The sequence below is a fragment of the Amaranthus tricolor genome, chromosome 10 (assembly GCF_026212465.1).
Source record: "Amaranthus tricolor cultivar Red isolate AtriRed21 chromosome 10, ASM2621246v1, whole genome shotgun sequence".
Lineage (NCBI taxonomy): Eukaryota > Viridiplantae > Streptophyta > Magnoliopsida > Caryophyllales > Amaranthaceae > Amaranthus > Amaranthus tricolor.
The window spans coordinates 10,108,007-10,172,291 of record NC_080056.1 but is presented as its reverse complement, the minus strand read 5'-3'; the positions used below and the strand labels follow the sequence as shown (position 1 = coordinate 10,172,291).

Genomic DNA, 64,285 nt, shown 5'->3' with positions numbered 1-64,285 from the left:
TATATATATATATATATATATATATATATATATATATATATATATATGTATATATATATATATATATATATATATATATATATATATATATATATGTGATATATATATATATATATATATATATATATATATATATATATATATATATATATATATATATATATATATATATATATATATATATATATATATATATATATATATATATATATATATTGTACGCATAGAACGAGGTTTCAGAGGGTTTGAAGTACTCTCTATGGGATGATACTGTGGTAAGCAACTTCACTATTTTTATTTATTTAGTTTCATTTAAAAATTAATTTAATTGACACTAATAAATATAATTTTTTTTGTAGAATCTTTATCACATCAAGAATGATGAGGAGAAGAATAATGTTTTCTTTCAACTGTTGCTGAAAGATTCTGAGATTTCAAATCCAGGCTAGTATGTGGCTGGATCACCAAGAAGCGTGCCCGTAAGACCAAGAAGGTCAAAACGGGAAACGAAGGTAGAGAGTAAGCACCTTCAAAGTTGAGAAATATAGGGTCACATATCGAAGAATGAATGGGAGGCTTTTGTTGCCAAAAGAACAACTCCCATTGAAGTTGTAAGTATTCCATATTATATTATAGCTTTTGATTTAAATTCACTTCTTTTGATTCAATCAATAAACTAATATATGACATTTTATTTCTATTATTTAATTAGAAAGAGTGTGGTAAAGCTTCTGAATCAGCAAGCAAAAAGAAGTTTTACCATCGCTTGGGCCCAAAAACGTACAATGAGGCCCGACCTCATCTATGGCTACCTCCACATCCGTGAATACTCCTGCTGGAGATCAGGTGCGAGATTGGTATTGCGGACTTCATTCCCGAGAATCAAGTGGTAAATTTACCATTACTAATTCGGGAACGAAGAAGGTTGCTGATGTTGTGGTGAGTTTTGAAATATTATGTATATTCTTGATTTGTTTCGTATTTTTTGGTTTTGATTTACTTAAACTAATTGTTATATATGTCACTTTTTATTTGAATAGATAGGCTGGAAGGAAAAAGAAGTTACGAGGGAGTTCACCCCAAGAGGCAATGGTTATACATTGCATATGGTCTTAGGGAAAGACCATAGAGGGCGGGTAGTCGGAAAAGGAGGCATCTGCGTGGGGGTAAAGAAGGCATTTGGCAAAGAGTGTGTTGCTACTCAATTCAGAACGATGCCACCTGATTAAGTAGCGACCCTTAGAGCAAAATTACGAAGGACGTTCTCGCCAAAGTGGCATTCGTGTTGTAGAAGATGGGAGCACCCACTGTAGACTTGGCAAATCTGATTGTCGAGGATCAGCAAAGTCAACATGGGGATCCTAAGGCTTTGGCCGAGCTAACACCCGAGCCAACACCTGAGCCCATTACCCCCGTAGCACCAGCCCATTACTACCCCCGAAGCACAAAATCCTACATCAAAGACCATAAACTCCGTTGCTCAAAATCCGGAGCCAACACCCGAGCCAGTGGTAAAGGTACATTGTTTTTAAATATATAAGCACTTATTAATTTAAATTGAAACGTGTTTTAATATTTTATTCTGATGCTAATTATACTAAACGACACAAATTTCAGGAGGTGACTCCTTATTCTCTTTTGCTGCTTCTGTTAGGTGTTGCTAGTGGTGGCGACTTAACTGAGGTTGCATATGGTGTGGCACAGTCAACCAAAGAGGGTCAAACTGTGCATTCCATGCCTGTTACAGGTGTCCACATCAGTGTGACTGTAGAAACTATTGTAAAGGGGTTTGAAGATTTCTCACTCCCGGTTCCAGCATTTAAAATAGGCCATCTGCTGCTATCACTAATGCTTGGGGTCAAAACCGCAGCATTATGGCTAAAAAACCGCAGCAAATGATGTTTTTTCCACTAGTGATTTATGGAAATGCATAGTAACAAAAAGTAATTAAAGTTCAATACGATTTTTCAAGGAAACCAATAAAATGTTTCGTTTCAATCCTTCTTAAACTAAATATAACTTAAAAGAGTTTTGAAATTCATTCAAAACAACTAGAATATAGTTCAAATGCCTATAAAATCATTATTACAAAATATTTCATAAAAAACTATTTTCTTAGATACGATATAGTTTTGCCGGTAATAAAATTGATAATTGGTTATACATATTCCAACAAGGCCCAAATTTATCAAGTTATTATAATACCTTAATTAAAATGAATTTAAGGTTGTCCCATCAGATTATAATTTGTTATGCCAATTTATAACGATTTTACGATTACTTTCAACAATATAGGTATTTACCGTTATTTAAATGATGTCTTAAATTCATAAAATTTATAAACCACCTAAATTAAACTTATTTTATACTATGCGGCGGTAGGTTACTAATACAGTTATAACTTTTTTTATATATAGTTCTACTTTTACTCAAATTTAATTATCAATATTACACCTTTTAATAATTAAACAAGTTATTATTAATTTGATAAACTAGTAAATAATTAATAATTAGCTTAATAAAATTATCCCAAAGTTTCAGAAGTCATATAACATGTTTATTAGGCCATTCAAACTTATTTTGAGTCCAAATAAAATATTATAAAAATTCTATCATATTTCAGAAGCTATTTTAAGGGGTATAAAATTTTAAATAACCATTAAAAATCATGTGGGGTATATTTAATAATTAATATCGTTATTTTACCGATAAAACGAATAAAATTTATTTAAGTCCATATATGGTCACGAAAATCCATATAAAATTTTGAACACATATCTACTATTTATATAAGTGTCTGATAAAATTTTTATGTCCAAAAGACATCATTTATTATTTATTTTATATTTACCATTTTCTAACTTACCGATTATTAATAACCGAGTAAAAATTATTAAGGTCCTTTAATGTCAACAAAATCTTCCCAAAATTTTACCAATTTTAGTTGCTGTCCATATGAGTATTTGATAAAAATTTCAAATCCATATGTTTTTATTTGATAATTATTTTATATTTTACTATTTTACAATTTTCTGATAGACAATTTAATGATTACTCAAAAATCATAAAAAATTCCAAATTAAATATTTTCTAGCCAAATCCTTTTGGAGACATTATAATATGGTTTTATTAATTGGTTTTGATGATCAAGATTTTATTTAATACCATGTTTTATAATAAGAGTATTTAACACCTTAATATCCATTAAAATATCAATTTAACGAATAAATTTAAACAAAAAATATCCAAGAGATTTTCTTAACATATAGCTACTGGAAATTACTTTTAAAATGAATTTTAAATATTTTCAAAGTTCATAAAATGATTTCCATCACAATAAACAAAGTAGTGTTAAACATGCCTTTAAACATACAACAATTCATAAAATTAACATGTATGATGCCCACAATAATAATACATGTAATAAATTATTCCATATTCAAAATTATCATTTTGTTATCATTTTTCAAGATTTAAGAACTCTTTGGGAATTTCATTTTTAAAACAAGTTTATACGCAAACTTTTCCAACTTGTTCTTAAATCCTTTGAAAATCACCTCAAGTGACATACCTCGACACCAAGCCTATATAAATATTCCGTAAGCTCCCATGTAAGCTCCTATGTGTTCTTATAAGTGGTTCCAACTTCGGGTCCTTTCCCTTCAACTCTCAACTCCAACTCTTCAACTAAACATATTGCATTCATCCAAAGATCAATAATAATTTTGGATTTCTAACATGCACTTAACTTTCCTTAATTGGAGTTGTTAAACTAATACTTGTGATGAATTTAACATATTTTGAGTATACTTATTATGTTGAGCAACGTACTTAATCAAGTCCCATAATTTTACTTAAACTCTTAAAGTAAGCAAATTTATATGTTTGTCGAAATACATCTTATTTTCTATTATGGCCGATTTTTATAGATTCAGAAGTGATGATTTTCTTAGTTTTAGAGATAAAATACTCATTTTATAATGATATTAGTTTATAGAAAGATCATGTAAAAGAAAATGTTTTACATGAACAAGTTTTAACAAAAACTAGTGGAATAAAGAAATGAACATTACTTACTCTATACTTGGTGGATTTCTACAAGTTTGGTGTCTGTGGAAAGCTCTTAAGATGAAGATTATTTTTATGGGAGATTTGAGTTTATAAACATAAATTTTCAGAAGTTTTAGATGGATTTTTGAAGAAGATTTAATGAGAAAAGAAGGTGTTTTAGTAGTTGAAACCTTGAAGGATTCTAGTGTTTATTCTTGGATGAATTTGAGAGAAATTTATTGGGGATTATGGCTGAATAAAATGATCAAGAAATAATGTGTATTTGTTTGTACTATTTGCCTCTTGCATGCTTGTAATGATGCACAAGCTTTGGGTAGAACAAAAGGCGTTTTGAATAGAACAATTTGCTTGAGTATGTAACTGTACAAAGACTAAAAAGAGGGGTAGGGGTACAACAATGGGGCTGCTATTTGGGGCTGTTTTGGAGGTGATTTTTTGTCTCATTTTGGTCTATTATAGTGAAGGAAAGGTTTATCTAAAATAGTTTAAAGTTTGGGTAAAAATTATTGTACATGTAACAAGTTATGTAACTTGTACTTCATGTTTAAAAATCACTTGTATATGTGTATGAAGTATTTAATTTACTCCCAACATGGTTAAATAATATGCTCGGGTAATAATTAAAATTTTCTTGAACTGTTATCGGTAGTTGCTCAACTTTAACTTTTACCTCTAAAGTTTACGTTACTTGTTACGATTCATAACCACGTTACGAATTAACAAGTTTCTAATCATCGTAGAAATTTTTTTCAAATTACTACCATCACTAATTAAATTTTAATTAGTAATGAACAAATATAAAAAATAAAAAAAAATTTAGGTGCTAAAACGACTAATGAAGTCTCTTTAATAATACGACTGTTTCACCAGCACTGCATGATGAGCATATTTTCTGAGTAGATTGAGCATTGCATGGAAGTCTTTATGGACGAATTCTTCGTATATGGCAATTCTTTCGATGATTGCTTAGCCAATCCAGAGAAAGTACTTGCTAGGTGCAAGGAAGTCAACTTGGTTCTGAATTGGGAAAAGTGCCATTTATGGTACAACATGGAATAGTCTTGGGTCATTTGGTGTCTTGTAGAGGTATTGAGGTCGATAAGGCCAAAGTCGAGGTTATCGAGAAGCTACCCCCTCCAGTTAATGTGAAGTGAATTCGTAGTTTTCTTGGGCATGCAGGTTTTTATAGGAGGTTCATACCGGACTTTTCTAAGATTGCCCAATCTTTGACTGAGCTTTTGGCTAATGATGTACCCTTTGTGTTTTCTGATGAATGTCTGGATGCTTTTGAGAAATTGAAACAAGCACTTAGAACTGCACCGGTGATCCAACCTCCTGACTTGAACCTGCCTTTTGAGTTGATGTGTGATGCTAGTGACTATACTGTAGAGGCAGTGTTAGGGCAGCGTAAGGATGGTAAGTTGCATGCCATTTACTACGTAAGTAAGATCTTGAATGAGGCATAGGTAAATTATGCCACCACCGAGAAAAAGCTCCTGGCAGTGGTTTATGCTTTAGAGAAGTTTAGATCTTACCTCATAGGATCTAAGATTATTGTTTATACTGACTTCTCTGCTCTTAAGTTTCTTTTTCATAAGAAGGATGCTAAGGCTGGACTAATTTGGTGGATTTTGTTGCTCCAAGAGTTTGATTTGCAGATCGTTGATAAGAAAGGAGCAGAGAACTCAGTGGCTGATCATCTATCCAAACTTGTTTTAGATGAGGTGTCAGGTACACCTGACATTGATGATTTCTTCCCTGATGATCAGCTAATGGTTCTCACAGATGCTGATGATTCTCCATGGTTCGCCAAGATAGCGAACTACCTAGCTAGTGGTGTGCAACCCTCTGGGTTGAATGCATAACAAAGGAAGAAGTTCTACCATGATGTCCGCTACAAGTTTTGGGATGGCTCACTGTTGTTCAGGGCATGTGCAGACGACATTCTCCGCTGTTGCATACCTGAAGTGGAGGTACATTCTATCATTAAGCATTGTCATGATCTACCGTGCGGTGGACATGTCACCTCTTCTAAGACCTTTGCTACGATTTTGCAATGTGGATTCTATTGGCCCACTCTTTTTAAAGATGTGCAGGCATATGTTAAGATGTGTAACTGTTGTCAAAGAGTCCGCAATTCGCCAAGTCTAATGCCATGCCATTGAATTCCATTGTTGAGGTTGAGATTTTTGATGTTTCGGGTGTTGATTTTCAGGTTCCCTTTCCTTCCTCGTTTGGAAACAGATACATTCTTGTTTTTGTTGATTACGTTTCCAAATGGGTGGAGGCCATTGCTACTAAGTCCAATGATGCTAGGGTGGTAACCAAGTTTTTCAAAAAGGCAATCTTTCCTCGTTTTATTTGTCCTTGAGCACTCATAAGTGATAATGGGACCCACTTCGTTGAGCACAAATTTGAAAATCTTCTTATGAAGTATGGAGTCCTACATAAGTATGCCTTGCCCTACCATCCCCAGAGTAGTGGGAAAGTTGAGATCTCTAACTGTGAGCTTAAGCTCATCCTCGAGAAAACGGTGCAAAAGTCCCGGAAAAATTGGTCTGACAAGCTCGATGATGCCCTATGAGCTTATAGAACGGCTTTTAAGACTCCAATCGGGACTACACCCTTCTGTTTGGTCTATGGGAAGCATTGTCATCTTCCCGTGGAGCTTGAACACAAAGCTTATTGGGTGGTTAGGGCCCTTAACTATGATCTGAAAAGTGCAGGTGAGAAAAGGCTTCTAGACCTTAATGAAATTGATGAGATACGCCTAGATGCATATGAAAGTGTCGTACTCTACTAAGAGAAAACAAAGAAATGGCACGATCAACGCATCACTAGGCGAGAGTTCAAAGTCGGTGAGAAAGTACTAGTTTTTAATTCTCGCCTCAAATTCTTTCTGAGTAAACTTAAGTCTAGGTGGTCCGGACCGTATACCATTACTCAAGTGTTCCCTTATGGGTCTCTTGAAGTAACCGGAGCGAATGGAACATTTATGGTCAATAGCCACCGGGTTAAGCACTACATTGCTGGTGAGCCTCTTGGTGAGGAGGAGATTATGGTATTTGAGACCTAGATGTTTAGGTCGAACCACGTCGAGCTACAGACTTTAAACAAGCGCTTTGCGGGAGGCAACCCGTAGTAGTTCATTCTTTGTTTTTTATAGTTATTTTATTATTCTTTTTCCTTTTAATTTTTGTTTAGAGTGTAGGTAAAAAAAAGTGGTATTTGAGACAGAAGAGAAAAGTCGACTAGGCTTTAACATAAAAGAGGTAAACGCTAACTCGGTGTAGGTCTCTGGAAAAATTGAAAAAAGTCAGAAACAACAGCCAACTCGGCGGTGGGAAAATATTTACAAACCCCGACTCGGCGTTTTTGTTGTCTGCAGATCTGGAGTGTTTTAAAGCGATTTTTCGTGCTCTAAGCCATATTTCACCTTATTCTTTCCGATTTCCTTCATTCCCTCTCTACCTTCAAGCCTTTCTTTCTCTTCAATCTCTTCTTTCTCTCATCAATTCAAGAAACCATAAACTCAATTCTCCATTTGATTCTCAATTCCCATCTCCTTCCTTTCTTTTAATTCTCAATTTGGGTTTCAAGGAGTCAATTTGTGAAGGAATCCATTACAACTTGGAGTTTGGTGAGATCTAGCAACATTTCCATACACAATTCAATTAGAAGGTATAAATTTTTCATCCTTTGTTTTTCCTCTTGGTTTTGTGCATTATTATGTTTAAAACTTTGTTGCTTGTGATCTTTTATTGGGTTTGTAAGTGTTCATTCTTAGTGTTGTGTTGTTTTATTGTGTCCATCTTGAGGATCTGTGGTGGCTAGTTGTATTTTGACCAAAAATGAAAATTTTGTTTCGATCCAACAGGAGTAGGACCGGTGAATCGTCCTCCTCTCAGAGGGAGGCTAGATTCCCATCCCTATCACCCCCAGACCAACCCTAGAGAGCCCAAGGCTCCACCTCCTCTAGCACCATGGGGTGTAGGCTCACCCCCTCGCAAGTTAAGGTCTATAGCAAGCTAAGGGGATGAGCACTACTCACCAAGTTTGTGGAACAAAATAACCTAGTCAGTCTAGGACTTTATAATGGCATTCGAACTTTGTTGGAGAGGAAAGGACTCCATGGATTCATGGAAGTCGCAGCAGGCGTGTACCCACGTCTAACGCAAAAGTTCCTAACGACCCTGACTCGTCACGAGTCTTCTGCGGGTCGCTATATCCGTTTTAACGCCCTAAACATGGTCTGCACCATGTCTTATCTAGACATCGCTAAGGCGTTTAACTAGGTTCTTAGGAACGATGAGTATGTGATCCCTACTGAGAGAGATATTATGAGTTTTTGGATGGCAATAACGGGAAACAGGCCCTATCCCAGCTCGGGCAATAAGATTAGCTATGTTTACCATCCAGCGCTGCGATAAATTTTTCGTTTTCTCTCCATGAAATTTTTTTGTTACGGAGAGCCTAGTAGGGTTTCCAAGCCCGAACTTGCTGCTATGCGGCCGTTCTTAGAGTACGACCAAGGCATCCCTGATTGGGTGGATATTTTTGTGGGACGCTGCATTGATGTGCAAGAATCCGATAAAGGCAAGATCGACATAGGGGGGATGGTCACACTTCTAGTCATGTATCTGGGTATTGATATACCCGATAATGTCCCCAAGCTAGTCACCAACACCACCATATTCTATGATAAGCCCACATTGCGTAGGGTACGATTCATCCTTTATCGTCAACCCTACACATGTTCTTTGATAATTCCAAACGGGTGAATAGTTAGTCTTCCTCCTATCCCCGAGACTGTTTTTGATGTGAGGGACGACGACACAACATAAATGTTGTGTAATCGCACCCTTACGTATTCCCACCAGCACCCCGTAGAGCAAGCCCCTGTGACTGCTGGAGTTCACATAGACCTAGATGGGGGGGATGAGGAAGAAGAGGAGGAAGACTACGTTCCCTCTGAGGAACAAGTGCTCAGGGACCCTAGTCTCGATGTTGATTCCGACCCCAGTTAGTATCAGCAATTCGATAAGAGGTTCTCCAATATGGAGAACAGGTTTGGAGAGATGGAGGGTCATGTAGACCGTTTAGACGGCAATCTTTAGACCTTCCAAGATACATACGATGGAGACATGTACAATCTTGATACACGTCTCTAATCCTTGTGGATTGCCAAGCAGGCCCAAATGGACTACTATTCCGGGAAACCATATGTCGACCCTTGAGCCAGTATCTCAGAGATGGAGGCTCAAAGGGAGAGGGAGCTCGCAGCTAGGCGAACGAGAAGGAGTTTATTCTCCTTTTCCCGCCGCCGTGGTCACTGAGGGCCACATTTTTTAGACTTCCCCTATGTGTGTGCTTCTGTTTCTTATGTTTTTGTTCCCTTGCTATGTAGTTAAGCATTGGGGACAATGCTTTAGATCAGCATTGGAGGGAGTCTACATCTATTAGCTGTAGTTTTTATTGCTTTTCTAGTCTAGTTTTATTACTTTCTTAATTTATGACTCTATTTTTACTTTTTATTTTTCTTTATTTATTTTTGTTACCCTTATTCAAAAAATTAAAATGAAAAAAAAGAAATTTTTTTTGAGAGTGCTAGCCAATAACCTGTGAACGAGGTCTAGGCAAAAGAAGAGTGAGTGTTCATCAGTTGCTATCAATCTTAACCCACCTAGCCATCCTCACTTAAATTCTCGCATATTACCTTCTATCAACCATTGCCTGTAATCTGAGCTACAAATTTTTAACCAACATAAAGCCCCCATACTCTTTTGTCTAAAATAGTTCTTGGATTGCGAGATCTAAGAGCTCTATTATTTGAGCCACAGTGTTTGGAGTTTGGGTGTTTGTTTGGTTTGATTATGTTGTGATTGTGATGATGTTGTGTTGGGATGGGTATGAAGTCAACAAGGGGTTTGGAATTTTTATGGGCTCAAAGTAAGACTATTTCTATGAGAGTATGGGAGATTAAGATAGGAAGTGTCTTTCTTTTGGGGAGCCATAAGGATAGCCGGTGTTTCATGTCATTAGTTAGCTTTCCATTCTCTTTTTGTTCTTTGATCAGCTTTATCCAGGGTTATTGAAGGCCCTATTTTCTACAAGGGTTGCTGAATACCCTCTTGCCACCCATATTCTCTATCTTGTAATTTTTTGTATAACCTTAGCTTGCATTCATATTATGTCTTTGATTTTCACAGCTGAGTTTGTACACTTTGTTCATTGAAAAGGGGAAACTTGCTGGAAAAGAGAAAATCCCAGCTAGGTTGAAAACCCGAAAAGGCAACCTAGGCAAAAGAGCGGCATAAATGGTTGAGCAAGTGAGACTTGGAAAAATTAATGAGTGGATAGTACGAAAACCCAAAATGAGTTCCTAGGCAAAATGAGAGATAAAGAGAGATTTTATATTTATTGCATTTCATTTGTTCTTTGAGCTGGCGACATAAGGAGTAGGAGTCATAAGGTAGGTATTTGGGTAGGTCACATTGGAGGGATAAGTGTAGTATTTGTTTATTTTCCATTGTCTCTAAGGAGTTATAAGGAGGTTGAAGTGTAGGCTTTTGAGGTGCTTAATTTTCTACGTTTCATGGTTTTTATGTTTGTAGTGTGGCAAGTGGTTTGGTTTCTTGGAACACTTGTCACACTAGGGGATTAGAGGAGCCTAGGAAAGGGAGGAATAAGAAGTAGACTAGGTTTGGAGACCGTGTCTTAACCTTCATTTTTCATTGTCAACCTTGATTTACTCGAGGATTAAGCATGCGGGAGTTTGATAAGTGCAATTATTTGCACTTCTTATTATTATTTATATGCTCCTTTTGGGTGTTTAGTTGCGTTTTAGGATCCTTTTAGGGGTGTTTGCTCCATTTTGGTACTCTATAGCTAATTTGTGGGTAAACAAGTGAATCATGGCATTTTTGTGTTGTTTTTGTGGGGTTTTGTGGCTAATCATGTTAACAGGACTCAAGGAAACAATCAAGCCTATGAATTCATCGAGCTTCGCAATGTAAAGATCCGATCACTAAGTTTTGTAAAGCATATGTCTCCAGAAGGCATAACCCGAGTCGGCTGAGGTGGGACCTTTGGCCTCCACGACTCGGCGGTGAAAAGAAAGAGCAAGAGTTTATCTAGAGATAAAAGTCGACTCAGCTTCACAGGTGAAGAGGTAACCGCCGAGTCGGCGTTCAACGCTGGTAATCATCATTTTTCCAGAAGCAAATGTCGACTTGGCGTTGAGGCAAGAGAAGGTACCGCCGACTCGGCGGCGGGTACTGTCCAAAACCCATATTTTCCAGAAGCAGCAGCCGAGTCGGCGGTGGGTGCATTTTCGTGAAAGCCGACTCGACATTTTTACATTTCAAGCCCGGTTATTATTTTTTCAGCCATTTTTCATTAGGTTTTGGGTTAGTGGGCCTCATTAGTATAGATAACCTCGTAATGACTGATTAGGGTTTCTTTTTCTCTCCTTCTTCCTTCCATTAGACTTGATTACTCTTTAGTTTTACATTTAATCAGCTTTTAATTTAGTTTTTCATCATTAATCTTCCTTCAAGAATTGTAAGTTTCTCTAGTACTTAAGTTTTTTAGTCTTTAATTCCTTGTATTAGTTTCAGTCTTCCTTTAGTGAACTTTAATTTTTGTCATTAATCTTTCTTAAATAAAAATTAGTTTGTTCTTCATTTATTGTTCTTTGAATTAATTGTTGTGTCCTTTGGTTTTCAATTATTGCTCTTGAATTTATCATTTATTTCATACTTAGTCATGTTTAGTATCATCCTAGGGTTTGTTTTTATTGCTTTTACCATGATAAGTGAGTAGATCCATTTTCTAGGTTAGGGTTTTGAACCTATAAGTCAAGTATGATTTGATTCTTGAATGTGTCTATGAAACTAGGACTAAAGTAGTTGAATTGTGCTAATAACCCTAAATTAAAAATGCTTTGTTGGACTAGTCAATAGAACTAGCGTGTGAGATTGGGATCGACTTTGCTTTAGGGTAAATTTTAGTTAAATTCTTATCAATTCGTTCAATAAAACTAGCGTGTGAGAATTGAATTAGTAGGGTCTAAATCTAATAATTAATCAACATTGCGAGTTTAAGATTAAAAAGATCATGTTTAACCAAGTAAATAATCCGACTTTTCATAGACACTAATGAGAATTTGATCATACATGAGTTTAGGAGATTCCCGGATTTGATCATAGACATTAAAAAGATTAGTTCTCACCGGATTTGGGAGGCAACTGATTGTAAATTACTGGTTCTCTATGATGAGAATCATTTGTTCTCTGAGAGACATTTAATTGATTTTATTTTAAAACCATCAATAACTTTGCCTTCCATTAAAATGTTTAGTGTTAAACAACTTGATGAGATATAATCTATGATGTTTATACCTAAAGATTTTGTTAACCTAAATTTTCCTAGAAGTGAGTATTCACTAGTAAACCAAAAGTATACTCTTGTTTATGATATGTGCGTTGTTTGCCCATCTAATATGCAAAAGTTTTTCTACTTATATGTTGGTGTTTAAGTTAATGTTGGATAAGTTGGATATGTTGGTGTTGCTTCTGTTTTTTGTTGAGTTCTTGGTTTATTTAATATTCTATTGGTTCAACTATTTGTAAATTTGATGCTTCTGTTGTTGGATCTGCTATTGGTAAATTTGATGCTTGTGTTATCGGTTCAGCTATTGGCAGTACCGTTCCCGATAATAAAAAAGGGCCCTTGTATAAATAAAGTTTTATTTTTTCTCCAACTATGTATCATATAATTTCTCTTAAATTAACATAACATTAATGTCAAATAAATGTACGAGTTTAAGATCATATCATGGTACAAAATATAATTAAAGAAACGATTTTTAATAATAAGGATTAACTCAATTTGGGCCCTTTTTATAAGTTGGACCCTAGGTGGTTGCATCTCAAACTATTCTTAGGAATGACCCTAGCTGTTGGTAAATTAGCCTCTTCTGTTGTTTGGTGAAAATATTCTTCATCATTGATGCCTGCGTAAAATAAAATGACTTCAAACATACTTTTTGCAACCTTTGTATCCAAGTAACGCAGTGACTCGTAATTAACCTTCCTTACACCCAATTAATCTGGAGGTCTTTCTTCCCTTGCAAAATAAAATGACTTCAAACATACTAATGTAATTTTAGTTGAAAAATCTCTTGGCTACCTTGATAGCCATACTTGTCCAACTTCAATTATCTTTTTTTCTTCATAAAATTCATTTCAATGCATTACCATTGGGAGAAGTGGTCTTTGGTGGTAATGGAAATTTGTAAAAAAAAAACTTTTTTTGTAATCAAAGTTTCATTACCATGGGAATGATATAGAAATTTTGATGAAATTTTACATTGTAAATCATTCCCATTACCACCATTTAGTGCCACTAACCAAACGGGCCGTAAGTGTATTGACTTGTTATGATGTATACTTGATGCTTTTCATTTATGCATTTATAAATCAAGGATGCTTTTTCTTTCAATAGATTAGTTGATTGTGTGGATTTGGAAAGATTGAAAGTTAATGTATGAAGTTGAAATGCTAACAAGTACTCAAGAATTGCTTTTATCTGTTTACCACCGCATAATCTTTATTAGTGTTCATATCTAAGAAGGTACACCTAAATCATTTGAAGGTCCTATTTTTTTCCTTGTGGATCAAACCTCTGCTTACTATTATACTTAGTTGTGTTATATTTAGCAGTTGTAAATTACTTTGGCAAGCATAAACGACTGTAAAAATAGCTCTGTTAAATTTGGCACCGTTGCCGGGGAAAGTTTAGGCGCACCAATTTAGATTATGGTATATCTTTTGATTGTAATATATTCTTTGTTTTTGGTAAATACCCGTGCTACTATCAAAGATATTTTGCAGTACAATCCTAAAATAGATAAGACACTTTTTAAGTTAAGAAATGAATTCGTGAGTGTTTTGAGGAACTCCCTTTTGAAGTGGCTGAATCAATGGCTAGAGAAAGATCATTAAGAGAGTTGAAAGCCCCTAATATAGGACATCAAAGATGATTTCTTCCCTTGATTTCTTCCTAGTCCTTTTGTCGTTTATATTAATAGGAAATGAATTATGTTGTTGTTATTGCTTAACTTGTCTAACTAATACAAATTGTTAGTCTATAAGCTTCTTGAATCTTACTTTAAATTTGTCTTACCGAAAGATGGTCTCTCACAAGAATACCATAGAGTTTTATAAAAAAGTGACATTTTTTATCCTATTAAAAAGAGAGCAATATAAGAATCAACCATAAAACATTAGTATTTGAAAACCAAATTCTTATCCATTTTAAAATTTTACTATAAATAATGAAAAAATCCACGAGAAAAACGGTGGGGATTAATAGACACGTATTCCTGTCACAAACGCAAAACGTAGTTACCTGTTTCTTTCCGTCCCTTCGGCCTTCACTATTGTAAACAGTTAATACGCCACAACCACCCACCAATACCTTCTTTACTCCTCTTCTTCCTTTACAATCCCTCTTTTGTTTTTTACTCATTAATTTCTTAGTTGATCTAATTATTTTCCTATTAAATTACAATATAATTTGGAAGCATTCTATCCCAACTTTTTTCTGATTGGAATTATTTACATGATTTGATTGTGGTTTCCTGATTAAGGCGTTGGTTGGTTGGACTCAATTTTCAATTTTCTTTTGTGATTTGTTTGATGGACAACGGCGTAGTATTGGAAAATGGGGTTTGTCATAAGGATACTGTCAATGGAGGGCAAGATGTTTGGAGTTGTGAGAATGGAGTTTCATCATCTTCTGCTGATCATCTTGTTGTCATGGTTCACGGAATTTTGGGCAGGTTTGGTTCTTATAATTTGTGAATTTTGATCTACTTTTTACTGCGATTATAAGGTTGATGAATGATGTAACTTGGTCAACTTGTTTCTTTTTTTTTTTTTTTTTTTTTTTTTTTTTTTTTTTCTTCCTTTCATATGTAATTTGGGGAATTTTTTTGGGTTGCTTGTTTGAAAATTCACTAAATCTAGGCGTGTTTGGTGAATTTTGAGATGAATATTGTTGCATTTTATTAGTTTTGGCAAAATATCTGGTTTTGTAATTGTTCAAACTTCATTTTTGAGCGTTTTGATGTAGTTTCCCTTCTATAGTATAATCATCTGAGTCGGTTACTGATGCATTTTATTAGTTCATACTTTATCGATGGAATGTTTGATCTGTTTTTCCTTATATTGTCTAGTACTTTGAGCTGGTTGTAGTTGTATTATCTTCGTCTTGGCAAAAGATTTGGTTCTTTAATTGATGATTCTTCATTGATTGAATGCTTTGATGCATTTTCCTCATATTGTTGTGTAATTGTTGTTTGGAATCATGTTAATGACTAAAGTTGAAGATTGTATGATGTTCTTATTGGTTGGTAGTCTATAAGCCTCCAATTGTACGATAAGGAAGTCACTTTCACGGCCTTTTTCTTGCTTATGAAATCTTATATTGCGAAAAATAAATGATTTGATTGTTTGGGATATGATTTTGATTATTATTATTCTTTTTTTTAAAGTAATGTTTTATGTCCTTTATGCAGTGCTGCTGATTGGCAGTTTGGAGCAGAGCAGTTTGTTAAATTGCTCCCGGATAAAGTTTATGTTCATTGTAAGGAAGATCCTCTTATCTAGATACTTCTGTTTAAATATGCTGTTACAATGTTGTAGATGTATAGTTGTTAATTTCTATGATACTTAATGTTGAGTTTTTCCGTTTTGAGTAATTAGTTATATACATATATTCTTTTGTTTCATTTATGTTTTAAATATATTCGTGCTTCTTTGCATTTTACTGAATTCAAAGTTGGTGCATAGATTTCGTTCTGTGCTCACAGGTCCAAACCTTTTTCTCTTTTTATTCTCCTTCCTCCCATGCTCGTCTTGGCATTTTTATCTGGCTTTGGTTCCATATGAGAATATATAAAGGATGGATTGGAAATCCAAGAATGTTTCATGTCAGCTGTCTGTGCCATTTTTCTGAAATATGGGGTCTTTTTTAAGTAGTTGAACTAAAGTGATTCAATTTTTGGGTTGTTTTGATTTGATTAATTCCAGGCAGTCAAAAAAATGGGGCAACCTTGACGTTAGATGGTGTGGATGTCATGGCTCAGAGATTGGCTGAAGAGGTTGGTTTTATTTTAACTTCACCCACCTTGTCAATGCTATTATGAAATAATTGACCTGCTTTTCTATCATTCTCTACAAGAAGGCATGTTCTTTTTGCTTTATGTTTCTATTCCATGTGCTTATCAATGTCAGGTATTGGAGGTCACTAAACACAACCCTAAACTTCGTAAAATTTCTTTTGTCGCACATTCTGTTGGTGGATTAGTTGCAAGATATGCCATTGGTATTTTGTATCAACCTTTTGTTGGTGATGTTGTGGATTTATCTTCTTACAATTTCCGTGAGAATGCAAGAGGTACAATAGGTGGTCTTGAAGCAGTGAACTTTATTACTGTAGCGACTCCTCATCTTGGCTCACGTGGTAACAAGCAGGTACATTTGGTTGCTCAAATACACTTTAATGGATTTTAAAAGAAATATATTGCTTCTTTATTTCAGTTCCACTATTTGTTACCTCGTGAAGGAAATAAAATATCATCTCCCCGTATTTGAGTCATCTCGTGAAGGAAATAAAATATCATTTCGTGAAAAAAAAAAATTAACACAAAGAAATTTTAGGGGCAATATATTTCTTCACGATAGTGTAAAATATTGATGTGTTAGCAAAGGTTCCTTATTTCAAGTCCAACTTGTAGGGGCTAATGAGGGGAAATGATATTTTATTTCATTTAAGAGATGACTTTGGAACCTTATTTTGTTATGTGTATCCGTTGCTAACACATCAATATTTTACATATAGGTGTATATTTGTGTATCTACGTGTTTTTATTTCGTTCATTTGAGAGTGGAAATATAAATCTGTTCTGTGGCATTGCCGATTTGTTTTATGTTTTTAAATATTGTTCATTTTGTGGGCAAATACTTGCACTCCATGATTATATTTCTGAATGTATATCATCTAAAGTCATTTTATTTGTGTCTTTTGGGAATGCCATCCTAGGGTGTAGACTATATGTCTTTTTCGCACTTATTTATTAAGTTCCTCGTGGGTCATGATTTGGTTCTAAATTGGTTATAGAACATATTTTAGTTTGTGATTACCTTTGTTTTGGCTTACTATGTTTGCTCTATTTCTCACTATCGGAGAGAGTACAAATTGGCTTAGAAGATACTTCTAGGTTGATTTATTTTTCATTGGGTAAGGCATAAATCTTTTGATATTCCATTGTTATACGGAGATTATTGAGGGTAATTATTGTAAATGAGTATTGACTAGTGAGGAAAAATCAATAATATGGTTAAATTGGTGCCAAAGAAGGATGGCTCATTGATGAGATGGAATGAAACTATGTATTGTTCATGCCACTTTAGTAGTTATAGGGTAGTTCGCAAAAGAGGGCATGCACTGAGTGATGTGGTGGAGCTTCATAGACGTAGTTATAAAAACTGAAGATGCTCAAGGTCTACATCTGTTCGTTTGGTTTGATTTTTGTTGAAGGTGAAGTGTGGTAGCTTTTTTCTTTTAGGGGTGACCAATTTTTGAGTGGTTTCTCTACAGGGGGAAGGTCAAGTATATTGTGAACAAGGAGTTTGAGCTTAGTTTTCTTGAATTTGATATTATGGAGATGTAAGTTGGTGATAGCGATTTTCGTTTTTTTCTAACTCCAGGTTGTGTGATATCTTGGGATTAAGACTTTGACATTGTTGTTGTTGTAGCTATTATATGAGTCGTGTGATCCAGATTCTAGAGTATTATTTTAGTGACGATGTTTTTAAGAATCTTCTACTTGGAAAGCTCTTGTATAATAGACTACATGCTAGAGTCATGAATGGTTACTGATAACTTTTCTAAGTACAAGTACACTATCTTTTTCTAACTGTCATTGTTTGAGATTATAGACTTTAAAGTTCTGCGTAAAGCCATAAATCATGGAGTTGAAGTTCAGAAGGGATATTTATGTTGTGCAGTGGCTTTTTGTCATATGGTGTTGGAGTTTTTCATTTCATGGTGTGACATCTTAAGATCCCTCTAAAAGCGCTTTAGCCAGTGGCCACTTAAGGATAACGAGCTTTGTACTTTGATGATTTGATCGTTGTGCTACGTTTGCTTCCCACTCGGGCATTAGCTTGCCTTCTTGTTTGCCAATATGTGAGGTTGCAGCTACATCACACATTTTGCTTGTAAAAAATCTTAAATTACACGGGTGTGATATTTGAATTAAAACAATGGAGACGGTGTTTGTTCACTGAAAACTGAAATGGTCCTTATGACTAATAGTTGAGATGTGGGCTTCTTGGATGGGAACTTGAATTCTCTTGTCATTTTGGTAGATTTTCTTTGTTTGTTCTTGGTCTTGACATAATTATCCAGTCAAACATGAAGCGCTATTGTGTAAGTTATTCTTTGTATAATATCCTTGTTTCTACAATAAACTACTATTTTGGATAATAGGCTTAAATAAGAGTATTTTAGATAATTACTATGTTAGTAGGGATTTGGGTAATAAGTTAGTTTTTAGTGACTTTAGTGTTATAAATTGGGGGAAGTGGTAAGGTAGTAATCATCCAGAAATTCACTAAATGCATTGTGTGGGTTTATACTCATTGGGAGATCTCAAGCTTCTCTAATTGCTGATTTATCATTTCTTATTTTGCTTTTAGGGTTTTAATCATCCTTTAATCGTCAATACTATAATATCAATTTTAGTTTATCCATTTAATATTCATTTCTAGCTTTGTCGTTTAATTCAATTAGTGAGTTCATAACAAACATGGTATCAGAGCAATATGATTCCCCTGACCGAAAACTCGTTGGAGGTGGCGTATTTCCAGATGACACCCAGGAGACAGGTCCCCTTAATACATTTTGTGGATTTGGGAGCTAAAATTCCGCCCTTAGATATGCTCAAAATGGCTATTTATAGCAATATCATTCACTCATTCAAATCAACCTCTATTAATGAGATTTATGAAAAATGGGGAAAAAGAATTTGTGATTATTGTGATGAACAACTAGATGAAATAGAACTTTCGAGACATGTTTGTAGCCACAATGGATATTCAATTCTCTACCTCCATGAAGGAAGGAAGGATGAATTAATGGTAATTGTTTACCATAAGAAAACTAAGGAGGCAGAAAATGAAGTGGTCGAAGAGGATGTTGTAGATCTGGAAAATATGAAAATGTGCAAATAAGAGAAAAAAAAAAAAGAAAAGACAAAGAGTCATGAGAAAGGGAAGATGAAGAGATGAAATTACATAGAAGAAAAAGGAGGAAAAAAAGAACCAATTGGGGTTCATGGTTCGAGGTAGAAGAAATTGGAGAAAAAGAAAATAAAGAAGAAAAGATGAACAATAGAGAAAAACAGATGGCGTCGGAAAACTTGTGAAAGTCATCGGAGATATGGACTACATCATGGGGCCTTGGAAGGGAGATGGAGTATTAGGGTTTGGAAGTGGAGAGAATGGGAAGAGCATAGCCAAGTGGGTTTTTGGGTTGGAGAAAACCATTGGTATCTAATACCAGGGAAGAGGAAGCTTTTTGAAATCGCCAATTACATTACCAGTGAAGTCATCTATGAAGGTGCACTTCAGGAAGAATTTTTAGAGTACTGAAGCCTAAAGTGTTTGTTGAAGGAAAGTAGGTAAAAAGCGATGATGAGAGAGAAAATTTTACTGTCAGAGAGAGAGAGGTGGCGATGTGGGGGTGGTCGTCAGTAAAAGGACGTGAGTGAGATGGTCGGAAGAGGCGATGGCGCCGACTAATAGAAGATGATAAGGTCGGGGACGATTCTTGAGAAAGGAACAACATATTTTGTAATGGAGGAAAGTGAAAAATGTACGCCACCATTTTAGTCTAAGGAAAGCAATAGAAAATGATAGAAGGGTTAAGTTTGTAATTTTCATAGGAAGAGAATTAGGGTTTGTGGGTGATAAAGAAGGAGGTGAAACATTAGGATTAGTTAATGAGAGGGAACTCGGAGTTTTTGAGAAAACAAAATTCATTTGCAAGAGCCCAAAACCATATAGGGTTCATCTTCAAAAGTTGGGAGATATCAACAATGATATCATGGATTAAATCATGGATGACATCCTGGGTGTAGGGAAGCTTCCAGAAGTGGTTAGGGATTGGACATTTCAAGCATCCATAGACCACAACAAAAGGAAGCTAGGATTTTAATTGTTTCCAATATTTATTTTCACATCTAAATTTAGTAGGCCCAAATATTTTTTCACTATGATAGTTCCAACTAGTCTAAGCCTAGTCAAACAACCAAAACTTCTCAGAAATTTAAAAGTGATATGGGCCATACATCTCTAACCCAACCATATTTTCAGCCTATTTTTGAACACATACATTTTGTCCAAATTAAACATTTATTACTTACCCAAACCAAGGAATTTTAGAAAGTTTTTTTCCATGAACTATCCTATTCTTTTTCCTTGTTCATGGTGGAAATTCAAGCCAAAAATTATCCACCTTGAGGGAAAAGTGGAACTTCAGATGGTCAGTAGTGCTATGAACTAGTTTTTTGGATTATAGGCTTAAATTCAAGCCAAAAATTATCCACCTTGAGGCCAAAAATTATCCACCTTGAGGGCAAAGTAGACTCGTATCTGGCACCGGTATCTGTAGCGGCTGTATCGTACGCCGGTAAGTTGGCGAAAACGGGAGTGTCCGAGTAACAGCTTGGTTCCATAGCCAAAATCTCCATAAACGTTTTCGTAACCACACTTGGCGAAAACGGGAGTGTCCGAGTAATAGCCTGTTTCCATAGCCAAAATCTCCATAAACGTTTTCGTAACCACAGTTGTTGTGCATAGACACTTATGACATTAAACATCTCCTTACGATATATAATTTTCACTCTTGTAACACCAACTCCATTCTGATTTCTATCTTGCCTTAAGCACCAGTTTATATTCCCGCCTTTCATCGTTTTGGCCCTATCTCTAACCGTTTTTGTGTCTTTTAGACATCAAATGTTAATTTTTTTCGGTTTTTTTTATGATATTCACTACCTCTAAAAATCTATCAGTCAAGCTACCAATATTCCAAGATCACATTATTAACTAGGCCCTTAGTTTTCTTTAATTTCCCATGCTTAAACCCTGTGTGCCCTTGCTCAGTTGACACCAAACTCGGGCTATGTGGCGCTTCATTTATGGACAAAGTTCTAATATAAGTAACCTGCATTTGCTTATTTGACACCACACTCGGGCAATGTGGCGTGTCGCTTTTGGACGGTAGCTTAGCAACCTTTGTATAACTTTCACTACACCCACGCCTAAGAAGTATTGCTTGTCGTTGAGTAGGGAATGGCCCCATGAGAATTGATTTTTCTTTCATGCTCATAGGATGTGACCAAGTTTTACCGAGCTAGTTCTCACAAACCTACCACTCACTATCTTATTTAATTTTTTTGGCTGCATTGTTGGGTAAAAATATTGTTAGAAAATAGTTATATCTTATATTCTGTATATGAGTGATGAGCCTGAAGATATGTAGTTCCTGCAAGTTCCATTTCTTTTGTATTGGTTTTTGATTTGGTAAGTGATGGAATTATTGGTAACTGCTATTAAGTGATCATTTCAAACCCTCCCCCCCCCCCCTGTTTGTCTGGTCTCGAGTATGCTCCTATATTTCGTCGTGTTCAATTTTCACTCGAAAGTAAGACTCAAATTCTTTGGGAGAGGGTAGGTCCTTTGTTGTCTGCGTTATACTTTTAGACTTCCTGATCCCCCTTTCCGTGTACACATAATTTTATATCACCAATGCAAACAATTTCCTGTATTTACATTTTTCACAGTACTTGTAGGTGTTCAACTTTAGACAGTTTGTAATAACGGCTTTGAGATCCCATTTTTTATCATGGTATTTGGCACTTTATTATGAGGCATATTAGACTTGAACTTGTGTTATTTTGCTTTGTAAGCTGCTACCTTCATCTAAAAGGGATTTTTTTTGATAGATTTGGCAGGATACAGTATTTTCCTTCGCTTTCATTTTCTGCATTTTCCTTTTATAACAAAAGAAATAGATGAAGTCTTGTTCGTTACTTCCTTTCCAGCTATCAATGTCCTTGGTTATGTGTGAACTTAAGCTTATGAAATCTTGGTACTTGATAAATTCTTTTTAATTGCATGGGTAGGTACCATTCCTCTTCGGTGTGACTGCTATTGAAAAAGTTGCTAGCTATGTGATTCATTGGATATTTAGAAGAACAGGTAGACATCTTTTCTTGACTGATGGTGATGAAGGGAAGCCTCCATTGCTTAAACGAATGGTGGAAGACAATAGTGAATACTGTTTCATGTATGTTTTATTACTATTATTGATATCGCATTTCTTTGCCGTTACTGGACTGATGTAAACTGCAAATGGTATGCTGATCTTTGGTGCAGATCAGCTTTGCGAGCATTCAGACGTAGAGTGGCATATTCAAATGTTGGCTATGATCGTATCCTTTTGGTACAGTAGGAGTTAACGTCATCAATTGACCTTATTGCTACTGCTGCTTTGCCCAGTTTAGTTATCACATCACATTGCTAGTTCAAATTATACTATCAATGTGGTTTTTCATTCTGAATTGAGGGAGTCATTGTTACTATTTATTTCTTGTTTTATTTCCTTTTACTACATACTGTTAAGATATTGTCGGCTGGAGAACGTCTTGTATTAGACGTATGAGTGAATTGCCAAAGGTATTGTCATGTGCTGCCTTCTATAAATACATTTGTTATCTACGTGATGTAATTCAATTAATTTTTGGTGTCCAGTGGGAAGACTCACTCAATGAGAAATACCCTCACATAGTATATGAGGAGTTCTGTGAAGCACGTGAACCAAATGAAGCTTCATCAGAAGAAGATCATAACAATGATAAAATAGAAGGTTCATAAAACTCTGATCCGAAACTTTTTTCTTTTGAGATTTGAAGTTTATATTGCTGTTGAATGGGCAGAATTAGGAGGATTTAGTAAAGTTAATAGACATTTAAATTTTGGGAAAAACAGTATATTAGCGAATAAGTTGATTGAATTTGTAGAGTGGTGTGTATAATAACTCGAGAATTCCAAAGAAAAAAAAAAAAAAAAAAACTAGAGCTGTTGGGGTCCATTGGGGTACCGGATCTGACCCTTAAATAGCAGGCTCTAAACGGGCCAGATTGTAAACGGGTTGGGCTTTTAACGGTTCCTTTATTTGCAATAATAAAAGCGGCTAAAAACGGGTTTTATACGGGACTTATAACAACATTTTTGCTTGAATTATGAACTTATGATACATTATTATAGATGTATAATCATCAATAGTCTAATTATATTTGACATAAGTAATTAAGTTATAAAAAAATTTACTCAATCTGAGATGCTTATTTCAATGGAAATTTAGAAGACAAAGTTATAAATGGGTCGGGACGAGAGACCCCACCCATTTGAGCCCGGCCGAATCCAACCTTTATTCGGTTCATTACATAGGTCTAATTATAACCATATGGCCCGCAGTTCAAATCCCCATAACTCCTATCCTTTTCTTTTTTGGTTTTTTGTAAAGATTTAAGGAAGTATCTTAATGTTGAATCTCACAATACACTCGATGACTGAATCTTTAGTGAACCCATCCACCATTTTCATCCCTTCAACCTTGTCATCGCCCATTTGGCCTGCCTCTCCTTCCGCTGCCACTGCCTGGACTACCGCGTTACCGCGTTGTATGTCGACTCTTATTCTCTTCATTTCAATCTCCATCTTTTGCACTTCTTTGAACTTTAAGGCATTCATTTTGAATATTCCCCTTAATTTTTAAATCATAATTTACTTATTTAATCATCTTATTCTTACTTTGTATGAGTTTATTCTGAATATTCATACTATTCATTAAATTAAGTTAACAAGTGTGTAAATTGGGATATTTCCAAAAATTTAGGGCTTTGCGTTTTTCTTTAATGACTCTAGCAGTATTATTTTAATTAGTTGGTGGAATGATCATATGATGTTGAATTAGAGTTATTCTGATTATGCCTTTATGCCCATAAACCCAGCACTACTGAAATACGATAGATGAATGGAGATTTGAAGGTAGTTGGATCAGACATATCGATAACTAGAAAAAAATCTCATGCCAAACATGGTTTGTGAATGTTTTAATTATAAAACATACTAATCATATATAAAATAAGATATTATGTAATTTTTAAATCGAAATAAAGGATAACTTTATTAAGAAAACAATTAAAATATTTATTTGTTTCAAAGTACAATTAGATTATAAAAATGTATTACTATCGTATAAGCTCTCTTTGTTCTTTTGTATTTGTCAATTATAAGATAATTACACATCAATATAAACTGAATTTTTAGGGTAAGTTGAGTATTATTATATTCAAAATATGTAAAGTGATGATGGTAGTATTGAAAATAGGTTTAAAAAAGGGATTATATATGAAAAGATCATTCAATAAACAATTTAAATCAAAATATTTACACAAAAATAATAGAAAAACTTTAAAACTATTTATTACTATGTATATGAATTAACACCAAAATACCTAAATGTACTATCTGTGCAAAGATTATTACCACAAAAAAAAGAACTTCATTATTAGGTTTTTTACATTATTTTTGAAATGTGGTCATGTAAGTAAAAGATTATCAATAAAAAGATTGTTTTAGTAGTTTGTTTGTCATATTTATAACATGATATATTTTCTAATATTTTATGAATGATGATTCGTCAATGAAAATAAGTTTTTACCTAAATAATTAATGTTTTAATCATTAATTAAATTTTAATGTGTATCGTAAGTGTTTAAGGTAAGAAATCAAGTAAATAGGGTAATTTTATAATATTTTGTAAATAGTTTTTATATTTTTTAAAATAATTTGTTGAATGTAGTCATTAAGTAATATATTATTATAAAAGGATTGTTATTTTTTTTTCTTAATTCTTTACGATAATTCTGATAATTTATGATTAATATATCAGTGAAAATAAATTTTAAACCAACTGATTAATGAGTTATCCAATAATTAAAATTTAGTATATATGTTAATTGTTTAAGGTAGAAAATTAATTAAATAAGGTATAATTAAATTAATTTAATTATACCTTATTTGATTAATTTTTAATCAAAAGATCTTATGTTATAGACTACCAAATAGTTAGAAAAATCTTTATTATAGGCTAATAAACATCGTTTAATTAGGAAAAAAAGAGCGGGAAAATTTATGTTGTAGTGTTGATACGTGTCACATATTGCTTTTTCATTAGTATGTTGTATAGAAAATAGAAATATCTTATGTTATAGACTACCAAATAGTCAAAATGATCTATTATAGACCAATAAACATTTCTTGATTAGAAAAAGAAAGAGCGGGAAAATTTATGTTGTAGTGACGCATAACAGAAGAAGATTAGTCAATAACATAAGCATTACCAATTTTCTAATATATTTCAAAATTTGTCGAATAATGCATTATGCGTCACTTTTTAAATATGAAAAATTGGTCGACAATTGCTTTAATCAAACTTTGTTGAATGTAATTTTTTATTTATATCATTGACATCATTTTTTTTTTCTGGATCCGTCCCTGTTTCTAGCTTCTCTTATTCTGCTTTCACTTTTGTTCACTTTGTGTTTTTAGTGTTGTTTTTGTTTTCGTCATTCATTGCTTCATCTGTTTCTTTCCTTTTCTTTTTGAGAATACTTGACATGCTTCCAGTCTGAGTTTTAGAGTATGTATCATTAATCACTCTTAGTATTTTGACTTGAGTGGATGTAATGACTAGTTTTTTCTTGGGATTTGAGTCTCTCTAGCTTTCTCTGACCAAAATTTGATAGTAGGTGGTTGGCTATGAGGGGCACCGAACAAGAATAGAAAGTTCATACAGGACATTCCTTTAATTATGTTCTCCTTTGCGGTTCCATTTCCTTACCAATTTTTTAGGTCTAGGGCTTAAGTGTCAACTTATTTTTTTTATTTTTTTTTTGTCAATTAAAGGAATTATATTAACCCTAAAAAATCATTTTACAACCTAAGCTATAAAAGTAAAATAAACACCGCCCTAAACACAAGAGGGGGGCACCAACTAGACCAGAATTGCTACCAAGAACGGCCAAACAAGCCAAGCAAAGCCAAAGCAAACCAAAACCATACAAAGAAACTACCAGACCAGACCACCAACAGCCAAAAGGCAACCAAAAGAGAGAAGAAAACCAACAGCCTAGCCTAAGAAAGACAATCCTCAAGCGCACAACATGATTCAAATGGCCAAACCAAGAGAAACGCCCCGGCTCAACCAACACAAAAGCTCTATTCTTAGAAGACTAACTAACACAATTAACTCATCAAAAACCCCTTAACTCAAAAGGAGAAGCCCAAGAGAAGATGTGTTGGTACATAACTTCAACTCATTAGAGCTCTAGGCGCGCAACTAGGATGCGTATCGGAGCTACATGCAGCGTCACTACATACCTCTTTACTCTTGGCCTTCTTTTTGCTAGTCACTTGGGTCCACTCCGTCTCCTCTTCATTAGAAGTATCACCCAGGGATCTCCTGCTAACTACTCCAGTGCCCTCTAACAGCTCAATAGTAACCTGCTTAGGACTTGGGGCTTGACTACTCTCATCGCACATATGCCCTAAGACTAGGATAGCCTTAGGCAAAGGCTTAGAAACATCCACTTCAATCAAGACCTGAGCATAACTCACCCGACGTTGAGTAGTAGTGCATTCATTCGCAATGATAGGCACCCCAAGTAGGCTACCAATTCTATATAGGGATTTAGCGCCCCAGAGTTTGGTAGGATTATCTAAGAACCTAACCCACTCAGGCACCATGGGAAGGATATCACGCTTGAAATCAAAGTGCTCATCCCATTTCCGAATCAACACTGCTCTCTTCCCAATCATAAAATTCCCACCCTTTATAATCAAATTAACATCCGCTTCAGAGCCACACCTAACCAAACAACAACCAACCTCATGAAGAATAGCCGAGATGTTGTCAAGTAGTGGCCATTTTGCCTTAACGAAAGAGGTGAAGTCTTCCAAACTGGGTTTATAACCAACAACAAACATAGCACAGGAAAATTGCCATTTTTATTTCAAGTTAGCAACCTCAGCCTTATCCACTACCGCACGGGCAATGCCGTTTGAAATAGAAGGAGCAATAAAGTTAAGAGTCATACCATCAGGAATCAAAAGATTTCCTAAAGTCCCATCTCTCGTCTGTCCATCATCAATGAATTGGTTGATTCCGTTAGGATTCCAAGAACCTTCATGGCATCAAGGTCCGGCAGCCACTGAGCATTGGGGAAGCCACTCCGACAGGCCGCAGCACCAGCCTCACCATTCGAGGTAGCCCACTGTTTTGGAGGTAACACTATGTTTTCAGAATGTGGCTGAGACAAAGCTCTCCCCTGCCCATCCGCCTTGCTCAGTGAATTCAAGAGAGAAGATAATTTCTTCACCTCCACCTGGACTTCCAAAAGGCCACCTGCAGGCTGCAGTAGTGTGGTCGCCACCGCTGGAACTTGCCTCAAGCTCTGGTCTTTTGTTCGGGCTTTGGGAGGGGGGGTTATTAACCCCTGACTTGTTCTTTTAAGGCGACTTTGGGGCGCTTTTTCTTGGTCTTCCCATTGAAGCAACCAAAAAATACACCGCCGCACAGCCCTAGTCTGAGAAACACCCTTCCCGCAACCGCACAGTACTACCTTGATAACCAGCCGCCCCGTAAACCGCTTCTGCGGTAGGACCCCTCACTCACTTGTACCCACAAAAACCTGACCTAGGCCGACGGAATTGGAAAGTAAACCCTAACTGCCGCCAGAGAGAACCCACCAAAACCCTACTCATCGCCTGTAAACAAAATCAGCAGCTGAGCCCTTAAAACGCGCGAGAAATCGGTGGGCTTTGAAGCTCCTCTCTCGAGCATTTCAAAACGTGTTTCTGAAGTATGAACTTATTGCACGTATTACAGGATTAGTTTCCATTTTGAATGTATTTGCTTGCTCTGTTTCAATCATCTGAAATTTTTTTTATTCGTGATGGTTTCAGTTTTTTTGGTACAGGATTAAGGATCTGACATTGTTTTTATTGTTACTTGCAGAGGAACTTGTGACGGGTTTGTCTAGGGTGTCATGGGAGAAGGTTGATGTCAGCTTTCACAGCAGTAGACTGAGGTTTGCTGCCCATAGTGTGATACAGGTTTTTCTCACTTCTCTTTTAACCTTTTTACATGTGTAGAAATTTTGTGTGTGTATTTTAGAAGTGTACTTCAGTGAGAATAAATCAAATTATTTAGGTCAATAGAACAGCACTTAAGCGTTTTTCTCTATTCCAGGTGAAAGACCATTACATGCACGCAGAAGGTGCAGACGTTATTCAGCATATGATTGATCATTTTGTCATCTGAGTGATCAGCAAATGTTATTATGCCAACGTTGAGCCATAAAGCTCGTCGAGTCCCATTAATCCGAGCAGCTGGTGGTGGTTCTTGCAACAAAGCCGGCATTTTCTGTCGAAAACAAAATCCAATTCCCTGAAGGAGATATGCAGATCCTTTAGAAGCACGCTGGTTTATTTATGTTGTATTTTGTTTATGATAAAAGTTTTCCAATTCTTTTATGATTTCAAATGTAATTGTAATTAAATGAATGATAAAAACAATGAACATTTAGTTGAGTGTAGCTTGGAGCTGTTAAGTGACCATATCAAAGTGTACAAGTACCGCTCAAAGAACTGATACAGATTACTGTTAGAAATTGTTGTTCTTATTAATTCAAAAGATAGGATTGTCCATACAATTAAATCTTATACGAACAAACATTCTTCTTTGGATTGAGAATACCTTCTGGCGAATGCATACTTCTTCATGGACGTTCCCATGAAGAAAGTCATTATTTACATCTAACTGATGAACCATGCACTTATAATTAGCAACTATCACTAACAAATATCAAATGGTTGCCATTTTAACCACATATGAAAAGGTTTATTGAAAGCAATTTCATTTTCTTTGATTAAAACCTTTGGCAACAAACATTGATTTGAACCTTTCTTTGGAACCATCTGATGTTAGTTAAACCTTACAAACCCATTTGGAACTTAAGATCGTTTTTCGTACAATATCTCTGAATCTGTTTTTAGAAAGGGCTTGAATTTGCTTATTCATTGGCTCAAGCCAAAGAGAATCCCTACTAGTTTTTTTCGTAACTAGATAGTTTAAGGTACATAACTTGTATGCATACTTGCAATTTGTTGATGCAATTTGTTGATGATTAGCACTAACAGCCGTTTGGTTAACGATAGTAATTGGTCGTAATGAGAATGATTTGTAGTTTAAATTTTCATGATATATATCATTTCATTGCATCAGTAATGAAAGTTTGATCATAAAAAAGTTTTTTGTTCACAATTTTCCATTACCACCTAATACCACATCTTCAAAACGTAATGCAATGTAATGTATTTTGTGAAGAAAATAAGATTGTTAAAGACGAATAATCATGACCATTAAGTTTGTATGTACAATTTTTCCATTACCATTCCCACTATTTGGTATTGTATCAAAAGGGTTGTAAGTACAACAAAATATTAAAACAGCTAGTTCTTTTAGAGACCGTCTCTTGAGAGATCGGCTCTTTGAGAGACGTATCTCAGCCAGCCCATAAAAGATTAATTCTTACTTTCTCTGTTCTTAATGGCTACTTACATTATCCTTAATGCTTACGTACTGTATTCTTAATGCCTACTTTTAATATCTTAAATGTCTACTTACATCATTCTTAATGTCTACTTACAATATTTAAAAAAAATATGTAATGGGCCGGCCAATTAGAGTTGGTCTTTCAAAGAGATCGTCTATCACAAGAATTTGTAATATTATAAATAGAGGTGTTCATTCGGGTTATCGGGTCAGTTTCGGACGGGTGTAATTCGGCTCGGTTGGTTTTCAAATCGGTAAATTTTCGGTTGTATACAACAACGGGTAATACTCGGGTCAGATCGGTTGGTTACAGGTCGGTTTAACAACGGTTGTTCGCATTATCGGGTTCAAATCGGTTTGTTATCGGTTGAAATTCGAGTCGCGTGTCAATCGAGCTCGGGTTGTCATCGGTCTTACATTAAATCGGTTTTTTCGGGCACAAATCGGGTTCGAGCTTTATTTTTCGAGTAGTTATCGGTTACGGACAACTATCGATCGGGTCAATATCGAAATAAGTTAATAGTCGGGTTTTTAATTGATGTATGCTCATTTTATGGCAGATCAATTTATTTCAATTAGTTTATATAATATATATATATATATATATATATATATATATATATATATATATATATATATATATATATATATATATATATAAATATATATATATATATATATATATATATATATATACATATATATATATATATATACATATATAGATATATACATATATATATATATATATACATATATAGATATATACATATATATATATACTATATATATATATATATATATATATATATATATGACTATTATTTAATAATGCATCATGTTGCTACTTTTGATAATTGATTAAATATTAAAACTCGATAATCGAAACTCGATTTGTTTGAATGAATAATAATAATAATCTAAACTATCTCATAGGCTATTGGAGTGAATAATCTAAACTATTACTCAGAGGCTAATAATTCATCGTATTTAATTTAAAACTTAATAATGTTCGGAACCAGACCTATTGGAGTGAATGAAACTAATACAAACTTTATAGAGTTACAGTTACATTTACAGATTATCATTTACAGTTAACTCAATGCTATTACTTATTAGTTATTAGTTATTACTTATTAGTATAACTGAATACTGATATTGAATACTCTAAAGTAATTTATAGGCTATTAGCCTATTAATAATCGATCGTAATTCACTTATCGTAATTCGATCAATTAAAGACTTATAGTAAATGAAACTAGTACTCCACCTTTTTTGTTACTTTGAATTAAATAGCCTATGTTATGCAATTTTACCAAATTCAATAATAAAAATATTTAATATTTGATATAAAATATTTATACTACTCAAATAAATTATTTCAGATTAAGATAACTAATTGTCCAATTTGATGAATATATTACTCAATTGATACATTACTTGCACAAAATGTTATTGGTTATTTGGATAGCACACGGATAAGGTGTTTTAGCCGTTGGATTATAATGCTAATAACAGATCAACGGTCAAGAACGTGCCACGTCATCGTCATTTGATAAAACATGGCTTAAAGTTCCTTTCTTCATCCTTTCCTTTAACAGACATTCACATTCCCAAATCCCGCCCAAATAAACCCTAACTCAACTCTCTCTTCTTCATCCTCTCACTGAAACCGGTATCGTCATTGGATTATAAGCCTTCTGTTTTACTGGTACCGTGTTCTGTGTATAGTCTGTGTTCTCTGTTCTGTGTAATGTGTTCTGTGTTCTGTGTTCTGTAAACTTTTATTACCCTAACAATGAAACAATATGAGGTGATTTAATTGAACCAAGTATAGTAAGCTCACTTTGAAATTCCCTTTCAGCTTGTAATGAAGATGCAAAATCAAGTTTTTTGATTGCTACAGATTTCCCATCCCTTAAAATCTTTCTATAAACTGTCTTAAACCCTCCTTTACCAATACAATTATCTAGGTTGAATTGATTTGTGGCAGATTTCAGCTCTTTATAGCTGAATTTTTGAAGCTTCAAAGTAGGAGTTGCTGAGTCAAATGGGTTTGTTCTTGAACGATGAAAAACAGAGTCCCATAAATGGTAAAGAATATAGATTATTATCATCAAGAAAATTGCTACAGCTGAAATTGTTATGCCAAAAAGAACAACCTTAGATCTTATACTTTGACTGATTTTTTGATCTGGGTAAGGCATTATTACATGAAAAGATTCAATCTTTCCTGTTTTTCTCCCTTCTTAAACTCATATGTGCTAATTTATATTGCATCAAAGAAGAAATAATGGAAAAGTGGTAATCTTTATGGTCTAAAGAACACCAAAAAAGCAAGAATGCATCAATGGAGAGAAATAGGTTTAGAAGGCATATATACATAAAAAGTTTCAACCTTTCTTGTTTTTCTCCCTTCTTAAACCCATAAGTAAATATTTTTGTAGCATTAAAGAAGAAAATCAGAAAAAATGGAAGAAAAGTGCAAAATGCCAAGACATGGTGAATGAATGTCGTAATGTTGAATGAATCTCTTAAAAAAACATGTGTAATTGCTTAATTACTCGTTTGATATGTTGAATGTTAATATGTTGGTATTACTCGTTTGATATGTTGAATGTTAATATGTTGGTATTATGCAAGAAAATGCAAGAAACTATTACAGATTATCGTTTATATTAGATTCTCACTCAATTAAAAAAATTAAAAAAAAACCATAGACCAAACCAGACCAGACCGTTCTAGAACAGTCTGGTCTGGTCCGGTCTGGTCTAAAAAATCTCCAGACCGGAATTTCTGGTCTGGTCTGATTTTTCTGTCAAACCAGACCAGACCGGACCGGACCGTGTGCAGCCCTACATACCACTATGGTTTTTGTTTCACAATTCACAATCATATATTGGATCTGAATATTTTAACGTAAATGTTTTTGCTTCTATCGGACACAATTTTCACAGTATCACGAAGAAACAAATTTGTTGATGATGGATCAAGGAGAGCTGTGATTCGGATTTATAACAGTTCGATTAACAATTGGTTCGGGTTGGTATCAGTTCGGGTTAATAACAGTTCGATTAATAATCGATTCGGGTTTGTATCAGTTCGGGTTATAAAACAATTCGATCTTAATCGGTTTTAGTCAGGTTGCATTCGGTTACGTGCATAATTCGGGTCGGATTTGACTCGGGTCGATCACTGTTCAGTTCGGGTAACATCGGTTAAGGTTTATATGTCGGTTATAAAATTCGGTTGCAGTTCGAGTTCGATTTTGCCCTTTTCGGTTATTAAACGGTTCGAGTGAAGTATCGGTTCGGGTAATTGCGGTTCGGTAAACCTAAAAAATTTATATTTTTTCGGCTCGGATAATTTTCGATTTCGGATCGAATTTTCGGGTCGGGTTTGTTTTGAACAGCTCTAATTATAAAGGATCATAAAAGGGGATATATTTTCTTTTGTTTGTTTAGATATTAATTCTTATACAAAATTTAAAATGATATATGAACTATGGCGACAAGATGGAGACAGCCTGTACATGTCGCCATTTTTGTTGTCTCCATAAGCATAATCTGTCGCAATCTTGTCTCCATAAATGGCGCCAAGGGCACTTTCCTATCGCCATTCTCTTTTTCGTCAATTTTCATAATACATTTTAATATTATTATTTTATTATTATATTATTTTGATAATAATAAAGAAAGGGTTTATTTTAATTAAAATAACAACAAATATATAGAAATACATAACAATAAATTATCAAATAAAATAAATAAGACAAAGTAAATATATAAACAATAAAATAATTATATTAATGTTGAAAATAAAAACAAATATAATACAAAATTTTTTAAAATATTTACATAGAAATTGTTTTTGAATAAATGTACAACCTAATTTATCTACTACAACTGCCACTTCCACCACTGCTGTAGCCACCCCGCCCCATACAAGACCCCCTTAGCCACGTGAAATTAAAAATAAGAAACAAAACAAAGAACAAACTAATATTAACACATTGAAATTAACAAAATTGATCATTCACTGCAACATAAATTAGTTTTAGTATATATTTAGTGACCTTTAATTTAAATGTCATTACTTTAAATTTCTAATGATATATATAGTAAATTAGTAATATTTATAATAACCTTTAGTAGTATAATAAAAAATCATGCTAAATCTTTTCGCAATATAGGATCTAGTGACATTTATCATAAATGCCACAATAGACTTTAGTAACAATTAGATATGTCAATAAATGCCAAATAAAGTGTCACTAAATTACTTGAACTTGAAATAAAAACAAACAATTATTACACTATAAATATATAAATCAGTGACATTTTTGACATTTTTTAATGTCGCTAAATCTTATGTCGTAGAAGGTTAATTTTGTTGTAGTGATTTAACTGAAATGAAAAATCTAATCATCATCTAAACCAAAATTAACAAACTGAATATAATATAAAATTCATCATAATTCATCAACAATCAAATAACAAACTATCAACAATCAAAATTACATATGAGGTATCAACAATCCAAAAACAAATCATAAACAATCAAAATTACGTATAAACTATCAACAATCCAAGGACAAACCATAAAATTTACCAAAACAAACTATAAACTATCATAAACTATCATAATTCATATGAAATTAACAGATATTTCAAGCATAAATAACTATCAACAATAAACTATTACCGTAAACTATCAAACATTTTTACATAAAAACTATCAACAATCCAAAACCAAATTGAAAACTAACAGCAAACAACAACATTATTCAACATATAAAGTATCAACTATCCAAAAACACTAAAACAAAAGTTTAAAAAACACTAACCAAAAGATGATGAATACCAGTTGAAGAAGATGATTTATAGCCAGAGTGAAATCGTCGGAGTATAGTAGGCCGTGCAAGAGGAAGTTTTGAAGGTTGAAAGTAAAAGATGAGGAATAAAGTGTCGGTTGTGTGGTGAAATGGGAAATGTCAATAACCATTCACAGTAAAAAGTACATGACAACGAGCAGCCTGTCGCCATCCTGTCACCATCCTATCGCCATAATTATTGAATGATATGGCTTAATGGAGTTATTAAAAGAAAAAAAAACCTATTATGATGCTCACTTAAAAATATTTCCCAAAATGGTGTTCATGTCACTAACCTGTTTTAATTTTGGTTTGGAGTCTTCAAATCTTATTGTGAACCAAAAGAATAGTAGTCTAAGTAGAACTAGAAAATAAAACATTACAGTCTCTAGTCCTCATTAAAATTTATTTTCTAAAAAATTTTTATATAAAGAAAAAAAAATTAACCAAATTTATCTGAATTTGATTTGAAAACTTTAAACATAAAAATTAGACCGACAAAATAATTAATATATACATCATATAACATGTGATACATAGAATCAATTATGATACAATAATATAGATACAGAATCGCAACAAAGAATTAAAAAATCAGCTTTCTCCTTTAAATATGTCTAAAATTATCATTTAATTATATGGGTCAGGGGAATTTAGAAAAAAAAAAGGAATGGATGGTTGAAATATTTAGGACGACGTTATGCAGTTCACTTATTTATCTACTTTAGTTAAAAAAAAGTTGTTCCCAATAAAAACGAGAAAAATCTGACAAAATATCAATTATAATTATCTACTTTATGAGAAGAATCCACCAATTGTAAGGATAATTTTGAGTTTACCAATACTAAGAATTTTTTTGAATTAACGAGACAGAGTTAAAATTGTTATTAACAAATTTTATAAAAATAAATCAACGTCCAACGATAATTTTATATCCAAATGTTCATTATAACTTTTCTTCTTTAGTTTTTGCTGTTATTTTACTCAGATTGATCCAAGTCTCAAATGCATCAAATAGTTGTGGCTAGCTATAGGAATATCAAGAGAAGCAATTTTCACTTTTTTTCATCGCAAATCGAAGATACTTTCAAATATTTTTCAATCCCTCAAAAAAATATTCCAACAATTATTTTAGCTCAAATTGAGGTTTGAAAATTCCAAACCAAAAACAAAGTAACTTAGTGTTAAACCTTACCTACATGAGCACTATGGGAAATTTTTTTCAATGAGCACCAAAATAGGAATTTTTTTCTTTATTAACACTATATACGAAAATCATTCTAAATATTTGATTTTTTGCTGTGTAATTAAAAATTGGAAAAAATTACTTAGTTTAAAATATTTTAATTCTTGGGTTTTTCAACTGTCGACTTTTCTATTTCTGAAATCAAAATTTAGTTATGAAATATTTAAAACATAGAATATTTTTTCTATATTCAATAAAAAATACGAATTGAGAAAATTAATTCAATACTTATATTAAATTCAAAAATAAATACAATATTTCAATTCAAATAATATAAATGATATTATAATATTTCAAGTCAAATAATACAAATTCAAATAATAAAATAACATATAATTAGCAGTTTAGTTCCCTCATTTTAAAAATTTGAATTCGCATAAACAATAAAAGGAGACATCATGGAGATAAGAGTCCTCTGTCGCCAAACTTGGGGACAAAATAAAGACACGAATTCTTTCACCAAGTTTAGCGACTGTCTCCATCCTGGCGTCAAATTTGGCGACACACTACAACACACCTAGGCTTTAGTGGCATATGTTTTATAATTTAGTGGCATTTGCAACATTTACTAATGCCACTATATCCTATGTCGCAAAAGCTAATAATGGCATTGGAGTTTATATAGCTGTAACTTTCAAAAAATGCCACTAAAGCCTTATTTCCAAACCAAATGTCTTGCCCCTCGTTTCTTCCAGTGACATGTTTGATCTTGCTTAGATAGAACTTATAAAACTAATTAAGGTAAAATATTTTCCTTTCGATTAAGATAGCATCAAAGATGCATATCACAATCACATGTTCACTATACAAACTTGTAATATCTAATAAGAATGTCAAAAGGAATAACAAATCCATAACCTATATTAAATGTGAGCAAATGTCTAACACTATTCACAATTGGCAAGTGAATAGTTCCTTTGCCACATCAGTGCCACGTTAGGAAACTTTCTTTCTTCATTAACTTCTCTAGCCCTCTACAATGGAATTTGTGAATTCTCTTGCCTCACACGTAACATCCTATTTCTGCTTATGTATTTATTATAAAAAAATTACCCTGCTTTCGGTTGCCTCACAAGCAACATCCTATTTTTGATCTGCAACTCATTGGTACGTTCTCAATTATCTTTTTCTTTCCCTGATGATTTTTTGCTTGCATTCAATTATTTTCTTTATTGCGTGCTCATATGAGGCTTAGTCCTTCCATTTATTGCTATTTGATTTGACACTGGGTTTTTGGCTTCTTTGTTGTTGCATTTATTGTTGTTGGATTGGGTGTGCCATGGTGAGGGAGTTATTGCTGTTCCTTTTTCTTTTAATCGTTGTCCTACAAAAAAACTTGCATAGTACTCATATATTACTCACACATTTTAATCGTTGTCCTTCAAAACAATGAACAATGAACAATGAACAATGAACCATGAACAATGAACAATGAACAATGAACCATGATCTTACCTTGTTCTTGTCTCTGAGGTGTTTTTGGCTCATTTTAAGTGTATTAGGAGATTTCGAGGTCAAGTGGCGTGAGTTCGAGGCTTGGACACAATTATCAAAGATTAAACATGCGTATTAAAGCATCTCTAAGCATTCTAAGTCATTCCCAAGAATCAAGGCCCATTCGACCGAAGCTTCCCTTCATTCGGTCGAATGGATGTTTAGCACTCAAATTACTTGGTTCAAGGCCACTTTTTTGGCCAAATCTAAGGACCATTCACGTGAATGGTAGTGGTTCGGGTGAAGACATGCCTATTTTGGCAAATGAGCTATTGTACATCAAGAATTGTGCTTGAAACTTACTGTTTACCCCTAATGAGTACCCCATTGATCGAATGAGATACCATTTGGTTGAATCTTGTTCCCATTTGGCTGAATGGGAGCTGCAGGCTACGCGACTTGTTTTCTTCGCAAGCTTATTTTCGAGGGCTTTTAGGCCTTTTTCTCCCTTTTCTTCCTTAGCTTATAAATACCCCCCTCTTCTGTAATAAACTCTATGCCTAGTGTGGGTGCCTTTGTGCCTCACTCTAGAACACCACTCCTTTAAATGCTTTTCGCTATGTTTTGCCGTAGTTTAGTTTAATGTTCTTGAATTATGTATTCAAGCATTTCAATATTGTAAGTTTTACTCATTTATTCTTTCATGTCTTTCTTACTTTCATTCATGCTTTCCTTTAATGCTTTCTTAGTGTAGATTTGATGCTTTCTTGTTCTTCAATTTCTTTAATGCTTTCTTTATTACTTTCTTGCCTTTTACTTCATTCAAGCTTTCTAGAATAGATTTATTGTTTTTCATATTTATTGCTTTTGTTCTTAGCATGTTTGAATAGTTTATTTAGGGGTTTAGATTGGAGAAACCCTAGGTTTGCTCTTGTCTTCAATGTTTAGGATTAGGGTTGAAGTTGATGAAGTTCTTGATAGATGTTTGATTCGAATCTTGTTTAGCCATTCCTTAGGACACATAGGGCAATTATAGGTTGTTCGTGTGATTTATAGAGTCACAAACTTTATCTCGCTATGTAGTTAGTCTTGATTGATTGTCATTCGATCTTTCGTGACCTAGCTTATCTTTATACTCAATAGAGCTTCCTAGGTGGACCTTGTCTAGCCCCCGCTTGTCTTTCATTATTTTAATTTCACTTTTCGTTTTAGCCAATATATTATTCACCTACCGACCAACCTCCCATATAATCTCTCATATCAAGTCTTCAATCTAGCATCCCATGTTCTTGTGGTTTGTCCCCCAACTTGCCGTTACACTAGTTGGAGTAGTATTAGGGTGATTAAAAATATTGTTTGCATAACTTGGTTCTTAGTTAACGACATTAAAAGCCAATTACATTTAGCGATAAAAAACAATGAAATTTGATCATTAATCAATCAACATCGACCCATGAACAATAAATAGTAAACAATGAACAACAAACGACGAACAATAAAAAATAAACAATAATAAATGAAAAAGAACAATGAACAATGAACAACAAACCATCAACAATAAACAATGAACTATGAATAGTGATGGCAATGGGTCCTAAAAATATGGACCCGTCGGATCCGAGTCGGATCCGATTCCTATTAAATTTCACGGGTCCGGATCCAAATCTGAGAAAAATACCCAGACCCAGACCCGCGGATCTAGAGGACCCGTTTTTTTTTAAAAAAATTTTTTTATATCTAAAATATATTAACACATTACACACATTACGCACAGTACACTACCACTACCAGCCTCTGCCGTCTGCCCGTCTCCCTCCCAAGTCCCAAACTTCCAACTCCCATCCCAACTCGCACAGTCGCACAGTCTACCTCCCAGACTCCCTCCCTCTGCCAACGGCCCAGCGCCATTCAGCAATCATCACCCTCGACTCCTCGAGCCTCGACAGTCGACCGGCCCAGCCTCCTCACTCCCATCCTACTCCTCCTCAGCGCCATTGAAGGTGATGAACCCTAACTTTTTTTTTATTCCTACAATACTTTTGATTTATGTTGAGTAGTAGATATATGTTGATTTATTTGAGTTTAGTGGTTGATTTATGTTGAGTTTAGTAGATATATCCGATCCGTTGCCAACCCTAACTATGAACAAACAATGAACAATAAACAATGATAAATGAAAAAGTTAACAATAAAAAATGAACAATGAACCATGAAACCAGAGCCATGAACAACGAACAATGATCGAAGACCAATAAACAATAAATAATGAACATCGAACAATAAATAATGAAAAATGAAGCCGGAACAATGAACATTAAACAATGTTCAATGATCAATTAACAATGAACAACTACCATTTAACAATAAATTATGAACACTGAACAATAAGCAATGAACAATGAACTATGAACCATAAAGCATGTACAACGAACAATGTTCAATGATAAATGAACAATGAACAATGACAGATGATCAATGAACAATGAACATCGACCAATGAAAAATAAACAATGAACAATGAACAAGAAATAATGAACAATAAACAATGAACAATGTATAATGAACAATGAACAACGAGCAAGGAACAAAGAACAGTGAACAATGAACAATGAACAGTGAACAATGAACAATAAACAATTAACAATGAACAATGAAAAATGAACAATAATAAGTAAGCAATGAACAATGAACTGTGAACAATGAACCATTAACAATGAACTAAGGAATAAGAAAATGAACAATTAACAAGGAACAAGGAATAATGAACAATGAACATTGAAAAAAATGAACAATGAACAATGAACATTAAACAATGAACATAGAACAATGAATACGGAACAATGAACCATTAACCATGAACTAAGGAACAAAGAAAAATGAACAATTAACAAGGAACAAGGAACAAGGAACAAGGAACGATGAACAATGAACAATGAACAAGGAACAAGGAACAAGGAACAAGGAACAATGAACTTTGAAAAATGAACAATGAACAATGAACAATAAACAACGAACAATGAAAAATTAACATTAAACAACAAACTATGAACACTGAACAATAACCAATGAAAAATGAACTATGAAACATGAAGCATGAACAACGTACAATGTTCAATGTTCAATGAACAATGAACAATGACAAATGATGAATGAACAATGAACATCGACCAATGAAAAATAAACAATGAACAATGAACAATGAACAAGAAACAATGAACAATAAACAAATGAACAATGTATAATGAACAACAAACAACGAGCAAGGAACAATGAACAATGAACAATGAACAATGAATAGTAAACAATGAACAATAAACAAGTAATAATGAACAATGAAAAATAATCAGTGAGCAATGAACAATGAACTGTAAACAATGAACAAGGAATAATGAACCATTAACAATGAACTAAGGAACAAGGAAAACGAACAATTAACAAGGAACAAGGAACAATGAACAATGAACAAGGAATAATGAACAATGAACATTGAAAAATAAACAATAAACAATAAACAATGAACAATGAACAATGAATAAGGAACAATAAACCATTAATCATGAACTAAGGAACAAGGAAAAATGAACAAATTAACAAGGAACAAGGAATGATGAACAATGAACAATGAATAACGAACAATGAACAATGAACATTGAAAAATGAACAATGAACAATTAACAATAAACAATGAACAATGAACTATTAACATTAAACAATAAAATATGAACACTGAACAAGAAGCAATGAACAATGAACTACGAACCATGAAGCATGAACAACAAACAATGTTTAATGATCAATGAACAATAAACAATGACGATTAATCAATGAACAATGAAATTCGACCAATGTAAAATAAACAATGAACAATGAATAAGAAACAATGAACAATAAACAATGAAAACAATTTATAATGAACAATGAACAACGAGCAAGGAACAATGAACAATGAACAATGAACAATAATCAGTGAGCAATGAACAATGAACTGTGAACTATGAAAAATGAAAAGGTTAACAATGAAAAATGAACAATGAATAATCAACCAAGAACAATGAACAACATACAATGATCGATGACCAATAAATAATGAACAATGAACATCGAACAGTAAATAATGAAAAATGAAGCCGGAACACTGAACACTAAAAAACGTTCAATGATCAATGAACAATGAATAATGACAAATGATCATTGATTCATGAACATTGACCAATGAACAATGAACAATGAAGAAGGAACAATTAAAAAATGAACAATGAACAATGAACAATGAACAATGAACAATGAACAATGAACAACGAACCATGAAAACGGAACAATGAACAATGATTAATGCACACTAAACACCAAACAACGAACAAAGAACAATAAACAATGAACAATAATGAACAATGAACAATGAATAACAATCAATGAACAATGAAAAATGAACAAGAAACAATGAACCATTAACAATTAACTAAGGAACAAGAAAAATGAACAATTAAAAAGGAACAAAACAATGAACAATGAACTAAGGAACAATAAACAATTAACATTGAAAATGAATAATGAACACTGAACAATAAACAATGAACAATGAAAATTGAATAAGGAACAATGAACCATTAACCATGAACTAAGGAACAAGAAAAAATGAACAGTTAACAAGGAACAAGGAACGATGAACAATGAACAAGGAACAAGGAGCAATGAACATTGAACATTGAAAAATAAACAGTGAACAATAAACAATAATCAATGAACAATGAACAATTAACATTGAACAATAAACTATGAACATTGAACAATAAGAAATGAACAATGAACTATGAACCACGGAGCATGAACAACGAGCAATGTTCAATGGTCAATGAACAATTAACAATGATAAATGATCAATGAACAATGAACATCGACCAATGAAAAATAAACAATGAACAATGCACAAGAAATAATGAACTACAACAATGAACAATGTATAATGAACAATGAACAACGAGTAAGGAACAATGAATAATGAACAATGAACAATGAACAATGAACTGTGAACAATGAACATTACACAATGAACAATGAATAATGAACAATGAACCATAATCAGTGAGCAATGAACAATGAACTTCGAACAATGAACAACGAACAATGAACCATTAACAATGAAGTAAGGAACAAGGAAAATGAACAATTAACAAGTAACAAGGAACAATGAACAATGAACAATGAACAAGGAACAATGAATTTTGAAAAATTAAAAAATGAACAATGAACATTGAACAATAAAAAATGAACAATGAACAATGAGTAAGGAACAATGAACCATTAACCATGAACTAAGGAACAAGGAAAAATAAAGAATTAACAACGAACAAGGAACGAAGAACTATGAACAATGAACAAGGAACAATGAATTATGAACATAGAAAAATGAACAATGAACAATTAACAATAAACAATAAACAATGAACAATTAACATTGAATAATAAACTATGAACATTGAAAAAGAAACAATGAACACTGAACTATGAACCATGAAGCCATGAACAACGGACAACGTTCAATGATCAATGAACAATGAACAATGACAAATGATCAATGAACAATGAACATCGACCAATGAAAAATAAACAATGAACATGAAAAAGAAAAAATGAACTATAAACAATGAACAATGTATATTGAACAATGAACAACGAGCAAGGAATAATGATTAATGAGCAATGAATAATGAACAATGAACAGTGAACAATGAAAAATAAACAATGAACAATGAACCATAATCAGTGAGCAATGAACAATGAATTGTGAACAATGAACAAGGAACAATGAATTATTAATAATGAACTAAGGAACAAGGAAAATGAACAGTTAACAAGGAACAATGAACTATGAACAAGGAATAATGAACAATGAACATTGAAAAATGAATAATGAACAATGAACAATGAACAAAAAATATGAACAATGAACAATGAATAAGGAACAATGAACCATTAACCATGAACTAAGGCATAAGGAAAAATGAACAATTAACAAGGAACAAAGAACGATGAACAATGAACAATGAACAATGAACTTTGAAAAATGAACAATGAACAATGCAATAAACAATGAACAATGAACAATAAACATTAAACAATAAACTATGAACATTGAACAATAAGCAATGAACAATGAACTATGAACCATGAAGTATGAACGACGAACAATGTTCAATGATAATGAACAATGAACAATGAACAATGAACAATGACAAATGATGAATGAACAATGAACATCGACCAATGAAAAATAAACAATGAACAACGAACAAGAAACAATAAACTATAAACAATGAATAATATATAATGACAATGAACAACGAGCAAGGAACAATGAACAATGAACAGTGAAGAATGAACAATAAACAAAGAACAATGAACAATGAAAAATAATCAATGAGCAATGAACAATGAACGGTGAACAATGAACAAGGAACAATGAACCATTAACAATGAAGTAAGGAACAAGGAAAATGAACAGTGAACAAGGAACAAGGAACAAGGAACAATGAACAATGAACAAGGAACAATGAACAATTAGCAATTAAAATTGAACAATGAACAATGAACAATAAACAATGAACAATGAACAATGAATAAGGAACAATGAACCATTAACAATGTACCAAGGAACATGGAAAAATTAACAATTAACAAGGAACAAGGAACGAGGAGCAATGAACAACTAACAATAAACATTGAACAATAAACAATTAACATGTAATAATAAACTATGAACACTGAATAAGAAACAATGAACAATTAACTATGAACCATGAAGCAAGAACAACGAACAATGTTCAATGATCAATGAACAATGAACAATGACAAATGATCAATGAACAATGATCATCGACCAATGAAAAATAAACAATGAACAATGAACTATATACAATGAACAATGTATAATCAACAATGAACAATGAGCAAGGAACAATGAACAATGAACAATCAATAATGAACAATGAACTGTGAAGAATGAAAATTAAACAATGAACAATGATCAATGAACCATAATCAGTGAGCAATGAACAATGAACCGTGAACATTGAACAAGGAACAATGAACCATTAACAATGAAATAAGGAACAAGGAAAAAGAAAAACTGAAAAGTAACAAGGAAAAATGAACAATGAACAATGAACAAGGAACAATGAACAATGAACATTAAAAAATGAACAATGAACAATGAACAATAAAAAATGAACAATAAACAATGACTAAGGAACAATGTACCATTAACCATGAACTAAGGAACAAGGAAAAATGAAGAATTAACAACGAACAAAGAACGATGAACTACGAACAATAAACAAGGAACAATGAATTATGAACATAAAAAAACGAACAATGACCAATTAACGATAAACAATGAACACTAAACAATTAACATTGAACAATAAACTGTGAACACTGAGCAAGAAACAATGAACAATGAACTATGAACCATGAAGCCATGAACAACAAACAAAGTTCAATGATCGAAGAACAATGAATAAGGACAAATGATCATTGAACAATAAACATCGACCAATGAAAAATAAACAATAAACAATGAAAAAGAAATAATGAACTATAAATATTGAACAATGTATAATGAACAATGAACAACGAGAAGGGAATAATGAACAATGAGCAATGAACAATGAACAGTGAACAATGAACAATAAACTATGAAAAACAAACAATGAACAATGAACCATAATCAGTGAGCAATGAACAATTTACTGTGAACAATGAACCATTAACAATGAACTAAGGAACAAGGAAAATATACAATTAACAAGGAATAAGGAACAATGAACAATGAACAAGGAACAATGAACAATGAACAATGAACATTGAAAAATGAACAATGAAAAATGAACAATAAAAAATGAACAATGAACAATGAATAAGGAACAATGAACCATTAACCATGAACTAAGGCACAAGGAAAAATGAACAATTAACAAGGAACAAGGAATGATGAACAACTAACAATGAACAAAGAACTATGAACAATAAACTTTGAAACATGAAAAATGAACAATGAACAATAAACAATGATCAATGAACAATCAACATTAAACAATAAACTATGAACATTGAACAATAAGCACTGAACAAGGAACTTTAAACCATGAAGCATGAACAACGAACAAAGTTCAATTATCAATGAACAATGAATAGTGACAAACGATGAATAAACAATGAACAATGAACAATAAACAATGAACAATGAATAAGGAACAATGAACCATTAACCATGAACTAAGGAACAAGGAAAAATGAACAATTAACACGGAACAAGGAACGATGAAAAATGAACAATGAACAATGAACAATGAAATATAATCAGTGAGCAATGAACAATAAACTGTGAACAATGAATAAGGAACAATGAACCATTAACAATGAACTAAGGAACAAGGTAAATGAACTATTAACAAGGAACATGGAACCATAAACAATGAACAAGGAGTAATGAACAATGAACAATGAAAAATGAACAATGAACAATGAACATTAAACAATGAACAATAAACAATGAACAATGAACAATTAACAAGGAACGATGAACAATGAACAATGAACATGGAACAATGAACAATGAACAATGGACGTTGAAAAATGAACAATGAACAATTAACAATAAAGAATGAACAATGAACAATTAACATTGAACAATAAACTATGAACACTGAACAAGAAACAATGAACAACGAACTCTGAACCATGAAGCATGAACAACGAACAATGTTCAATGATTAATGAACAATGATCAATGACGAATGATCAAAGAACAATGAACATCGACCAATGCAAAAATATACAATGAACAATGAACAAGAAACAATGAACAAGAAACAATGAACAATAATCAATGAACAATGTATAATGAATAATTAACAACAAGCAAGGAACAATTAACTATGAACAATGAACAATGAACAATGAACAATGAACAGTGAACAATGAACAATAAACAATGAACAATGAACAATGAACAATGAACAATTATTAGTGAGCAATTAACAATGAAATGTGAACTGTGAAAAATGAAAACGTTAACAATGAAAAATGAACAATGAACAATGAACAATGAACCAAGAACAATGAACAACGAACAATGAAAAATGAAAAAGGAACAACGTACCATTAAGAGTTAACTAAGGAACAAGTAAAATTAACAATTAAAAAGAAACAAGGAAAAATGAACAATAAACTAAGGAACAATGAACAATGAACATTGAAAAATGAAAAATGAACAATGAACAATAAACAATGAATAAGGAACAATGAAACATTAATAATGAACTAAGGAACAAGGGATAATGAACTATTAAGAACGAAAAAGGAACAATGAACCCTGAACAATGAACAAGGAACAATGAACAATAAACATTGAACAATGAACAGTAAACAATGATCAATGAACAATGAACATTGATCAATACACTATGAACATTGAACAATAAGTTATAAACAATGAACTATGAACCATGAAGAATGAACAACGAACAGTGTTTAATGATCAATGAACCATGAACAATGAACAATGTACAATGAATAATGAACAATGAACAATGAACAATAAGCAAGAAACAATGAATAATGAACAATGAAAAATGAACAACGAACAATGTTGAATGATCAATGAATAATTAATAATGACAAATGATCGATGAAAAATGAACACCGACGATTAAAAAATAAACAATGAACAATGAACAAGAAACAATGAACAATGAACAATGAGTAAGGCACAATAAACAATGAACAATGATCTATGTACAATTTACAAAGAACAATGAACAATGAACATTGAACTATGAACAATAAAAAATGAACAATCAACAATCAACAATGAACCAAGAAAAATGAACAACGAACAATGATCGATGACCAATAAAAAATGAACTATGAACATCGAATAGTAAATAATGAAAAATGAAGCCGGAACAATGAACCCTAAACAATGTTCAATGATCAATTAACAATGAATAATGACAAATGATCATTGATTAATCAACAGAGACCAATGAAAATGAACAATTAAGAAGGAACAATTAATAAATGAACAATGAATAATGAACAATGAACAATGAACAATGAACCATGAAAAAGGAACAACAAAAAATGATTAATGCACAATGAACATGAAACAACGAACAAACAACAAGGAACAATGAACAATGAACAATGAACAATGAATAATAATCAATGAACAATGAATAATTAACAAAGAACAATGAACCATTAACAATGAAATAAGGAACAAGAAAAATGAACAATTAACAAGGAACATAGAACAATGAACAATGAACAATGAACAAGGAACAATGAACAATGAACATTGAAAAATTAACAATGAACAATAAACAACAAACAATGAACAGTGAACAATGAATAAGAACAATGGACCATTAACCATGAACTAAGAAACAAGGAAAAATGAACAATTAACAAGGAACAAGGAACGATGAACAATGAACAATGAACAAGGAACAATGAACAATGAACATTGAAAAATGAACAATGAACAATGAACAATGAACAATAATGAACAATGAACAATGAACAATGAACAATTAACATTGAACAATAAACTATGAACACTGAACAATAAGCAATGAACAATGAACTATGAAACATGAAGCATGAAAACCGAACAATGTTCAATGATCAATCAACAATGAACAATGACAAAGGATCAACGAACAATGAACATCGACCAATAAAATATAAACAATGAACAAGAAACAATGAATAATAAACAATGAAAAATGTATGATGAACAATGAACAACGAGCAAGTAACAATGAACAATGAACAATGAACATTGAAAAATGAACAATGAACAACAAACAATGAACAATAAAAAATGAACAATGAACAATTACCATTGAACAAGAAAATATGAACACTGAACAATAAGCAATGAACAATGAACTATGAACCATGAAGAATGAACAACGAACAATGTTCAATGATCTATGAACAATGAACAATGAACAATGACAAATGATCGATGAACACTGAACATCGACCAATGAAAAATAAACAATGAACAATGTACAATGAACAATGAACAATAAACAAGGAACAATAAACAATGAACAATGATCTATGTACCATTAACAAAGAACAATGAAAAATAAACAATGAACTGTGAAAAATAAACAATGAACTATGAACAATGAACAATAAACAATGATAAATGAAAAAGTTAACAATGAAAAATGTACAATCAACAATGAACCAAGAAAAATGAACAACGAACAATGATCGATGTCCAATAAACAATGAACAATGAACATTGAACAATAAATAATGAAAAATGAAGCCGGAACAATGTACACTAAACAATGAACAATGAACAATGAACAATGAATAATGAATTATAATCAAGCAAGTATGAACAATGAACAAAGAACAATGAACCATTAACGATGAACTAAGGAACAAGGAAAATGAACAATTAAAAAGGAACAAGGAACAACGAACAATGAACAAGGAACAATGAACAATGATCATTGAAAACTGAACAATGAACAATGAACAATAAACAATGAACAACGAATAGTGAATATGGAACAATGAAACATTAACTATGAACTAAGGAACAAGGAAAAGTGAAAAATTGACAAGGAACAAGGAACGATGAACAATGAACAAGGAACAATGAACAATGAACATTGAAAAATGAACAATGAACAATTAACTATAAACAATGAACAATGAATAATGAACAATTAACATTGAACAATATACTATGAACACTGAACAAGAAGTAATTAACAATGAACTATTAACCATGAAGCAAGAACACCGAACAATGTTCAATGATCAATAAAAAATGAACAATGATCAATGATCAATGAACAATGAACATCGACCAATGTAAAATAAACAATGAACAATGAACAATGAACAATAAACAATGAAGAATGTATAAGAAACAATGAACAATAACCATGATTAATGTATAATGAACAATGAACAACGAGCAAGGAACAATTAACAATGAACAATAAATAATGAATAGTGAACAATAAACAATAAACAATGAACAATGAAAAATAATCAGTGAGCAATGAACATTGAACTGTGAACAATGAACATGGTGCAATGAACCATTAACATTGAACTAAGGAACATGTAAAATGAACAATTCGCAAGGAACAAGGAAAAATGAAGATTGAACAAGGAACAATGAACAATGAACATTGAAGAATGAACAATGAACAATGAACAATAAACAATGAACAATGAATAAGGAACAATGAACCATTAACCATGAACTAAGGAACAAGGAACGATGAACAATGAACAATGAACAAGGAACAATGAACAATGAACATTGAAAAATGAACAATGAACAATGAATAATAAACAATATACAATGAACAATGAACAATGAACAATGAAAAATAATCAGTGAGCAATGAACATTGAATTGTTAACAATGAACAAGGAGCAGTGAACCATTAACAATGAACTAAGGAACAATGAACAATGCACATCGAAGGATGAACAATGAACATCGAAGAATGAACAATGAACAATGAATAATAAACAGTGAACAATGAACAACGAACCATTAACCATGAACTAAGGAACAAGGAAAAATGAACAATTGACAAGGAACAAGGAACAATGAACAATGAACAATGAACAAGGAACAATGAAAAATGAACAATGAACAATTAACAATAAACACTGAACAATGAACAATGAACAATTAACATTGAACTATAAACTATGAACACTGAACAAGAAGCAATGAACAATGAACTATGAACCATGACGAATGATCAATGAACAATGAACATCGACCAATGTAAAATAAACAATGAACAATGAACAAGAAACAATGAATAATATACAAGAAACAATGTATAATGAACAATGAACAATGAACAGTGAACAATGAGCAATAAACAATGAACAATGAACAATGAACATTAAACAATGAACAATTAACCAAGAACAATGATCAACGAACAATGATTAATGACCAATAAATAATAAATAATGAACATCGAACAATAAATAATGAAAAATGAAGCCGGAACAATGACCACAAACTATGTTCAATGATCAATTAACAATGAATAATGACAAATGATCTTTGATTCATGAACATCGACCAATGAACAATGAACTATGAAGAAGGAATAATTAACAAATAAACAATGAACAATGAACAATAAACAATGAACAACGAACCACGAAAAAGGAACAATAAACAATGATTAATGCACTATAAACAAGAAACAATGAACAAAGAACAAGGAACAATGAACAATGAACACGCAACAATGAACAATAAACAATGAATAATAATCAATATGCAATGAATAATGAACAACGAACAATGAACCATTAACTAATTAAGGAGCAAGGAAAATGAACAATTAACAAGGAACAAGGAACAATGAACAATGAACAATGAACAATGAACTAAAGAACAATGAACAATGAACAATGAACAATAAACAATGAACAATGAACAATGAACAATGAATAAGTAACAATGAAACACTAATAATGAGCTAAGGAACAAGTAAAAATGAACAATTAACAAGGAACAAGGAACAACGAAAAATGAACAACGAACAATTAACAATGAACAATGAACAATGAACATTGAACAATAAACTATGAACCTTGAACAATAAGCAATAAACAATGAACTATGAACCATGAAGAATGAACAACGAAAAATGTTCAATGGTCAATGAACAATGAACAATGAACATCGACCAATGAAAAATAAACAATGAACAATGAACAAGAAACAATGAACAATAAACAATGAACAATGTACAATGAACAATGAACAATGAACAATGAACAGTGAACAATGAACAAGAAACCATGAACAATGAATAATGAACAATGAACAATAAACAGTGAGCAATGAACAATGAACTATGAACCATGAACAATGAACAATGAACTATGAACCATGAACAATGAACAACGAAAAATGTTCCATGATCAATGAACAATTAACAATGACAAATGGTCAACGATCAACGATCAATTGTCTTAAGTGATGATAATTCAAAACACATATTAAATTATACAATGAATTAAGTAATTATATTTAGTTGGTTGAGTCGGTCAAGAAATCATATTAAATATTAATTGATTAATTGACAAATTATTTATGTCCGAAATATATTTAATTGAGATGAAATTAAATGACTTAAGATAATTTAGATAAAGTTATATTTAAAATTTGAATTTAAATTTAAGCTTTTGAATAAGATTATAATTGAATAAAGGTATGCTCAAGACATTTAAATATTTGTTTAAATTACACGTTTGTGTTTAAATTTTGAATAAATAAATTGTTTGTAATTTAAAGCTTATTACACGGTTTATATTTGAATATTTGAAATTAAATAAGTTGATTTGAAATCAAGGTTTACTAATTACAGGTTTTCCTATAAATAAGAAGTAAATTTAAATTGATGCTAAAAATAGGAAAAGACAATTTAAATTGATGCTAAAAAAAGGAATTAAATTTGAATAAGGTTTATACGTTGTATTATCTGGTTTTGCTGAACTTTTAATATCTTGTTTGAGTTCTAACGTGGCAGCACAGCAATGGTTGTTAATAACAAAATACAACACACAATGACGTAATTATATGAGCTGTCAGTGCAACGTCAGTTTGAGTTTAAGCTCAAAATATTGAAGACTGGCGCAGATTAACCAGATCAACGATATTGACGGATGAAGCTTTCTTGCTCTACAATGATATGTTGAGGCGTGAAATATATAAATATAAGGCTTCATTCAAGGATTAAGATTGCAGCACTTCTTACAATTTTCTCTCTTCTTGAATTAAGATCTAATATTCTCAAAAGTGTTCAAAAAGTGTTGTAAAACTAAATTCATCGTTAAAAAGAGTTAAAAAGAGTTAGAACTTTCATTGTTAAATACGCCTAACCTTGGAATACTTTTTAAAGTATTCAATTAGTAATCTTTTTTGTGAAAATGGGATTTGTACTTTTATTAAGGGAACTTGTAAGACGTTCTTCAAGGGGAAGAACGTGGTGAGAGAAGATAGAGAGATCTTCTAAGTTGTCTTAAAGTTCATTAATAAAAGGCATTGAATGCTACAGGCTGGAAGAGAACCCATAGGCGGGGAGTATGCTGTTTAGAGCCGAACATCGTTAACATATTGCTTGTTATTGTTTAAGTTCATTTTCGCACATACGTTATAGATTTATCAATACACCTAAAACTGTTCAAGAAAACAGTTTTGAAGGGTCACCCACGCTCTTGAGCTAACCTTCTAGATAAAAATTTTAAACGGGTATACTCTCTATTCACCGCCCCCTACTAGAGAGTATTTGATCTCCTATCAAATTTCAAACAATGAAAATTAAACAATGAACAATGACAAATGAACAATGAACAATGAACAATGAATAATGAACTATGAGCCACGAACAATGAATAACAAACATTTTTTCAAGAATCAATGAATAATAAATAATGACGAATGATCAATGATCAATGAACATTGACCAACTGAAGTGCTCGTTTTAGAGCACGTTTAGAACCCCTTTTTTCAGTCAACTCTTTTTGTTTTGTATTGATTTCATATACTCTACGCATGATTTCACCTTGATCTTGTCTTCGAGTGTTTTGAGATTGTTTTAGGTGATTTTTGGAGATTTCAAGGTTGAACGGCATAAGTTAGAGGCTTAGACACTATCTTAGAGCTTTAACATGACAAATCAAGTCTATTTCGCTAAGAGGAGAATCAAATGCCTTTTGGTCGAATGCCACGTCCATTCGGGCAAATGGTAATTGAGTACTCAATGCTGAACATGGCCAAAGTCCCTGGAAGTGGTGAATGAATAAACTTCAGGCGAATGGCACCTAAAACCCTATATCTCTAGAATCCTCTGTTTATGCCGAATGGAGAAGGCTTCGGGCGAAGAGCATCCATTCGCGCGAATGGACTGCTTCATTTGGGCGAATGGATCTATTTCTGCGCGTGCAGTTTTCTTTTCGATCAAGTATTGAAGGCTAATTTTGGGATTTCGAGGCACCTCGATTTTAGAGGGTATATATACTCAATTTCTGTAGAGATCCCTAGGCACTATTCCTTTAACCCTAAAACATTTCTAGAGTAGATTTTCTCTTGTCTTAAGCTTTATTTAGTTCAACAAACCCTAACTTAGTTTAACCTTCTTTACATTAATCTCTTGAATCAAGCTTACAACTTTTTGGTGTATCTTTCTAGCACTACTATGGATTCTACTTTCTACATCTATTGAGATATCATTTTTTGTTTGTCAGTATTTATTCCTTTATTACTATTCATGTTTAATTAATGCTGGTAGGTTGTTTATATATTTATTGCTTTTTATGATTTTCTTATTCTAGTAGTATTTGTTGTTGAGATTCTCTTAAACATTTAATATAGGCTTGTTTTTGTTCCTTAGTTACTTTTATTGGTTTCATTAGTTGTTATTCCTTTCTCTAATCATTATTTACATTCAAGTTCAGCCTGTTTAGATACTTGTTTTCATTAGTCATTATTTCTAATCATTTTTCCACAATGTATAAGTAGTTTTCTTAGGGTATGATTGGTGAAACCCTAGAGTTGGAAGCCAAGTTTATGAGTTAGGGTTGAGTCTAAGTCTCTTCATTGCACTTAGTGATTAAACTTGAATCTTTTCCTGCAACCCCTAGAGAGACATAGGGCGATTATATATAGGTCGTTCGAGTGGTCTTAGAGCCACCAACTTCCTTTCATTGTTTGAATCATTTGGTGTTTGAAGTTTAATGACTCTAAAAGGTCACTCTTATAGGGTGGAGCCAATCACTCCCATCCCCTCTCCTTTGATTTTCATTTATTCTAATATTTATTGATCACCTTAGTCTTAGTTTAGTTCTTTTCACTAAACCCGTATGTTAAGACCTAGAGTTTAACTTTACCTTGTCCTTGCGGATCGACCCCCTACTTCCACTATACTTGTGTAGTATCTAGGGTGTTACAAATTTTGTTTGCATAATCGGACTTTTAGCATACGACACTAAAAACATGTTATCAAAATGGCCGCCGTTGCCGGGGATAAAGCGTTATAGTTAGACTCGTGTTGATCTTAATATAGTTTCTTTTATTTTTGTTGTTTACTCTTTGCTTGTCAGTACTCTTAACCCTCCCACCGTTGAGATGGCTGACGAACATCAACTGTTCTGCCAATTTGGGACACCTGTGTCCCAAGAGTTCCAAGGGGGTGTGTTGCTTCTTGTAGCCGCAATTCCATACCAAATCCACCCTCAGTTGACAAGAATGGTGAAGTAGAGTCCGTTTAGTGGGCTAAAGAATGAATGCCCTAACATTCTCAGACATTTGTGGGTTCATCCCACCATGCCTACCAGTCCCGATTACGTCAGATTGCATCTCTTCCATTTAAGTTTGGCAGGTAATGCTAAAGATTGGTACAAGTGTATAGAGCCAAATTCCATTACTACCTAGGCCCAGTTGAAAATCGCCTTCTTAGAGAGATTCCACCCAACTATGAGAACTCAAGATTGACATAAGAAAATAGCCTCCATCACACAAGATAATGAAGAGAACCTAACTGCGGACTGCAGTAGGTTTAAAAGGATGATAAGGGCTTGCCCTCACCATGAATTTGGAGAGAACCACCTCAATACATTCTTCTATGATGGCCTAAATGACTCCACCAAAGCACTTCTAGACTCGGCAGTGGGTGGTCAACTTTCTAAAATCCCCTGCAATCAGGTGAAGGCTAAGATCGAGGAAGTTGCTACGAACAGTTATTAGGGAGGAGCAAGAAGCAAGGGGCTACCTAGAGGGATGATTAATACAAGCAATCTAGACACAATCAGTGCCAAGATTGAGGCGGTCATAGACAAAAAGTTGTCTAAGTTAAACCTCGCCACTAGTAGCTCAAATGTCTCATCTGTTGGTGAAAAACACTTTGCATGTGCAATTTGCGATGGAACCAACCACGATACCTTATATTGCGGAGGTACACATTCCGAGCATGAAGCGGCAGTGGGATATAGAGCTTACAACCAAGAGGCTCCGGTGATGAACCACAATGGATATGGGTACAACCCAGAGCATGTAGCGGCGGTTAAATATGGTGTGTAAGGACAAGTGGCAGGATACGTGCAACCATCGTTCAACAGCCAATCTTATAGATCTCCCTTCAATTAAAACCCAAATCAAGGAAACTTTAATCTGGGGTACAACCAAAATTGCCAAGATGGGTTCAACAACCAACATTTCCATAGGAACCAACCAAATGAAGGTGCATCGAAACCTAGCTCAATTACACCCCCGGGATTTCATCAAGGACCTAGAGGTTATGCAAATCTTCCTTTTCCATCTACTCAATCTCAATCCGGTAACCCTTAATCACACCAAGGTCAAGGGGCAAGCAATGATTACCTAGCAACTCAAGTGACCTCTCTTGTTTAGCAAAATCAGAATCTAGCTCAAATCATTCAACACTCATTCAACAGATGCAACAACTTAGGCACAACAAAAGTTGTTTGAGTCTCAACTTGTTCAAATGGCAACACATTCTCCACCATTGGTATTTCCACCTCACCCTCACCCTAACCCCCACCCAACCTCCACCTAAAAACCAAATCCAAAACAGCACACCACCAAGGCCATCAATCAAAGATCGAGAACTCAATACGAAGAGTCGTCGATAATGGTAGAAGACAGTGGGAGAGTAATTGGAGGTAGAGAGGGTACAAGAAGGAGAGTTTAGGGAAGATGACATCAGAGAAGAGTTTGAAAAGAGCAATTATGAGAAAGAGAAAGACAAAAGTGAGAAGCAACTAGGAAAGGAAAGAAAAACAAAGATCGAAGAAAGGGAAAGGCTAGAACATTTGTACGCTCCTCCACTCCCTTTCCCTTATATGAGGGTGGAGAAGCAACTGCATGAGAAATTCTAGAAGTTCCTGGAGCACTTATAGAAGATGGAGATGAATATCTCATTTTTAGATGCAATAGCACAAATGAACAATAAATAATGAACAAGGAAAAATGAACAACGAACAATATTCATTGATCAATGAACAACGACAAATGAACAATGAACCATGAACTATGAACAATCAACAATAAACAAAGAACAATTAACAATAAACAATGAACAATGAACAATGATCAATAAACAATGAACCATGAACCATGAACAATGAACCACAAACAATGATCCATGAACAATGAACAACGCACAATGACCCTCAAATAATAAATAATAAACAAAGAATAATGAACAATGAACAATGAACAATGAACAATGAATAATGAACAATAATGAAAAACAACAAATGAAAAATTAACAATGAATAATGAACTAGGAACAATGAATAATGAACAATTAAAACTGAACAATGAATATCAAACAAAGAACAATGAAAAATGAACAATGAACAAAGAACAATGAACAATAAATAATGAAAAAAGAACAATGAATTATAAACAATGAATAATGAACAATGAATAATGAACAATAAACGATGAACAATGAACAATGAATGATGAACAATGAACAATGAACAATGAACTACAAACAAATGAATAATGAGCGATGAACAATGAACAATGAGCGATGAAAAATGAAAATGAATAATGAACAATGAGCATTGAACAAATGAACAATGAACAAAGAACTAGGAACAAACATCAATGAACAAGGAACAATGAACAATGAACAATCAATGAACAATGAGCCATAAGCAATGAATACTGAAGAATGATCAATGAACAATCAACACTGAACATCGAACAATGAAAAATGAATATTAAACCACGAACAATAAATAATGACAATGAACATGAAACAATGAACAATGAAAAATATATTCAATGATCAATGAACAATAACAAATGTTCTATGATCAAAGAACATCGACCAATGAACAATAAACAATGAACAAAGAAAAAAGAACAATAAACAATAAACAATGAACAATAAAAAAAATTATGAACAATGAAAAATGAACGATGAACAATGAGCAATAAACGATGAACAATGAACTATGAACAATGAACAATGAATTATGAACAATAAACAATGAAGACGAACAATGAACAATGAATGATGAAAGATGAACAATGGACAATGAACAATGAACAATAAAAAAGTGACAATCACTAGCGGAAAAAACCTCATTTGCTGCGGTTTTTTGGCCATAATATGCTGCGGTTTTGGCCCCAAGCATTAGTGATAGCAGCAGATGGCCTATTATAAATGCTGCGGTTTTAAACCGCAGCAGAAAAGTGCACTATATGCTGCGGGCCTCCACAAAACCACATCATATAGTTTTGCACTATATCCTACGGTTTTATAGAAGCCCGCAACATTTTTTTTTGTTTTTTCTTGTTTAATACTAATAAATAATCCAATAATGTACAATGTAAACAATGATTAATCCAATAATCCATTGATAATCACCAATTATCACCAATAATATCTTTGTAAACTCTCGATCGTATATATAATAATATGTACATATACAAATTAAAGTCCTCAATCTAAACTAATTACATTATTTACCAAGAACAACAATTAGCAAGATACGCGGCAATCTTGTCTTTCAATTGGCGCATTTCTCCATATCTCAAAGGGCGTGTTTCCCTTGGAATGTTGTATAAAACCTATAATATAATATTAAATTAAATGATACATAAACATTATTAGATTTTACCAATAGTAAATATATAATATTATAATTTTTAAGAATGTAACAAATACTTACGGCGTCAATGTTTTCGACTCCAACCTCCTTCACGGATTGTAAGATATCGTCCATGTATTTGAGAGTATAGTAGTCGCAAACAACGGTATTATCAGCTTGTCGAAAGCACTAAGAGAAAATAGTTGTTAGTGCCAAAAAAGCTTAAAAACCCATAAAATCTCAACTTAGCATGTAATTTCTAGCATATGACTATTATTTTCAATTCAAAACACTTCAACACAATAATATATACCAAATAGTGTTGTGTGCCAAGTTTCGTGCAAAACAACCTAGTTTGAGCTACGTTATGCGCGAAAGTCCAAACAAAGCTTAAAAACCCATAAAATCGCAACTTAGCACGTAATTTCTAGCATATGACTATTACTTTAAATTCTAAACACTTCAACGCAATAATATATACCACTTCCGCAACATGAATGCCACTTCAGCTCACCATTTAGGGTCACAAATCTCTTCATATTGGATAAGTACCCAGACGGAACCTTAATGCCACACAAAGACTCACAAAATGTCCACTTCTCTGCTTTGGACAATGTGTAGCAAGCTGGAGGAAAATAAACTTTGTCATTACTCATCTTCTTCTTACCGCCCTTTCCCTTGTTACTGACACCAACTTCATCAGCTCTATTTTTTTTCTTACTCACCTTAACATGTGCCCACAACTCCGGACGAAGACCCTTACATTCAAACCAATCTCGCACGGCCCTAACATCCTTTGTCTTACCCGAAATGTTCATCAGAGTCCCTAGTATGGCGTTACATACATTTTTCTCTTTATGCATAACGTCAAGACAATGCCTAACCTGTAGATCTCTCCAATATGGAAGCTTCCAAAAGATTGATTCTTTTTTCCATAATCGGTCTTCACCCCCTTGCATTTGCCCTGTTTTTACCAAATATAGTCTCAACTCCCTTAACCTGTTCATAAACCTCATAATCGGTCAACGGTCGACGAGCTACACGGTCCTCAACCTCCCCGTTGAACATCTTCTTCTTCTTACGATATTGGTGATCTCGTGGGAGGAACTTTCGATGGTGCATGAATACGTGTTTGCACTTAGGAATCTAGGTGGATTCCATGTCATCGATACATATTGGGCATGCTTTCTTCCCTTTGTTCTTATACCCCGATGAGTTTCCATATGCTGTAAAATCATTAACGGTGCATAAAAGCATTGCACGCAAGGTGAACTCCTCATTAGCATATGCATCAAACACGGAAACCCCTTCATCCCACATCTTTCTCAAATCCTCAACGAGAGGTGCAAGATATACATCTATGTCATTGCCAGGTTGTTTAGGACCTGAGATAAGAAGCGAAAGCATAATGTACTTATGCTTCATACACAACCAAGGTGGCAAATTATAGATCACTAACAGTACCTGCCAAGTACTTTATGGAGAACTAAGATTGCCGAATGGGTTCATTCCATCCGTACACAGTCCAATCCTTAAATTACGAACCTCATCCCCAAAAGTCTTATGCAACTTATCAATACTCTTCCACTCCGGAGAATCAGATGGATGTGTGAGCAAGTGACCTTTTCTTCACCCTATCTGCATGCCACCTCAAATTTAACGCATTTTTCATTATAGAAAACAAGCGCTTGAATCTAGGTATTATTTGGAAGATACCATAATACCTTAGCCGGGGGCCCTTTAGCATCCCGAGCCCATTTACGCTTGTAGCGCGATAACCCACACCTAGGAAACTCTTTTAAGTTCTCGTTTTCATTCCGATACAACACACAATCATTTGGACACGCATGAATTTTCTGGGACTCTAAGCCGAAAGGACACATGAGCTTTTTGGCATAATATGTCAGCTTTGGAAGTTCATTTCCCTCAGAAAGCATCTCACCTAATGCTTCTAATAACATTGTGAAACTAGCGTCACTCCAAATGAACTTTGACTTAATGTTGAAAATTGTCAATACTGCTGTTAGTTTGGTGAACTTTGTACATCCCAGGTACAAAGGCTTTTGAGAAGCCTCTGTCAACAAGTAAAAAACACAAGGACGTTTTCCTAACTCATCCTCGACTCCCTCCATCATCTCATCAACACGATCCACATCCTCATCGACATTCTGTTCATCTGTCTCATACCCATCAACATGATCTACTACATCCTTATTGACATCAGCCACATTATTGACGTCCTCAACAACACTTTTCTCTTTGTAAACTCTCTCCTCACCGTGCCAAACCGAAATATGATATTGAGGCCTAAACCCACGTCGAAGTATGTGCTCCCTAAGGATATGAACACTATCTACCTTTGATACATTGCCACAAGTGACACATGGGCAATAAAAACCAACTCCCCCTGTTCTAACTTGATGTTCAACCGCAATACTACAAAATTCTATTACGCCATCAATAAATTCTGACGATTCAATACTTCCATAGATCCAAGAACAATCTTTTGTCATCCTAATTAGTGTGATTAATTAATGCAAAACAAAATTAATATACTTATTCATAACAAACATATTTTACCCCAAAAAAATATACTTATTTGTACTAAATCTACTTAACCCTAAATATACATACTTCATATTCTAATTCTATACTTCATACTTCAATATTAAGCACTACATTGTAAATAAAATCATATTCTAATTCTAATAGTTAAAGACATAAGTATAGCAAGAAACCACATTTTTAACAAATTACACAAATATTTAACAAACTAATAACATAAACTTGAATAATGTAAAATTCACAAATAAAATGATATCTTTAGCACTAAATTACTAAATTACATGTTAAATAATAAAGATATGAACTTGCAAATTAGTAAAATAAACATAAATACCTTGATTTCGTGGGTTATGTTATCTACAACGAAAAACAGAGAAAAAAAATTAGTATACAAATAGTTGCCCTAATTTTCGAGTGTTTTCATGAATATCTTGCAAAACTTAAATGTTTAACAAATTAAAAAGAGAAAAAATTCCTTAATTTCGTGGATTTTGAAGATGAACAAGACCAAAGTATTAAATTTCGAGTTTATGAACAGTTACAGCCGTGGGTTTATGAATAACAAGTAGCAGTGAACAAGAAAATGTCGTGGGTTTCAATGGGTTTTTCGAGTGAACAAGAAGTAACAGTTATGCCGTGGGTTTATCAAACAAGAAGTAGCAGCGTGAAGAAGAGCTGGGGTTTTTGAAGAAGATGAACGTATGTATGTTTAATGAAACAAAAGAAGGTTTTGCATTTTAATGTTACAAGCCGCGTTTTTGAAAGTACTAAATGCTGCGAGCTAGATGAAAACCGCAACATTTAAGTTATCTGCTGTATTAAATGCTGCGGGCATGCTAAAAACCGCAGCATTTAAGTTGTCCAAGTGATTATTTGCTGCGGGCAAGATGAAAATCGCAGCATTTGATTGTTTATTTTTTTTGTCTAATTCATTTTCCAATTTATTGCTGCGTATATAAAAAACTGCAACAAATGATTAGCAGCAGATACGTTTTTTTCCACTAGTGAAAGAACAAAATGAAAATTGAACATGGAACAATGAACCATTAACAATGAACAAGGAACAAGGAACTTTGAACAATGAACAACGACAAAGAACAAGAAACAATGAGGAATTAACAATGAACAATGAACAATGAACAACGAACAAAGATTAATGAACAATGAATAATGAATAATGAACAACGAACGATAAACAAACAAATGAACCATTAACAATGAATAAGGAACAAGAAACAAGGAACAATGAACAATAAACAATGAACAATGACGAATGACCAATGAACAATAAACAATGAACATCGAACAATAAACAATGAACAATGAACAATTAACAATGAATAATGAACAATGAACAATGAATAAGGAAAAATAAACATTGAACAATGCACAATGCACAATGAACAATGAACATTGAACAATGAACAATAAACAATAAAAGATGAGCAATGAACAATGAACAATGAACCTTAAACAAAGAACAATGAACAACAACAATGAAGAATGAAGAATGAAAAATGAACATTGAATAATGAACAATGAACACCAAACAATGAACAATGAACAATGAACACTGAGAAATAGGCAACGAACAATGAACTATGAACTATGTTTTATGAACAATGAACAACGAACAATGTTCCATGATCGATGAGCAATGAACAATGACAAATGATCAATGATCAACGAACATCGAAAAATGAATAATATACAATGAACTATGAAAAATGACGATAAATAATGAACAATAAACAATGAACAATGAACAATGAACATCAAACAACGATCAATAAAGAACGAAGAATGAACAATGAACATTGAAGAAGGAACAAAATTCAATGATCAATGAACAATGACAAATGATCATTAATCAATGAATATCGACCAATGAACAATAACTAGTGAATAATGAAAAAGAAACAATGAATAATAAACAATGAACTATGAACTATGTTCAATGAACAATAAACAATAAACAATGAACAATGAACAATGAACAATGAATAATGAATAATAAACAATGAACAATGAACGATAAACATTGAACAATGAATCAGGAACAATGAACAATGAACAATGACAAATAATGAACAATGAACAATGAATAATGAATAATGAACAACAAATGATAAACAAGCAAATGAACCATTAACAATGAATAAGGAAGAAGGAAGAAGGAACAATGAACAATAAACACTAAACAACGAACAATAAACAATGAACTATTGATAATGAATAATGAACAATAAACAATAAACCATGTCCAATGAGCAATGAATTGTAAACAATGAACAACGAACAATGTTCAATAATCAAAGAACAATGAACAATGACAAATGATCAATGATCAATGAACATCGACCAATTAACAATAAACAATGAACAATGAACAATGAACAATAAACAATGAACAATTACCAATGAACATCAAACAATGAACAATGAAAAATGAACAATGGATAAAGAAAAAGGAACTAAGAACGATGAACAAGGAACAAAGATAATGAACAATGAACAATGAATAATGAACAATTAACAATGAACAAAGAACAAGGAACAACAAACTATTAACAATGAACGATAGAAGAAGGAACAACGAAAAATAAATGATGAACAATGTACAGTAAAAAAATGAACAATGAACAATGAACATTGAACAATAAACAATAAACAATGAACAATGAACAACGAACAATGAACAACGAACAATGAACAATGAACAGTGAATAATGGACAATTAACAATGAACGATGTACAAGCAACAATGAACCATTAACAATGAGCAAGGAAAGAACACGGAAAAATGAACAATAAACAATGAACAATGAACAAGGAACAATGAACAATAAACAATGAATAATGAACAATAAAGAATGAACAATGAACAATGAATAATGAACAAGGAACAATGAACCATTAACAGTGAACTATGGAAGAAGGAAAAATGAACAATGAACAATGAACCATGTACAATAAAAAATGAAAAATGAACAATGAACAATAAATATTGAACAATAAATAATAAACAATGACCAATGAACAATGAACAATGAAAAATGAATAATGAACAATGAACAATGAACAATGAACAATGAACAATGAACAATGAATAATGGACAATGAACAATGAACGATGAACAAGCAACAATGAACCATTAACAATGAGTAAGAAATAAGGAACACGGAACAGTGAACATTAAACAATGAACAATGACCAATGAAAAATGAACAATGAACAAAGAACAATGAACAATGAACAATGAACAACGATGTACAATGAAAAAGAAACAACGAATAACGAATAATGAACAATGAACAATGAATAAGTAAATAAACAATGAACAATGAACAATTAACAATGAATAATAAACAATGAACAAAGAACAATGAACCTTGAAAAATGAACAAGGAACAATGAACAACGACAGTGAAGTATGAAGAATGAACAACGAACAATATTCTATGCTCAATGAACAATGATAAATGATCATTAATCAATGAACATCGACCAATGAATAATAAATATTGAACAGTGAACCAGGAACAACGAACAATAAACA

The 64,285-nt window shown here is 33.0% G+C and overlaps 1 protein-coding gene across 1 annotated transcript; it reads left to right on the top strand.

The window, feature by feature from the left end:
• The first annotated feature begins 14,438 nt into the window (after positions 1-14,438).
• Positions 14,439-29,179, top strand: LOC130825339 (putative lipase C4A8.10). Its single transcript, XM_057690514.1, has 10 exons — positions 14,439-14,917; positions 15,656-15,723; positions 16,170-16,240; positions 16,374-16,613; positions 22,334-22,497; positions 22,587-22,642; positions 22,834-22,886; positions 22,962-23,076; positions 28,294-28,391; positions 28,528-29,179. Exons 1-10 carry the CDS (start codon positions 14,775-14,777, stop codon positions 28,597-28,599), a joined length of 1,080 nt encoding a protein of 359 aa, XP_057546497.1. The 5' UTR covers positions 14,439-14,774; the 3' UTR covers positions 28,600-29,179.
• The last annotated feature ends 35,106 nt before the right edge of the window (positions 29,180-64,285 follow it).

What these genes read in the sequence shown, in the direction of transcription:
- LOC130825339 (XM_057690514.1), top strand. Translation starts at nt 14,775, where the DNA reads ATGGACAACGGCGTAGTATTGGAAAATGGGGTTTGTCATAAGGATACT. An exon ending in GCTCACGTGGTAACAAGCAG is followed by an intron (nt 16,614 to 22,333) that starts GTACATTTGGTT and finishes TTGCATGGGTAG; the next exon opens with GTACCATTCCTCTTCGGTGT. An exon ending in AATAGTGAATACTGTTTCAT is followed by an intron (nt 22,498 to 22,586) that starts GTATGTTTTATT and finishes TCTTTGGTGCAG; the next exon opens with ATCAGCTTTGCGAGCATTCA.